Consider the following 60,948-nt stretch of genomic DNA (forward strand, 5'->3'; position numbering starts at 1 on the left):
ATGTTTGAATGTTCTTAATTTTTCTTATGTGTTCTTCACATGTTCTTGGTTGTTCATCACATGATCATGCATATCACTAGATTTAATCTTAAATCCACATCAAAAATATGAAAAACATATTTGTTTAATAATTCTTTCAAATCCTTGAATCTAGGTTATCACCATCTACACACATTCACTAGAATTTGTTTTTCAATCCAAATGCAATGCTTAATAAATTGAATTAGGGTTTATCACATGCACACATTAAATTTAACATGTAAATTGATTGATTATATTGGATGATATTATATGAATGTTGGCCACCATAGTCTAGAAGACCGGTTTCACTGGGTAAGGTGGATGCCTAACACCTTCCCACCTTATAACATAGCCTCCGAGCTTAGATCAAGGGTTAGTAGATCAAATGCTTATCCATGTAATTTTCGATTTTTAGATTGTAATTAGGAAACAAAGCCATGTATTTTATCTTAGATTGTATCTAGAACCAAACCCATGTAATTTCTTATGATCAATGTAAATTCAATTTCAAATTAATAAAATGAGGAATTTTTCAATTTTGGTTTTCTTATTTATTCCAATAATTAAATAAGTGGCGACTCCATTGTAAAACCCTTAATCTAAAGGGGAAAATATAACTAGTCGAACCTCCATTTTGAGAAGTAATAACACGACTCCACCTATTCACATGGGTTTGGCCCAACATCATAAAACGGGCCGGGAGCGCGGTCTCTCACAAAAGGAAATACCAAAAAATTGTAAAGAAAAGCTACATCTTATTTGGCATTTGGCATTTGGCACACCAAACACCAAAAACCAATCCTCATCAAATATTCCAAATCTCAAAAATTTTGACACACCGCTACAATACCATCTCAAATATGAGACGATACGGACCGAAATGCTAAAATTTTTAATATTTGTTTATTCTACTTCTCTCTCTCTTCTCTCAAGCCTTTCTTCCTCTTCGCTGATCCTTCCAATCGGACATCTCAGCCTCTTTTCCTCTTTGCCAATCTTGCTCATTCACTTTCTCACCCTCGCACTGCCATCGACGTCTGATCTCGCCTCCAATCTCACCGCTGATCTCTCCTCTAAACTTGTCGTCGATTACTTCTCTGGTCTCACTAATGCCACGACTGATCTCAGTCTCAACATTGCTTCTAGTCTCACTAAACGACTCTTCACCCAGTTGTTGTTAATCGCCGAACCTTCTCTCCCTAAGCCACCACCGATTCGCCCAACCTCCTTTCCTTAAGATCTTGGTCGTGGTGGTTGTGGTGGTGTTGTTGTTTTTTTTTTTTTTTTTTTTTTTTTTTTTGGTTGTAGCAGTGGCTAATATTGGTGGTCGGTGGTTGATCTTGTGGGGTGGCTGATATTGGTTGTAGGGCCAAAATTGGAAATTAACACTATTTGCCAAAAAATATAATTAGTAGGCACTATTTTCAAAAAATATATATTACTAACATTTCGAGTCTCAAAGACTCGATTTAGGCCTATAAATCGAGTCTTAAAGACTCGGTTTCCATGGTCTGATCACATCTGATGTGGCATTTTTTCCGCGTGGTGTCTACCTAGAAATTGAGTCTCTAAGACTCGATTTATATGCCCACCCTTTATAAATCAAGTAAAATGTTTTACAAATCAGGTCCTCTCTCACTGCTCTCTCTCTTTTCTTTCCTTTTCACCATTCTCCCCCTCTCTCCTCTCTCACTGGATTTGAAATCCATGTATTTTTTTTTTTTTTAAAATCTGGCTTTGCGGACTGCATGTAGGTGGTGGTGGTGATGGATCCAGGCGGTAGTGGTTGCTGATCGGTGGTTTTGACGCTTGTTCTTCTTTGGGGTTGCTATTTTTATTTTTTTTTTTGTTTTTTTTTTTGTTGGTGGTTGTTGGGGTGTATGTGGTGGTGGAGTGATGGGTGGGTTTTAATTTTGGGTAGGTGGGTTGGGAGTGGTGGTTGGCTGGGCTTGGATGAAATTGGTGGCTGGGTTGGGAGTGGTAGACGGAGTGGAGGCCGGATCATTTTTGGGTTTGCCACCGTGGGCCTACGTTTTGCTTGCTATAGATTTGCCGTCGTGGATTTGTTGAAGTGGGAAGAGATGGGTCCTGGAACGCCGTACCGGAGGATCATGAGGAGGACAAAGATGAGGGAGACGATGAGCCCGATGGTGAAGAAGTTTGCAAAGATGAAGCCTTTGAGGGAGAATTGCTTGCGGGATTTGCAGGTGTGCTTGGATTTGGGGTTGTTTGATGAGAATGAGAGGAGTGAGTGGGCCCAGCTCCCTCCTCTGCTCCTGGTGCTGAAAGCCATTTTTGATTGAACTAGATGATCAAATCAATTTGTGTTTTTATGAATCAAATTTGTTTCAGAAGAATGAAACAAATTCTATTGTAATTTCTATTTTTGTAGGAGAGATCAGGCAGTGCTAGGATTGTTGTGTTTCTAGGATTTCTTAAGTTTTTTTTTTTAGGTATTTCTGGGAATGGCTTGTACATGAGAGACTTAGAGTTAAATTTTTTTTGGCTTATAAATCAAGTCTCAGAGACTTGATTTCCAAGTGAACGCCACGTGGAAAATATGCCAAATCAGATGTGATCAGAATACTAAAATCGAGTATTTGAGACTTGATTTATAAGCCCTAAATCGAGTCTTTTAAACTCGAGATGTTAGTAAAAAATATAGTTTTGTAACAGTGCCTACAAATTATATTGTTTGGCAAACAGGGTTAATTCCCAATTTTGGCCTTGGTTGTGGTGGTTGTTGTTGTGGTTTTTTGTTGTTGTTGTTGTAGCAGTGGTTGATATTGGTGGTCGGTGGTTGATCTTGTGGGGGTGGTTGTAGCTTGTGGGCTGTGGTGGGGTGATCTGCGGGCGGTGGGGTTTTAACGTGTAGGAGTTATTTTAGATTATTTTAATATGTTTTATATATTATTTTAATGTGTTGAAGGAAAGAATAGAATATCTGATAAATGATGTATTGTAAAATAGTGTGGTAAAATAGAAAAAGTAGGTTTTCATGTGTGAAAATGGCATTTGGAATACAATACATGATGAGAATCACAATGCTCTCTCTCTCTCTCTCTCTCTCTCTCTCTCTCTCTCTCTCTCTCTCTCTCTCTCTCTCTCTCTCTCTCTCCTTTACTGAATGCCTAACTCATGCTAAGATCTTTGAGTTTCTAAGAATCACAATAAATGGCTACACCTTGTCATAGAACACAAACATACACACATAGCCATATAAAACTTGCAACCCCAAAAATCCCAGATTACAAACACAGATTCATAATCATACATACAAAAAAAAAAAAAAAAAAAACACTATATTAGACCTATTTGATACAAAACTTAAATCATAAAATACCCACAGATTCACAAATGATCCTACCCAAAACCCACATTTGAGACCCAAAAACAAAATCATCAAATCCTCATCACTATAAGAAAACCCAGTCCTAAATTCACCAAAACCCAAACCAACGAAGAAAGAGGAGGAGGACCTACGGCCACTAATGGTGGCATTGCTAGTGTGATTTGTCGCTTGTGGCAATGGTAGAGCTTGTGGGTCTCCGCCAAACGTTCGACGTTTGGTACACAAACCCAAACAGAAGCGTAAATACCAACTTTTTCTTACATTGCTGAGGAACACCAAAGCTAGTGTGGGTAGCTCTCAATCGGAGCCTTCAACGAGGAACAATAGCAACAGTGGTGAGGAGAAGCTCGAAAATCCTTAGCCAACTATCTTCATGGCATTGATTCGAGAGAGAGTGCAAGATCTTAATAGCAAAACATGGGTTCAACCATGGCCAAAGGTTGAGAAAGGGCGTCTTCAGCCGCCAACTGTTGCGGGTGAGAGAGATAAGAAAGAGGTAGAGAGGTCTGAGCTATGTAGCACGGGTGCGTTTCGGAACTCAGGTGCGGGTGCGGGACTCGGCGATTAAAAAATTATTAAAAATATTTTTATTTATATTTTTAATATATTGCTAAGCATACTTTTTTACATTATACAAATATATACCAAATTTAAGAGCATAGACAATAGTAGATAATAACTAAAATATGATGTTCATAAATTAAACACAACCCACAAGATTGAAACTAAAACATTCATGATGTTCGGAAATTAGAATACAACTTGCAAATTTGAAACTAAAACAAAATAAAAGATAATCAACAAGACAATCAAATACTAGCATCATCATCAACATCAACATCAATAGCTTCACTTCGAACTTCACTTTCACTAGTAGTAACACTAGTGTTAGCATTTCCAATAACTATAGCCTCCAACTCTGGCTCATCAAGTGTAAGGGCTGCATTCTCAAGAATGTCAGCTCCTCCATGTATGTCGCTTTCATTCCAAGTGTCTCCTGCAATATCCCACATCTTTGTTGATGTATTTACGTACTCCTCATTGTGCCTTGACAAGAGTCGAAGATTAGAATGCACATAGACCAAATCTTCAGCGCGTGCAGGAGCCATTTTGTTTCTTTTTAAGGAATGAATGAATTTGTATGTGCTCCAATTCCTCTCAGCACATGAGGATGAACAAGGTTGTCCAAGAAGTTTAAAGGCAAGGGATTGAAGAGTTGGAAATGCGGAGCCATGGTATTGCCACCAAACCAAAGGTAGTAAGTCCCACCTATCTGTCAAGGCATCTGGTGAAGGAAACCTCCCTCTTGAAAATGAAGCAAACTCACACTTCACTGTCTTTAATTCACTCTCATCTTCAAAGTATCGATCCAAACACTTGCTCCTTTCCATAGAAATTTCATGATCTCGATGTGGCGAGATGCGTTTTGGATTCTCCGAAAGCCATTCAATGGAGTAATACCTAGTTAAAGAGTAAAAAACAAATATAGATGAAACGTATGTTTTACTAGAAGAGGGAACTAAGGAAAATAGAAAATAAATGTACTTACTTAGGATTTAAGGAATGAGCCAAGCAATGTAGTGGTGTACAATTTTTAGTCCATCGATCAATGAGTATATCATACACCACACTCCAAAATGAACTATACTCATCATCTTCCAAGCCTTCGTGCCGATATATTGCTGTCTTCACCTTCTCTATCATTGAATCCCACATCTCATACACAAGATGAAGACAAGGCTTATCTGTGTCGGCTACTCGTAGCATATCATAAATAGGTGCTGTGAATTCAAGGATATAGTCAACTTTATCCCACCAAAGATCACTTAGAATCATATCTTTCACCTTTACAGCTTTTCCAACATCATCCTCCCTATAAGAAGCCCATTGCTCACTAATAGCCATGGCTTGAAGGCATCTTTTTATCAACTTCAACATTTTCAGCATTATAACAATTGAAGCAAATCTTGTATCAGCAACTTGGAGCAATTTTAATGGACTAAATTCATTAAACATTGCCAACCTCATTGAATGGTTCATAATAAAAACACGCATGAAAGATGCATTATCAGCAATACGTGTAATCCAACTACATTCCTCATATGTAACTTCATTCTTTTCAGTGTTTTTTGCTACACAAATATTCTTCAAAGCTAGATTGAGAGTGTGGACAACACAGGGTGTCCAAAATATTTTAGGATACTCACCTTCAATAAGAGCTCCAGCAGATTTCATCACATTAGCATTATTAGTGATGACTTGGACAACTTTTTCATGTCCAATCTATTTTATAGCATCCTTCAACACCCCAGCAATATAATGCTTGTCTTTGAACTCACCCGACCCATCAATTGCCTTTACAAACACCGGACCCCCATCTGATACAGCCATAATATTAATAAGAGGCCTTCTTTGTGGATCTGACCATCCATCAGAAACTATGCTTACACCATTCTCAAGCCAAGAATCCTTAATTGGTTTCAAGAGTCTTTCAACATGAGCTCTTTCTTTTTGCAAAAGTGTTGTTCTCAAGGCATTGTATCCAGGAGGAACATAACCTGGGATGTTATGGGTAGCAGCATGTGCATAGGAATTACGATAATGTGGGTTCCTTGCAAAGTTAAATGGAAGCCCACCAGTGTAAAACATCCTAGCAATCCTACTATCCAATTCATATCTAGTAGTATTCTGGAATGCTTTCTCAATAGGAGAAATCCCAGCCACCTTCCTCCTCTTACCATCAACCGGATTTGTACTATCACTCCCTTCCTGTCTCCGAAATGGGGAAATAGGTATAGGCCCACGGCCTGGGATAGGTGGGGGTAAGGGAATTCGACTTCTCTGTTCACTCTCTAACTTATCCTTCTCAACTTGATCATGCATTCGCTGCATTTCTAACCTATGGCTCGGTGTCACATTAGGACATGCTTTAATACCTTTATTAGCAATTTTTAATAAATGAGCCTTAACCCTAGAATAGGATCCCAAATAAACCACACCACAATAATTGCACTTAAAGTATGTGTTTCCCCCTTTTTTAACGGTAGCACCCGGTGGTTTTTCTACTTTAGTCACATACTGCCAAAGAGGACATTCAACATTTGGCACTTCTTGAGATGAAGTTTCTGTACTAGTAACTTCATCCACTGAAAATTCAATAGATTCAATTTAACCTACAAATAATAACTATTAAGTATTAACTAAATAAATTAATAATAAATCAAACCCAAGTTCATTCACAAAACAGATTCACCATTCACAAAACAGATTCACAATGAGTAATAAGTACTAACTTAACTATTAAGTATTAACTAAATAAAACTAAGATTGAAAACTAAGAGTCTAAGATTCACAAATCAGTCTCACAAATTCACAAGTCACAAATCATTGAAATCAAAGATCAAACTAAGATTAAAAGGTACCTGAGTTAAGAATGCGTGAGAGAGAGTTGAAGAAAGAATGAGCTGAAGAACAAAGTCACAGCAACCAGCCAAGCAGAGAGCCAGAGACAGAGGCAGAGTCGCAGAGATCAGAGCAAGAGAGAGTGAGACGGAATGAGAGAGAGGTAGTGATGAGAGAACTAATGAGAGTGAGGCAGAGAGCTAATGAGAGTGAGAAACGAGTGAGTAGGGTTTAGTATTTTCTTTAAATGGTGCGTTCTGTGTGTGTGTGTGTGTGTTTTTTTTTTTTTTTTTTTTGGCCGTTTCGGCCTGAATCGGCCGTTTTGGCCGATATCTGCCAATACGGCCGATACGGCTCTAGTCGACCTGATTCAGCCCGAATCGGAGCCGCATCGGTGCGAGTCGGCGCGAATCGGCTAAAAACTCGAGACTGCCACGTGGCATGACTTGGTCGGACGTGCGGGCAACGGCGTCCCTCGCGCGTCGCCGCGTTCGACGCCGGTGCGGCACCTCCGGTGCCGCGTCCGTGCTTCATAGGGTCTGAGAGAGAAGAAAGAAGAGGAAAGAGAGAGGATAGATTGAGAACAACTAACGGGTTTAAACGGCATCTAGAGACTGAGGACCTGTTTGGCACGAACATTTTTTGTTGTTTAAACAATAATATACGTATTTTCATAATATTTTTCCACTCACATGTATTTTTATAACACTTAAATAACATTATCAAAAATCTATTACCAAATGGTGTTCAAGACTTTTTAAAAGTTGTGGATTTGAGCGGTATTAGCTCAAACAACTTTAAGGTAGTTTAGTGAAATTTACCCAAAGTAATAATGTACACTACTCCAATCTATCTTTTACTCTTTCGGTGTGTGAGTGTGAATGTGATAAGAATGAATGAAATTAAGATCTTTAACTGTAGTTAAAACGACATGTCGTTTATTTATTTATCTACCTATTCACTTGTTCATGCTGTAAAGATTCACATGACCATTTCATCTTCCAAAAGTCACTTAAGTCTTCATTCTTGGCTTGGGCCTCATACATCTTAATTAAACCACCTCTTCAACAAATAAATTAATCCTTATTTAGACAACAAACATGCATATATATATAAGTTTAAAATATATATGTACGTACGTTCACACTAGATTAATTATATAATAATGTTCACCACAAGAATTTGCATTGGCTAGTTTCATTTCTAATGTGTCATTAGACCCAAATACCATGCATATTTCCATAACTATGACTTCCAAAGTGCTTTCTTCGATCAATCACATTACATATATATATATATATATATATATTATAATATCAACAGCTTAATTATTCACTACCTCTAATTAAATCGAAGTATATACATACCTTCCCTATAAATTAGGGAACTCCCTCCTCTCGCTCATATACACAAACCACACATAACATAAGCAAACCATATATATATATATATGGCTATCAAAAACATGTTTATCCTACTGGTCCTCACAAGCCTCTTGGCAAATGTGACTGCAACAAGCAGGGACGACCTAACATTAAAGTCAGGATTCAACGTTGTTCCAGCAGCAAGCTTGGAAACAATTAATAATGGAGCTCAAGTCAATTGCCGGGTTGTACTCATGGAGTTGAAGTTTTGCTCAAATGAGCTTTTCTTCGTTATACTTACTGCCCAAAACAATCTCAGCCTTGGCTGTTGTCATGTCATTACCACCTTCACCAATAACTGCTTCCCTTCCAAGCTTACTTCCCTTGGTTTCAAACCTAAGCATGAAGGCAACGTATTGCGAAGTTTATGTGATGCAGTTCCAAGGCTTGTAACGACTTCTGTTGTTGGTTCCATGCAACAATATCCATGTCGGACTATTTAGATGATGAAAAACGAGAGATCAATGGTGTCATCTTTAAGAAAAATTATTAGTTATTTCCGGAGCATAGCTAACATGGTACTTCACATCAATAAAAACAAGCTACTTTTTTTTTTTTGTTTTTGAGAATCCGCCCCAAAAAGAGAAGGGGCTTACATATAATTGATAATTTCTGCAAGATAATCGGCATAAGAAATTATAGGAACTTCCTCCATCCAAGTACGAAAAGGAGAAAAATTACAAGTTGCTCATGCCAGACTATGAGCTACTTTGTTTCCTTGTCTGCATGTATGCTGGAAAACTAGGCTCTTGAAGTGGGCAGATAGGGCCTTTATGTCAGAAACGATGTGTCCAAAAGCTGCGGCAGAATAATCTTCACTCTTCATAGCTCGAATTGCAATTTCAAAATCACCTTCCAGGATGACATGATCAAAACCAAGCTCTTTGGCAAAGATAAGAGCCCTCCACGCTGCTAACACTTCCACTATCTCCATCGAAGTGGGTAGAGGAATAACTTGTGTCAATGCAGCCATAACTAGACCACAATCGTTATGAATGATGGTTCCTACTCCTACTTCATCACTCCCCTAGAAAACAACTCCGTCAAAGTTGGCTTTGACCCACTCCGTAGGGGGAGGCATCCATTTGGTGGGACTTCGGGCTGGAGGAGGTTTTGGAGGTGTAGTGTTGGCTTGTTGAAATTCTTGTAGGGCATTTCTAGCCATTGAGTTGATCAGTTTCAGGTCAGCCACTTCCTCTCCCATTCTCAATTTATTTCTCCTGAACCAAATCTGATATGCTAACATTGCAAACAGGTCAGTGGGTTGAGACTTCTCCATACACATGCGAAACACTTCCAGGAATGTCGAGCACTCACTAGCTTCACTCTTCAGCAAACCAAAATGCACAACCCATTCCAAAAACCCTTCCATGTGCTCTTAGACTGAGACACATTTGATGATCTAACATTTGAACTCATCTCTTCATCCACCAGGAGTCTATACCCGGCCTTAATCGAATATATCCCATCCATATTGCTCGACCAACACAGCTTGTCTTTAGCAACATTGAAGCTTATGGGAATTGATTTGATTAGCTTGGCTTCATGAGGCATGAAATTATTATCAACTGCATCTTCAATCCAGCACCTCCTCTCCTTGTTAATCAATATTGATACCTGAGCATCACAACCAAAGAAAGTTAGAGGAGATTGAATTCTAGTGTATTGGGGGTCCAGTAGCCATTTGTCCTTGTAAATGAGGATGTTCTTGCCATTTCCTACTCTCCATTGGGCCCCCTTTTTTTTATGACCTCTCGGCCTTTAAGAATACTCTTCCAGGCAAAGGAACCTTTATCTTCCTTCGCATAAAAAATAGCGCCATTGGGAAAAAATTTCGCTTTGAAAAACTGTAAGGTTGAATTTATTCAACCATCTAATTGGCTTTATTCTGTGCCAAATTTGCTTGTAATTCAGCATTTAGTAACCCTGTATTTAGGTGGATTTGTTGTAAGGGTAGTGAGTGAGATAGAGTGAAGATTGCTCAAGAGTGTGCAAGAAAACAGAGACTCGCGGCTGGGACTCGCGGGTGACTCGCGGCTGCAAGCCGCCAGAAGCAGCACACGTGCCAAGCATGCTGGAAGATGAATAGTCATGCTAGTTGGAGCACTACATGACAAAACAGGACAACTGGCCATATGGTTAACTCGCGACTGGATCTCGCGACTTAGTCAAGCCGCGAGGTCAAGCCGCGAGCCACCCCTGTTTTGTAAAACCTGACGTTTTACATTCCTCTCCCACTCCAATATAAATACCCCTTTTACCCACGATTGAAAGAGAGCTTCTAGAGAGAATTTTGAGAGAGAAACCCTAAAGAAAAACAAGATTGTTTCACCCACAATCTATACCTTAGAGTCTCTTCAAATTCCTCTACTCTCTTCCTCTCCATTGTCAAATCCTTGAGAGGCATTATATCAAACCTGGTTCTCACCATCATCATCACTGTGAGACAGTTGTTTGGATTTCTGGGAAGCAGTTAGGAAGGAACCAATCTTCATTGGTTGATGCTATGGTCTAGTAGCGGAATCCGGGAAGCTAGAAAAGAAAAAGGTTCGGCGCAACCTCGTTGGAGCAAGAAGCTTGGAGGGCTTAGGTGCACTGGGTAGATTAGGCTTGGAGGGTCTATTGCTGTCCTTGTATCCCAACTGTATTTTCTAGTGGATTGTTTACCGCTTGGAAGGTGGCGGAGAGGTTTTTTGTCGAGGACTTCGGTTTCCTCTTCGATAACACATCGCGTGTTGTCTTTGTGTTTGCATCTTCCTTCCTCTCTATCTTTACCTTTTTATTATTTGCTGTGGTTTTATTTTGTTATGGCTTAGATAGTCTTTAACCAATTTCGTATTATAGCATGTGTTAAGTTTCCGCACACTAGTTGTTTGACATATTGCTTGTATTGATTAAGTTGTAATTCGGGGGTCTAAACGTTCAAAGGTGTTTTGTACACGTTTTTTGAACTCTCAATTGGTATCAGAGCGGGTACACTGCTATTGGTTTCATTACCATTGTGTGATCCTTGACTCCCTTTTGAGATGGATAGGTCTCAATCCCTAAATGCACCTCCATATTTTGATGGTAGTAATTATGCTTTTTGGAAGGTTCGCATGAGAGCTTTTCTGTGTTCTATTGATGAATCCGTTTGGGATGCTGTTAAGATTGGTTGGACCAAACCTGAGGAAGCCAAATCCACATGGGATAAGGCAGCACTTGCTGCATCTAATGCTAACAGTAAAGCACTCAATGCTATTTTCTGTGGTGTGTCTCCAGATGAATTTCACCGGATTTCTCATATTACCGTTGCCAAAGAAGCATGGGAGATTTTGGAAACCACCTATGAAGGCACGAAGAAAGTGAAAGACACCAAGTTGCAAATGCTGACCACTCGGTTTGAGGAGCTCAAAATGAGTGAGGATGAGTCTTTTGACTCTTTCTATGGGAAGCTAAATGAGGTGGTGGTCAGTAAGTTCAACTTGGGGGAGAAAACGGAGGACTCAAAGATTGTAAGGAAGATCCTTCGATCATTGCCGGAAAGTTTTCGTGCTAAAGTGACAGCAATTGAAGAGAACAAGGATCTTGATGACATCAAAGTACAGGAGCTGGTTGGTTCTCTGCAGACTTATGAGATGTCGCTGCCCAATCAACGGAAGAGTAAATCCCTTGCTCTAAAGACCATTAATGAGAAGGTGGAAGATCAAGACTCATCGGGAGAAAATGTGGTTGACAAAGATGTTGCTTACCTTGTCAAAAATTTCAGAAAGTTCTTGAAATTCAAAAATAATGGAAAATTTGATGATAAAAGAAAATCCCAAAGTTCTGGAAGGGAGAAAAGGGAATTTAAAAAGAAAGATGGAAAAGAATCCCAACCTACACAAGGTGTCACTTGTTTCGAATGTAACGGACATGGACACTTTAAGAAGGAATGTTCGAAATATTTGAAATCGAAAGGTAAAGTGTATGCCACGACCTTGAGTGACTCGGATTCGTCTGACTCAGAATCTGAAGAGAGCTGTGATGGAGAGGGGAACTATTCGGCTTTTATGACTATTGCTCATGTTGAGTCTTCAGATGAGTTGAATCTGCTTGTACGAGACCTTGGAGAACATAGTGATGATGAATCACTAGGAATTGTTGAAGAATCAGATGCTGAAGAAGATGAAAGCACAGCAAATCTTCAAGAGAATTAGAACTCACTCTTGGAGAAGTCGGGTGAGTACACAAGGGTGGCCAAGGCTGCTGTGAGAAAAATGAAGAAGGTTGAGGAGGACTACAAAAGTCTCCTAATTCAATATAGGGAGGCCAAATGTGAGATAGAAACACTGAATGGTGAGTTGTCCGAAACTTACACAAAAGTGAGATTTCTTGTGAATGAGGTTGTGCAAGCGAATGCTAAAATAGAGAGGGTCACCACCAAGAAGCTAGATGATGTTATATCATCTCAAAAGAGCTTTTCAGACAAATCCGGATTGGGATATACCGGAAGAAGTAGTTCATCTGGAAATGTCACTAAAGAAGTGAAGTTTGTAAAGGCCAAAGATCCAGTTGTAGCTGACCTTACTGGTGAGAAGCTCGAGGTGGAGGAGAAGAAGAATGTGGTGAACCAACGGATGCTGAATCCCAGTAATCAGTCTGTGGGCAGGTCTGAATCTTTTGCCAAGTCACGTCTACGACCACAAAGAGGTCCTAGAGGAACTTATGTGTGCCATTATTGCGGACTTCAAGGGCATACTCGACCAAATTGCCAAAAGCTGAGAGCAAAGAACAGTACAACTCCTCAAAGGTCAGGAGGACCCAGAAATGATAGGAGAATTTAGGCAGGTGATCAATCTAGAGATTGAAATGGAGATCCCGGAATGATGAACGTGATGAAGATGATTGGTGCATTCACCAACTGCTTGAAAAGCTTCTCACGAAGGTTTGAAAGCCCTAACTCCCGTACCCAATCCTATAAGGAAATCACCCCAAACGCAAGTGACGTGTGGGTGAAAAAGGGTACTCATGCATAAGCATTACAACATGTCCATGCATTAATACTTCTTATACTTTGTGACAATGTTTGTTTGGTTTGCTTGCTGTTTTTGATGTTGGTTGTTTGCTTGTCTACTTGTGAATATTTTTAATTTTGTTTTATCAATCTTTTTGTTTCTTGTGTCAAAAATCCAAAAATCACATAAAAAATTAGAAAATCAAAAAGCTTGATTGACTTTGTTGAGTTTTATCTCAAAACTTGTTTTGTCTTGTACCTTTGTGCTAATGGCTTTGTGCATTTTCGAGCATTGCTTGTTTTCATGCACTTATATCACTGTGGGAAAAATCTTGAAATCTATGTGATTGTTGTAAATAGATCTTCAAACTTGTCATGAATGATTAGTGAATGGTTATGTTGATCTTGAGACATGCATAGACTTGTGTCTATATATCTTCCCACTTTTTATTTTTGTTTTGCTAAAAAGAGCTCACCAAATGTAAATCTCCAAATGAAAAGAGATATTGAGCTGCAAAAGCCTGTCGCACATTCTAATATTCGACTAGGAAAAAGGGTAAGCGACCTTATATTAAAGTGAATGTTTATTCAATAAGTCAAAGGCTTGTTCATTAAAGTGAAATGTCAAATATCACTCTCACAATGAGAGGTGATTGCCTCAAAAGATCAAAAAGATCAAATGTTATGATTAAAAGTGGAGTAAAATGTAAAGCTCCAAGTCATGTTATCAAGTTTTGTGGGAGGTCATATATACATATTTCTATAATTGAGATAGGTCATATGATCTAGTGCTAATTGTGTATGCCTTGGTTGAATCGATCATTGAAACTTCACATTAGAAGAAGGACTATCTCATTGTTGATATCCACACACAACACACAAGTTTATGTTCAATAAATGCCATATTCATTTGTGTGATTGTACTTGATGAAATGTGTTTTCACATGCTCAATCTTTGTTAATTCAAGCACAAAAAGATTTTTGAGTGTTTTAGGTGTTTTTGGAAAGTATTTTGTTTGAAAAATCTGAAAATTTCAAAAATCCTGTTTTGCCCTGTTTTGGCGGCTCAGTCGCGGGTATGTCAAGTCACGAGCCTCAGTCGCATCTTCGCTGGTCATTTTTGGCGACTTGTTCGCGAGTGGAAGGTCCAGTCGCGAGGTTCACTAAGAGATTTTCGCGGCTCAGCTCGCGACTCACTCGTGGGTAGACCTTCCAGTCGCGAAAAACACTTAGAAAAATTTTTCAAATTTTTGTTCTTGAGTGCTTTGGCGGCTTGAGCTGGCGACTATGTGGCGACTAAATCAAGTCGCGAAAAACGCATGTTTTGCAGAAATAAGAGCAGTTTTTAAATCTTTTTCAGTTTTCCTTCGAATATTTGTAACTATTCATCTTCTCTCTAAACTATCTTCCTTCCAAACACTTCGTGAATCCATTTTCAAACCTCATTGGTGCTTCATTTCTTATCCAAATCATCAAGAAAAGGTATGGGTTTTGCTTTCTCAATCTCATTTTCCTTTTTCCTGCATATTTTTGTTACCGTTTGGACTGATATTGTGTTCGAAATACTTCTCTCTTTGTGTAATGGGTATGGTGTGTCTTGTTTGATATTGTTCTCACCTGTTTTCATGCTGAGCGGTCACAATGTGTTTTTCATTGTTCTGATATTTGCCTATTATTGAGTCTGAAAATCTTTTCTTAAATGGGTTTGGTGTCTATTTGACTTATTCATTTCACTTGCTTAAGTATTGATGTTGGTGTTCGGTATTGGTTACTGAGTTTTTATGATAACATAATGTATGTCTCTTAACCATGTGCTCTAGTGTGGATGATTGGTTTCTTCATGTTGAAATTTTTTCCCTTGTTCATATTTCTGGTGGAGTGATTTATGTTATCTGCTCTAAATGTTCGAATGTTGTATCTGTTTGCATATCATGGTCATGATAACCTGTCTCATTGACAGTTTTGTCAGTTGTGTTGTCTATCTATGTCTTGGTGCACTATCACCATTTTGCTGCACCTGTTATTTTGTGCTTCTTTGTATTGTTGGAAGTTTGGTTGGGTCTGCACTATCTTCAGTTTGTGTTTATATATTGAAATTTTGTTTACACTGAATCTTGTTGACAATTATCTTGAGTGGTATTGTTGTTTGGTTCTTTGCTGTGGGCCTGTTCTCTTGCAGATGTCTCGTCGATCTTCCAGGGGTAAAGACATTGTTGCTGACGAACCAGCAACACCAGTTGCTAAAAGGACTCGACTATCATCTCAGGCATCTTAAGATCCCAATGAGGATAGGTTCAGACTTCCGCTTAACTCACACGTCTACTCAAACGTGTTTGACAAGTCAACCACTATAGTGGAACGGGTGGTAGAGTTCAACACCTTAGGAACCACTTTCATCCCTCGAATCTTTGAGAAACGAGATTGGGTAAACTTGTTCGGGAACTTTGATGATCCAATGGATGAGCTGGTCAAAGAATGCTTCTCCAATGCAACTGATCTTGGACCTGAACTCATTTTTTGGGTCAGAGGAACAGAGTTTAGTGTTACCCCAGACTCCATCGCAGATCTTCTCGGCATCACCAGACCTCAGAATGTGAATATAACTCCTTACGATGAACGAAATCCAGAAGTTGGAGAAATTTTACAAATCCTAGGATATGATCATAAAGTATCCAGTGCAGGAACATCCATCAGCACCGCAAAGTTTGCACCTGAGCTAACCACACTGAAGTTGATCATGTTCACCAATCTCTACCCACTGTCCAACACTACATTCATCAATCTTGGGAGAGCTCTATTTCTTTGTGACCTTATTACAGGAGGCCCCATTGATATATGTGCTCACATCTAATACATCTTGAGGAAGACCGCGTGTCGATCTGCAGCTCGAAGAGTTATTCCATTTTGCAGTCTCATCATGAAGCTCATTCTTCGTGAAGGCATTATTCCTCCTGCAGATGGAAAAATGTTGACTCGTCAACGTCCCATTTCCTTGTTCACTCTTCAAGCTAGCAGAAGTCACTCCTCTAAATCACCAAGGAGTGCTCACATCTCTCCGGTTACTCCATCTGCCCCTGACTCAGAGACACCTGCACATACCACATCTACATCACGTGCTGTTCCTGAAGCTTCACCGGCTAGTATTCCGCAAGCACAGACTGCTCCTCATACTGATAGAGTCGGCAGTGTACTTGAGCATATTCAGAAACGCGTTGATGAGCTTGTGGCACTTCTCTACTCCACAAACAACCATGTCCAAATGCGTCTCGAGACTATGGAGAATCAGCTAGATGATATTCAACGAAAGTTGGACGAGAGCCTTTAGCTATTCGTGACAAAAAGGGGGAGAGCATTCAGTAAGGGGGAGAAAAGTTCAAAGGGAAGTGTGCATAGTGATAGGGGGAGTACACACATACTTTTGTTTTTAGTCTTATCCTCTAAACTTATGGTTTTAGGTTTATGTTTGTTAGGTACTATTTAATGTTTTTATGGGTTTGATACACTGTGTTTTGGTGTATAGCTGTTTCTAACTCTTTACTTATACTCTTGGTTTAAACTTTGATATATTGTGTTTTGTAAACTATTATTCAGGATGTTTTTGTGTTTGTACCCATGTGCTCTTGTAAGCTTTTAGGGTTAATGTTTTATGCATAGTTTGTAGGCTTTATGGTATGTACCTTGCTTAATGCAGCCTTTATGCTATGTTGAAATCAGTACTTTAATCTAAATGTTCTGCATTTTGGTTTATGTACTGTCACTCTTGTGCCCTTGTAGGATTGTTCCTAGATGCATATGCCTTGTGTGTTATGCATTGGTTGAGTGTTGAGCATACAAGTGTCTTGCCTTGTGCTTGTTAACTTGTATGTCCTTGTGTTCATTCCAAGTGTGAATGAGCACTGTGATCACTACCTTGTGGTGTTCACTTGGTTGATCAAGCCATGATTTGTTTCTTAACTCCATCTTTGCTTAATCACATATTGCCTGTTTCATATGCATTTATAATTTTCTGCTTACAATGATCATGGTGTATTGTTGTGTTTCAGGAGTATTATGTTCATATGATTCAAGTGCTTCACAGCTTCTAAAGTTAGGTGTGAGTGAGTTTTGTTCAACTGTTCCCAACTCACATGTTAAGTCTAGAGTCTGTTTTAGGGTTTTGTCACGGAATAGCCAAAGGGGGAGATTGTAAGGTTGAATTTATTCAACCATCTAATTGGCTTTATTCCGTGCCAAATTTTCTTGTAATTCAGCATTTAGTAACCCTGTATTTAGGTGGGTTTGTTGTAAGGGTAGTGAGTGAGATAGAGTTAAGATTGCTCAAGAGTGTGCAAGAAAACAAAGACTCGCGACTGGGACTCGCGGGTGACTCGCGGCTGCAAGCCGCCAGAAGCAGCACACATGCCAAGCATGCTGGAAGATGAACAGTCATGCTAGCTGGAGCACTACAGGACAACTGGCCATACGGTTAACTCGCGACTGGATCTCGCGACTTAGTCAAGCCGCGAGGTCAAGCCGCGAGCCACCCCTGTTTTGTAAAACCTGACGTTTCACATTCCTCTCCCACTCTAATATAAATACCCATTTTACCCACGATTGAAAGAGAGCTTCCAGAGAGAATTTTGAGAGAGAAACCCTAAAGAAAAACAAGATTGTTTCACCCACAATCTATACCTTAGAGTCTCTTCAAATTCCTCTACTCTCTTCCTCTCCATTGTCAAATCCTTGAGAGGCATTATATCAAACCTGGTTCTCACCATCATCATCACTGTGAGACAGTTGTTTGGATTTCTGGGAAGCAGTTAGGAAGGAACCAATCTTCATTGGTTGATGCTATGGTCTAGTAGCGGAATCCGGGAAGCTAGAAAAGAAAAAGGTTCAGCGCAACCTCGTTGGAGCAAGAAGCTTGGAGGGCTTAGGTGCATTGGGTAGATTAGGCTTGGAGGGTCTATTGCTGTCCTTGTATCCCAACTGTATTTTCTAGTGGATTGTTTACTGCTTGGAGGGCAGCGGAGAGGTTTTTCGCCGAGGACTTCGGTTTCCTCTTCGATAACACATCGCGTGTTGTCTTTGTGTTTGCATCTTCCTTCCTCTCTATCTTTGCCTTTTTATTATCTGTTGTGGTTTTATTTTGTTATGGCTTAGATAGTCTTTAACCAATTTCGTATTATAGCATGTGTTAAGTTTCCGCACACTAGTTGTTTGACATATTGCTTGTATTGGTTAAGTTGTAATTTGGGGGTCTAAACGTTCAAAGGTGTTTTGTACATGTTTTTTGAACTCTCAAAAACCTATGGAAGAGAGAGGTCTTATTTTCTAGCAATCTCCATACTTGTTTTGCCAACATTGCATCATTAAATTTCTGTAGTTCCTTGAATCCCATACCACCAAAGTCTTTTGGAAGGCATAATGAACTCCACTTCGACTAATGTATCTTCCTTTGGTTTCCGTGATGGCCCTACTAGAATTTACAGATCATCTGCTCTATATCATTGCATAATGTGATGAGAAGTTTGAAGCAGCTCATGGCAAAGGTTGGGATAGCCTGCACCACCACCTTTAGCAACACTTCTCGCCCGGCTTGGGAAAGGAGTTGTTCTTTCCAACCTTGTAACTTGGCCCACACCCTCTCTTTGATAAACATGAGACTTACCTTTTTGTTCCTACTCACGAGAGTAGGAAGACCAAGGTATTTTTCATATTGTTTGACCTCTTGAACCCCAAGGTAGCTTGTGATCTGCTCAATGGCTTCTGTTGAAGTTGATCCTCTAAAAAAGAGAGAGGTCTTTGACCTGCTAGTACAAATAAGGCAAACAATTGTGTGTTAGGTTGGGAAGCTTTTGGTCTCCTCTTTCATGTCATGCCTTGGATGTTTTCTATTATAAAATCGTGTAATAATGCTTCTTGGATCTTGCAAATGAAGCATGTAATTGACAACTATGTCTAATAAAAAGTTATTTTAGTTTACTTTTTTTTTTCGTATCAATTAAATGATAATAATAGCCATGGTAATGATCCCTAGAGGTAAAGATTGCTATGAAAGAAACAAGTAATCATTATTGTTGTTGTTTGTTTGGTTTTATTTTATTGTTATTTTTTTAATATTATTTTTTGGAAGAAAGAAAGCCCTAAAGCTATAATTTTAATGGCATTTTTTTTTTTTTTTTTTATATCTGGTGTGCATTTGACTCCCGCTTAAAAAAGTTAACTTATTTTACTATTCAGCTTATTTTTACTATTATTCATGGGTCCCATTGTACTATTCGGTACTATTCATTGGTCCCACTGTACTATTTCAGCTAACTTTTACCTTTATTTAAAGTACTTTCAACAAAAAGTTTTCAGTTTCAGTAAAATAAGTGGATCTCAAATAAACTCTATTAGTTATTAATTTTTCATTTTAATGCTTCTCGCCTTTTAAGATAAAAATTTATTAATTAAATTCTCACCTAATATTTTTGAGATAAAAAGAATTACTAATAAAATTTTTGTACATAGATTTTGTTAACATCTAATTTTAAATTGATAATATGGTTAATTCAATTGATCTAAAATATGATTTTATCAATTTTATTTTAAGAAAAAAAAAACTTCCAAAATAATTATTAAGATATGCGGTTTTTTTTTTTAAAAAAAAAAAACCAATTATTCACTCAAGATGGGGCCTTTTTATATATTATTAATTAGGATGGGTCTATTCTTAATGGGATTCCTTTGGCCAAGGGCTCGAGTTGCCCGTTGTTTTTTTGCTTTTAGTAAATTCCATAAAGTTGATTATTTATTTATATTTTAAAGCTATTATTGTAGCAATTCTTTATAGCTGTTAAGTCGACACTTCTTCATTACATATCACAACAATCTTTCGAAACAATCTAATAGAAAATGTTACCATATGCCTTGGGGTGTAGCCATGATTTTTTACATGACGGGACCGAGTTATAGTATTTTTATAAAAACTAGTCACTAATCCGTGCGATGCACGGGAAAACTATTGAAAAATAATAAAACATGCATATATTAAAAGACAATTTAAGTTCATGTATGCTTGAAAGGGATACATACCTAAAAAGTTCTTGCGGTAGAAATAGAAGCCTTATCTTTAAGATAAAGAACCGATGTAATGCTAGTGAGATCCACTATATGGCCAAACCTATAATCCAAAACAAAAAAATGACTAAATTTGAGACCAAAAGTTCATATAAAAAAAAAAAAAAAATTTGAGACAAATCCCAGTTATTTCAAAAGCGATTTAAAATCTACTATTGAGTATATAGAATATTATTGAAGTTGTGATCTCACAACTCATAGTGTCCATAGCAATAAGCTCTTGATTATTTATTATCTATGAGTTTTATTGTTGAATTTTAATTGTTTAGTACTTGATAATTGATATCCAAACCTCAAGAATAAATAACAAAGAAGCAATTGAAACATACAATAGTCGCTAACCCGTGCTATGCATGGGAACCTACCTATTTGTGAGGTAAATTAAAATAATTTTTAAAATCTTAAATTGATTAAGAAACTACACCATTGCATGATTTGCTCTTGTATGACTTCAATTTATGTTACAATTTGATGAAGAAGCCATTGCTTGAACTTGCAATGGCTTACAAAAAAACTTCAATTCGAAAAGGAATTTTAATTGGAAGAAATTTTTAATGATATGGGAGGAAAATATGGAAAAATAAATAAAAGCCATATGCTAACCTTCATGACTATCATAGACACCAAAGAAAGGTGGAACTATCCAAATTTGGATAAGCTACATGCTACAAAAGAAAAGAAAACACGGTAATATAGCATAATCTATAGAAAATCATTGAGATTATGAGTCCACTCAATAGACCCATTGAAAAGGCTATCCAAAGAAGTCATTGAAAAATACAAAACAGATTTTGGCAGGCAGTGCTTACGAAATAGAAGCAAAACAAACAAAATATAAAAAATTTCAAACTCAAGCACTTAACAATTGATCACAATTATTTAGAAATTAGAACACCCAAAGTCCTTTTCACATAATCACAAAAATCAATATCTCTGTGAAGAGAGGCCAACCCCATCACCATGAATCTGAAAAACACTGATTAAAAAGAGAAAATTACAGAGACATTGATTATCATTGTTGACTTAAAAAAAAAAAAAAAAAAAATTGATGCACGGGAAATTCAGCCACTAAAGTAGTAATATATAAATCTTTTAAAACCTAAACCTAAACCTAAACCTGAACCTGAACGTTAGGACTAAATGGTTGAGAAACATTGTTTAACTTACCAATTCATAAAATATATTCCTTCACCAGAGAAGCTGCAAGCTTATACAGCCCAAATGGTACAGGACTATTTACTTCCATACGCTGATAATATTGAAATTTAAAACCAAGAATCTGTGAAGCATGAGACTGCAAAGAATGACAGAAGTATTAGTAAAATAAAGCTATTCAATTAGTATACTATAACTTGAAGACCAGTCAACCTACGACACATCCTTACCTTGGGAAAAATTGGAATCAGTTTTAGAAAGATCTTATTATCTGGCTGAAGTTCTAAACACTCCAAAACCTATATACCTTTGAACTTCTCTCCCCAATCAATTTTGTCAGCATTCCGTGACCTGGATCCTACTTTGCAAATGTTCCATAAACCAAATACATCAGGAAAGAAAGAGAAGGTGCATAAAATTGTGAATTTTAACAATGTTTCTTAACCATTTAGTCCTTACGTTTAGGTTTAGGTTTAGGTTTTAAGAGATTTATATATTACTACTTAGTGGCTGAATTTCCCATGCATCAGTTTTTATGTTGTTTTTTTTTTTTTTTTAATTTTTTTTATATTATATTTAAAAATTGTACTGGCATGGAAAATTGTGGAAGCTTCAAAAGTTTCAGTTATATATATATATATATATATAGATTTCAACGCTAATATATCCATAAATTGTCTAGTTCACCATAAACGTACAAAATATCCAAAAAATAATATTTTGCATCAAAATTATGTCTATTATGAATCTTTCATAAAATAAAATAAATCTATTATTATCAAATTATAAATTCTAAATTTTGTTACAAGCATCTTAAATTCATCCATTATCATCAAATCATTAAAGAAGAACATTTTGCATTAAAAAAATTTTGGTTATTACATGTGTTTTAAATTCTGGATGACTAATATCAATTTTCTTAAAGAATATATAAAATGTTTTTGGTTTGCTCATATTTCTTTTAGCTTTAATATGACTCAAGAATGAACCTAAAAATAACTTTTGTTTAAAAAAAAAAAATTCAATTATATAGATTTTTTTTTTTTTTGAGAAGCCAGATCAGAGACTTGGGAACTTTATTTCATCAACCCAAAACTAGTGAACATCATGCAAAACTAAAGGGACAATATCAGTTAGCAAATCATGCAGCCACACCTGGGCCCCAACATTTGACTTAGCTTTCTTGGCGAGAGCATCAACCATTGAATTACAATTACGACTAACATGAACAAATTCCACAAACTGAAAAATAGAAGAATGTAAACGAATATCGTCCAAAATGTTTCCAAAACTAGCCAGTTCACTCGCGCCGTGAAAAAGAGCGTTGATGATGACTGTAGAATCTCCTTTAAACACAACTCGGGTGAGGCCAATTTCCAATGCAAATTGTACAGCCTTCAAGCATGCTAAGGCTTCTAAATCTGCCACGGATTGGGCCATTGGAATGGGTGAGGATAGAGCACCCATAGCTTCCCCGTCATGATTATGGGCAATGATCCCAATGCCTGCCAAGTTTGAGCGACGAAACATCGCGGCATCGAAATTTACTTTGAAGCACTGAGGGTCCGGAGCTCGCCATTGCTACATGGGAGGAGGACGGGGTGGGTTAGGCTCATCATTTTGAGCTTGAAGAAACTCCTGCAAATAACTACCCGCTGAATTGCAGCTAGCCACTAGAAGAGGAGGGTGACCGAACTGGATTGCATTACGCCTATTCGACAGTAACCACACCATGATTACGAAAATCTCTGCTTTAAACTCCTCTCTGTTGAACAGAAAACTGGAAAGTAGCTCAGTGAAGGAATTGGGATACGGCGGTGCAGTTTGGTGAAACCATTCCAGCGTAGACCAAACACCTGAAATGGCTTCACAAGACCAAACTACATGAAGAGAGTCTTCAGGAAGAGCATTACATAGAGCACAGCACGCACTAGGTACAATCTGACGTCGATGAAGGTTCACCATTGTTGGCAGAGCATTGTTACAAATTCTCCACACAAAGTGCTTGATTTTGTTTGGGACCCGGAGCTACCAAATGCCCTTCCAAAAATTTTTCTGGGCTTCAGGATTAGAACCACCTACACTAGAAGATGCATCACATGAAACCAATAGTTTATAAGCACTACAAGTAGTGAACGTACCAGACAGCGTGTGCGCCCAAATAATGCGATCAACAGGGCGTCAAATGCTCAAAGGAATACCCAAAATAATTTCAGCTTCATGAGGCAAAAACAGTTGCTACACAGCCTCTGTTTTCCAAGCTACGGTGTCTTGATCTATCAAGGTACTGACTTTCACATCCGGATCTAAAGAAGGAAGGGGTGAAATGAATGAACAATTTGCACGTCCAGGTAGCCACCTATCCTCCTTAATTCGTACAGCCTCTCCTATCCCAATGTGCTAAACCATCCCTTTGCGTATCACATCTTTAGCCAAAATAATACTCTTCCATGCGTAGAACCCTGACCTAGACTCTTTGGCATCTAAAATGGAGCAATCCGGGAAAAACCGAGCCTTAAACACTTGATGACAAAGAGATTCAGGATTATTAATCATTCTCCACACTTGTTTAGCCAATAAAGCATCATTAAATTTTTCGATTTCTTTGAACCCCATGCCACCAACTTCTTTAGCTTCACATAATCACTCTCATTTAACCCAATGAGTTTTCCGATGCTCTCCTCTATACCCCCACCAAAATTTGCGAATCATACCCTCCAGTTCTCTAACAAGCCCCTTAGGGAGTTTAAAGCAACTCATGGTATAGGTTGGTATCACCTGTATCATTGCCTTGATCAGCACTTCCCTACCTGTTTGAGACAGGAGTTTTTCTTTCCACCCTTGAAGCTTTTTTCACACCCTTTCTTTAATGTAGATGAAACTTTGTTTTTTTGCTCTACCTACCAGTGCTGGCAAACCCAAATACTTTTCAAAATGGCGAATAGCAGGGACACCCAAAACCTATTGAATTCGGACTTGAACCTCATTAGGGGTGTTAGAGCTAAAAAATATATTAGTCTTCTCATGATTAATTTTTTGGCCTAAACCCCTCTCATAGATTGCTAGGATATCAAGAATCTTTTGGAACTCTTCTTCTTTAGCATTGCAGAATAACACACTATCATTTGCAAAAAATAAATGTGAGACTTTAGGTCCATTTCTACAGATAGCCACTCCCCGGATATGCCCCTCCATTTCTGCTTTATTCAACAAACTTTGTAATCCCACTTTCGAGAAAAACATATTTCAGTATTATTTTAAGTAACATCCACCTCATCATTCATATTATTATTGTTATTATTTTTAATGAATTATCCACCCAACACAACCCCACATACTCACACTTGCAAGTTCACTCTACTATTTTAGGAGTGAAGAGATGAAAAATAAAAAAGAACAAATTTTATTTACTAACTATTAAGGTTTACAGCTTTGTTTGGTTGTGTTGAGATGAGCTTTGTTTTGTTAATAACAACTAAACAATAGGGTTGTGAAAAAGCAAAAGACACGTAGCTTAAGAATGAGAATGAAGAGAAAAATGTATGGGCAGATATCTATACTATTTAAAGAGAGTGGGTCATTATCTATCGGATTAAACACAAGTCTTTGGACAATTGGAGGACTCAATTATTATTTTATTTGTGAAGAAGCCTTACCTGTTAGACTAAGAGTCTGTTTGGGAATAGTTTATTTAGCTAAAATTGAAATTTTTTTTTGCTAAAAGTACTGTAAATAAAACTAAAAGGTAGTTAAAATAGTACAGTGAGACTCATGAATAGTATCAAAAAGTGGAATGAGACCCATGGATAGTAGTAAAAATAAGCTAAATAGTAAAAAAGCTAACTTTTTAAGTCGATGTCAAACGCAACTTAAAAGTATGCTTGGGAATAAGTTATTTAGCCGAAACTGAAAACTTTTTGAAGAAAGTATTATAGATAAAGCTAAAAGGTAGTTGAAATAGTACAGTAGGGTTCATGAATAGTATCAAAAGTGCAATGGGCCTATAAATAGTACAAAAATAAGCTGAATATTAAAAAAAGCTAGTTTTTTGAGCTAATGGCAAACACAACCTAAGTTTATGTCTTTTGAATACATGGGCGGCCAATTATATGCTATTGAGGGGATCAGAATCTTTTTGCTATGTATGTTATGGAGAAATTTTGAAATTTTGGGGGGGCCATGGCCCCCCTAAGGAGCAAGGTGGCTTCGCCCCTGCATATACCCTAACACTCCAAGCTTTTATAGGAAAATACGAAAAATACTCATAATTTCATCGTCGGGACACATTATTTAAGTATTATTAACCTAAAAGAAATCCCTAACTTTTAAGTTTACCATTTTTTTACACAAAAGTTTGCTATGTTTGGCCAAGGGATTTTGGGGAGAGATTTTATTTAAAGTCATAATATCGGTATTTACAATTTTTTTCCTTTTTTTTTTTTAGGTTACATGGGAGTTTTCTAAAAACTGTTTGAGATTTTTAAGTATCAAAGGACCAAATCTGAAAACCAATTTTGATAGAGAGCATGTTATCGTACAAATTTTACAAACATATATTTTCACACCATCACCATTATCCTTCATATTGCCTTAAGACTGATGTTTAATTGTTTACATTGCAACCACCATTACCAGCTTATATCAGCACCATTGCTTACGGAAAATGATTCTTTTCATTTTCTTTGAGAAGGGGAGTGTCTATTTTAAGATAAAGATTCTATATTTTACAAATCTAGAGGTGAATATAGAGTCATGTCATTTAAAGTTAGCATTTTTTTTTTTTTTTTTTTAAATTTGGTTACATGAGATTTTAAGTGAGATAACACTATTAATTTACACATTTAAATCAATGTATTAAAAACTAAAATTTCAACATGAAAAGAATTCTCTTTGTTTTAAAACAAATGGAGAGAATCTTGATAGCATTCACATTGCTACCACCATTGCAATAATTACTGCACCATTCTTATACCATTGGTGCCATAGCGTTGTCACCACTTCCATTCCTAGCACAATCACCACCTTCATCTTTAACATCACCATGATCATAACACCACTGTACATCAAAAACGTCATTTACCATCATAATAATTATTACTTTGTCCATTAATTACACTATTTTTATAGCCAATTCGGCACATATAATTATCATTAATGTCATTGTTGTCACTTCCATGCCATCACTAATATTTTTGTTTTCCAAAGCATTAATCAAATTTTCATTCAGTAGAGAATGAGAGAGTGCTTATCTTAGTGGCGACTCTTCGAACCAAATAATCAAATTTTTATTCAATAAAGATTACAAACATGAGATTATATTTAACAGCAGAGCTAGGACACAACAAAAATTTACAAAAAAATCCATTGAAAACAAAAACCAAGCAGTATAAACAAAAACCACCACTTCACATAAATTCCTAGAAAACTTGATGCAATTTCGGCTTCCTAAGGCTAAAATCTTGATTGATCAATGACAGTTACAGAAACCCATCATCTCCTGTTAACTCCTTTTGATTAAGACAATTAAACCCCATTATCATTACAATGGTTAAACTTAATGCAGTCCTTTCCTCTCCCTCATCACTTGCTCTATAAATAGATTCTCACTTCTCAACTTTTACATATCTCTCTATCTTTTACTCTCAGAGACAAACATATACACGTAACATTTTCCAATGGCTAGCATAAATGTGTTTATGTTATTGTCCCTTGCATGCGTCTTGGCAGTGACAAATGTGACTGCAACAAGGGACTTGTACATTAAGCCTGGACATAGGCTTGCAGCAAGGCTTGAAACCAGTGAAGGCTTAGTCCCTTGCTGGAACGCACTATTGGAGCTCAAATCATGCTCAAATGAGATTGTTATTTTCTTCCTCAATGGCCAGACTGATATTGGTCCTGACTGTTGCCGCGCCATTACTATTATAACACATAACTGCTGGCCTGCCATGCTCACTTCACTCGGTTTCACAGCTGAGGAAGGCAATATTCTAAGAGGCTATTGTGATGCAGCAGCCTCCATTCCATCTGCAGCTCCTTCTCCTTGCTCACCAGCGCCTCGGGCCTAGTCGTTGAGGTTACATATATGCATAAAAGGTCGTACCAAGCGCAAGAAGCTCTATGCAGTTTATCAGTACTTTTTTTTACTTGCTACCATATTTAAGATTTCAATGTCCCTGATCTCTTGCTTTTTTTTCGGTTTCTTTTACATAGAATTATTTCCTAGGGCAAACCAGGTTTGTCTCTCTATCACGTTCCCTGAAGACATGTTGGGATTTTTGATGTGGTCTATTTTGCTATGTAATAATCAACCACATAATAAACAAAAGTTTTGATAATCTGATGTTTCATACAATTCTACTTAGCTATTCATTGTACTCCTCTGTACTTGTTCTTGCATATTTTGAATGGGCGTTTCAACCAAAGGCTAAACTATATAATTGGATCCTACCTATTCGTAGTAAACATTGACAAGACCACTAAATCCTCCCTCATTGGTGCCAAAAGTCACTTCTCTTGGGCATCAATAATCCAAAACAACTCTTCAACAAATTAATAAATCTTTATTTTGACAAAAAGCTTTTCTCAGTATATATAAAACATTTTCACACACTAAATGTCTACCAAAATAATTTCCATTGGCTAGTTTCCCACCCAATGTGTCATTAGACCCAAATATCATGTATATTTCATTACTATAAGAGTTATTCGATCAATAACATTACAGAAAATTCTTTTTCTTTGACACCTAAAAAAATATAATTATTATATATCAATTACCTTCAATTAATTTAAAGTACCTTCCCCTATAAATTAAATAACTCTCTCCACTCTTTCAATCATATACACAGAATCAAAGACAACTATACAAACCACAACACGCGCAGGTAAACTATGGCTATCAAAAACATGTTCATCTTACTGGTCCTCACAAGCCTCTTGGCAGATGTGACTGCATCAAGGGACCTTGCACTAAAGTCAGGATTCAACGTTCCAGCAAGCTTGGAAACAAGAGAAGGTTTAGTCAAATGCTTGGTTTTGCTCATGGAGTAGAAGTTTTGCTCAAATGAGCTCTTTCTTCTTGTACTTACAGGCCAGAACAGTCTCAGCGTTGATTGTTGCCAAGTCATAACCACTTTCACCAATAAGTGCTGGCCTTTCATGCTTACTTCCTTTGGTTTCAACACTAAGCAAGGCAATTTACTGCAAGGTTACTGTGATACAGTGCCTAGGCTTGCTACAGCTTCTGTTGCTGGCTCATCACAGCAACAATATTCACGTCGGACAATTTAGATGATGAAGAATGAGAAACTATATCCTCTTCGGGGAAAACTATAATTAGGTACTTCCAAGAGTATGCTGATGAGATACTCTGAACAAATAAAATTAAGTCGCCTAATGCCAGTTAATTACTCAACCGTGTGTTGGTTGGGAAGCGTTTGGTCTTGTCCTTCATGTCATGCATTTGATGTTTTGTTTACTGTACTGTCCTGTAATAATGCTTCTTGCTAATAGAGTATGTAAATGAGAAATTGTCTAATAAAAAAGTTAGTAGTATTTTCTTTGTTCTGTGTGTCAAATTAAATGATAATACCCATAAAATTCATCTCATATGGAAAGATTGCTCTTAAAGGAACCAGAGAATCTGTCGTTTTGTCTTTCATAAATTCCATAAAGCTGTTTACTTATTTAACTTTTAGAGCAATCAATGATTCAATATAGTGGTTTTTTTTTTTTTTTTCATCCTCAATATTAAAATAGGACAACGATTAGATGGTATGTTTTTTATTTTTATTTTTATTTTTTATTCTTAATATATATATCAAATTTCATGCTAATCAAATATTATTTACTACTTAATAATCCATAAACTTGTTCTTTATAGATAATTTTAGATTACAAAAATTTAAAATTTACACATTTGATTGATAGCATAGCTGTTGATCTTTAGTTTTCAAAAAATTATCAAATATGAAAAATATAAGAAGAAAATGTAATTCAATAATGAATTTATCAAAATCCACATTCAATAATAAAATATTAAGTAGAGTTGTAGCTATTGGCTACTACTAAGAGCATTCACAACAAAAATGTCAAAAAATATAGCTTTTAACAACTTAAAAGACCACTTTATCCATTTTAACAAACGTTCTATTTTAACATACAACACATTAAAATAATATAAACAACCCAATTAAATAAATATAATAAACCCAACAAATTCATTTCACCCTAACCCCTCTCTCTTTCTCCTTTCTCATCCTCTCCGCCTGCTCTATCCCACTCTTCGTCTCTCTCACACACCACCATACAAAGCCACTACCACCACTAACCACCACAATCTATTACCACTACTAGCCACCATTGCAACCCAGTACGACCACCAACTACAAGTCATTGCCACCATCAATCACAATCCACTGCCACCCAGTAAAACAATCCACAACCCTCGAAACCCAGCAACCCACAAAACAACCCCTGAAACAATCCCAAACAACCTTCACCACAACCCACAAAACAAAGGGCAGTACAAAATTAGACACCAATGCTTATCATTCTCTAGAGCAACATATCTCTTTGAGGAAAAGCTCTAGGAATCAAAAACCGGTTACCAACACAACACCCCCTCCCCCCACTTTGGCTAGCATATTAGCCACATAATTATAATCTCGTCTCACCCAAACAAACTAATAGGAGACATTACCATATGTCTCTCATTCTTAAGTTGACTCCTTTGTTTCAACATAATCATTCATAGACTAATAGGTGTTGGAGTATGTGTGTTTCAAACTCTTAAACTGTGCTTGTGTCTCACATTGGTTAAAGATGAGTTCTCATGTATGTTTATAACACCACTTAAGTGATAGCTTGAAAGATAATGGGCTAAGGGTTGGAGTTGGGCTTGGGTTGGACTTAAGCTTGTCTTTATCTCTCTTGGGTCTTATTCCTTTTTCCTTTCTTTTGCTTTTAGCCCATTTTGGTTTTGCCCGTTGGGGCATTTAATGTGCTGCCTGTTGGCTTGCACAGTAACCTTTGGGAGTAGCCTATGTCCTTTGCTTAGTTAGCTTATAAAACCCTACAACTCACACTATTCATTAGTCATATTTTTCCTCTTCTCTAGTCATATCTCCTCTCTGTTTTGCTCTGGTTTGCTGCACAGAAATTTCAGCTTCAATATATATATATATTTTAAGGAAAGGAAAGGCAAGTAAGGTTGTTACTAGTTCTTCTTGCTTGAGTGTGTGATCAACTTGAAAAAATCACTGTAGTCTAATCTTGGGGGGTTGTTTGGCTAAGAGAGTCATTCACACCGAGTTCTACTCCGGGTGGCACGAATCAACCTTTAAAGACAATGCATTTTGCGTGATTCTATAGTTTGTGAGATCTTTCTAACTCTATCTATTTATTTTGTCATTGCTAATATTTTAGGGTTTATATTGTTGAATCAAAACTTATTTATTTAGCCATATTTTCCAACAATAGAAGTAGGAGACGTTACTATATGTCTCTCTTAACATTTTTTTTTTTTTTGGTTGAAAATCTTCAATCTTTATTGAATTAAATTGGACAACAGTCAGCTTTACAAACAGACACTAAGGCGGCAAGCTGACTGTGATTATTGAAACAAAAACATTCGAGGGAAGTAAGAGACAATCTAGCTGCCTTATGTTTCTTTTAAGTCAAATGTTTTTTAACCAACTTTTGCTATGTTTACTCTAAAAAAAAAAAAAAAATTTGCTATGTTTGGAATTTGGATGGGGGATTTTATTACAAAGTAAAAATTTGGGGATGTAAAAAATTGATTTTCTTTTTGTTTAGATCAACAAGGGATTTATTTAAAATTTTTGACTTTTAAGTTTTTCAAGCATCCAATGCATCAGTTCCCAAATTCAATCTTCACAGGGAGAATACTATCGTACAAAATTTAGCAGTAATAACATTTCATACATCACCATTACTCTTTAATCTTTATATTGACACAACACAAGATTGTTGGATTATTGTCACCGCCACAACTATCCCTTACCAACATATTGCTTGCGGAAAATGATCCTCATTTGCTTTGAAATAGAAAGTATCGATTAAAAATAATAATTTTATATTTACACTTATAGATGCATGCAAAACTAAAATTTCAATATAAAATACTCTATTGATTTTAAAATTAATGGAAAGGATCTTGACAAGATTCACGTTGCTACCACCATTTTCTGCACGACTATATCCTTATACAACTGTTGCCTTTACCTTTCCGAGCACAGCCACCACCACGACCGTTATCAGCATAATAATTATAACTGTTATTTCCAATTCAGCATAATTATGATTGACGTTGTTGTCACTTCCATTCCATCACTATTTTTTTTTTTTAATCTCCAAATCAAAATCAAATTTCCATTTAGTAGAGACTGTGACAATGTACTTTGTTCTCAAAGACTAGCATCCAATCATGTTAGTGGCTCTTCTAACCAAATTATCAAACTTTCATTTAGTAAAGATTTCAAAACATGAGATTATGTCAATATATGTAATCACTGAGAGCAACCGCATCTACAAAATTGTGCAAAATACAAAAATTGGTAAATTTGACATATTTTAACAAAAAAAACACCTACTTAAATACTTGCAAAATTGTTCATATATACAAAAGTGCTACAATAACCGTGCATATATGTGCAGTTACTGTTTATGTGTAAATGATTTTTTTATTCTTTTTTTCTCTCTCCCCCTTCATCTTGCTCTTCTCCTCTGTCTCCTTCTCACAACAAAACCACAAAATCACCCCTGCCCCAGCCTCAACCACCGATATCTCTATCTTCTTCCGACAACAAAATCACAAAACCACTCCTGTCTAGCCTCAACCACAGATCAAGGTGGTACCACCCAAATACAAAACCCAAATACAAAACCCAAAAACTAAAATTAGCAATAACCCATCATAATACAAAAACCCAAAAACTAAAACTAGCAATAATCCATCATAGAACTAGCAAGAACCAGATGAAATCAAACCCCAAAATTAACCAAAACCCAGATGAAATCAAGTGAGGACCATGGCAGCACTACATCAAGATTGGAGGTGGTGGTGGTGGGTTGCTGCAACTAGGGCTTGCTTGGGTTGTTGGCGGCAGTGTGATGATGACGGTAGTGAGGTTGGTTCGAGTTTGAGAAATCTGTAGAAGAAAAAGAATAAAGAATAAAGAGAAGAAGGAAGAAGGAAAAGGAGAGCAAGAAAGAGGGAGATGGTTTAGAGGGTTGGCATGAGAAAAAGAAAAAAATAGGTGGGTGGAGCAATGTGGGTAGTTGTTTGTTTGATATAATAAAAAATTAAAGAAATATTATTATTTAAATAAAATAGATAGTAGAATAAACAAACTGATGTGGGTGTTTTGTAAAAATAAGTGTGCAAAATAGATAAAGTTTTTTTTTTTTTTTTTTTTTTGTGTGCAAAATAGACAGAAATTTTACATCCACTTATGCGGATGCTCTTGATGCAAGTTGCGTTAATAACAAAGACAAATTTTCCATTAAAAAAAAAAAAAAAAAGAAGAAGAGAAAAAGCCAAGCACAACAATGATGTCCAATAAAAAAAAAAAAAAAAAGATGCCCAACCACCTGATTTAAACGGTTTTGCAGTCCATAAATGCTTGAAGTCTTGAACTATAATCCTTCCTAAAGGCATAAAAAGAAAGGCAATGGGAAAAATTGTGCGTTACAAGTTTAAGGGCTACATATAACATATGTGGTAGAAGAAGTTGCTTAAGCTTCTCACAAATGAGCCATCACTTGCCATAAATTTCTAGAAAACTTAGATGCACTTTCAGCTTCCTAAAATCTTGTTAATTTGATCAATGGAAGTTACAGAAACCCATCATCTGCTATTAACTCCATTTGATTAATACAATTAAACCCCATTATCATTATACAATGGTTAAAACTCACTCAATCCTTTCCTCTCCCCCATCACCAGCTCTATAAATAGCCTCCCACTTAACTTTTACATATCTCTCAGTCTCTCCCTCTCTCTCTTAAACACGTACACACAAATCATTTTCCAATGGCTAGCCAAATTGTGTTTATGTTACTGTCCCTTGCATGTCTCTTAGCAGTGACAAATGTGACTGCAACAAGGGATTTGTACATTAAGCCTGGACACAGGCTTGCGGCGAGGCTTGAAACCAGTGAAGGCTTAGTCCCTTGTTGGAATGCTCTATTGGAGCTCAAATCTTGCTCAAATGAAATTGTCACTTTCTTCCTCAATGGCCAAACTGATATTGGCCAAGATTGTTGCCGTGCCATTACTATCATAACACATCATTGCTGGCCTGCCATGCTCACCTCACTCGGTTTCACAGCTGAGGAAGGCAATATTCTAAGAGGTTATTGTGACGCAGAAGCCGTGGTGCCTTCTATAGCTCCTCCTGCTGCCTCACCACTGCCTCAGGCTTAAACATTGGGGTCAAATATATATAAAAGGTCGTAACACAAAGTTCCGAAGTTCTCAGATAGGATTTCTAGACAGTTAATTACTCCTTTTCCAGTTACTGTCATGTCCCTCTCTTGCTTTATTTTCGTTTGTGTTTACATGGAATATTTCCTGGGGCAAATTGGGTTTGTCTCTTTGTCTTGCTCCATGGGTCCATGTTGGGGTTTTTGATGTGGTCTAGTCCACTATGTAATAATGAACCACATAATAATTTTTTTTTTCTGTGACAGCTATATATGCATCTCATGTCTTCAAATATGTTTCATTAGTAAGTAGTGTCTATATATATATAAACTTAAATTAGACTAAAATCTTTTTGGTAACTCAGAAATTTTTTATTAAGATCAAAACAAACAGGTACAAGGACTAGCAGGTCCAAACAGAATTACAAAGCAGAGCTACATCACATCAACTCTAAGCTAAGATCTCAATTGGACAGACTTTCAAGTTTCAAGTTTTAAAGTTTCTAATGACGAAAAGCCGTTGTGAGTATCTATTTTCTCAATGTATATGTATCTCTTTTTCGCTTTTGGAGTTACTATAAGCACCAAGAGCTTAATTGACCCAAGATCACACCCTTCCCCTACAATACGTTTGGTCAATTATTAAGAATCGAATCCACGCACAGGTAGAGCCTAGCAATATTGGTTTGTTTGGGGTTAAAATTTGAGTAGATTTCATTTAAATAACAAATGATCAGACTTATAATACCAATAATAAGTCTAACTAGGACTAACATAACATCTAACCAGTCAAGAATTATGTAGTTCAATAACACTGCTTGATCTCTTTTATGAAGGAAGATTAAATTTCATATCCCCTTCTCTACTTGTTATAACAAGTGAATTATTAAAAAAAAAAATGATATCCAACCAGTGACAAAAGATGAAAAAAGGAAGTGTGAAAGTTGTTGCTAAGCAAGGCATCATAATGTATACGCACTACAAAAACCTCAACCTGTAGGGGCAGACCAGTATTTTTCCCCTGAAAACAAGGTTTTAAAGTCACCTTCAATGACCAGTTTATAACCGGTTAATAATGCAAATACAATTTTTAAAAAAAATTGGCTTTACTAATACACAATACCACAATAAAAAATCTCCAAACTAAAAAACTATAACCATAGTCAAATAGAGAAATATAAAAGTAATGATTGTTATGCCCAAACCAATACATTACAAATGTCTACAATATCATCATCCAAAGAATAAAAACTATCACCCAAACTAAGTCAATATCATAATCAAAGTTCCAATCTATTTCATAAATACAGTAAAACACTTGACAATAAATGCGGCAGTTTAATAACATCTATTTAGTACTCAAGTTAGTCTTCAAATACCAAAATTACCCTGGGTGGTTTGTTTTTTGATGAGATGCAGTTGATGATCTTTTGCGAAATGATTCCCCGTGAAAAATCCAAGGTTGATAACCCCTACAAATCCCATGTGATACTAGGTGAACTCGTACGACATCTATAGCAAAAAGATTTGAATGCACACATTTTCTACAGGGACATATGATCCTTCCATCCTGCTGTGCCTTTTGAGACGCAAAATTCAGAAATTGTTCAACTCCGTTTAAATATTCCTTGGATATCCTATTGTTAATCATCATCCACCTCTTATCCATTGCTATAGAATGCTTTACAAGAAATTCCTATATTGCGGTTTCATGAATGCACACACCAAGGGTTAGTCCTTATTTCAATTAGTTTGTTTCACATTTATTTGAAGAACAAAACATCTTTTATCTCACAAAAAGGAAACATATAATCCTAAGAAAAAAGGACTAAATTTCTAAATTTGGGAAAATGACTTGCAAGTCACACCAAGGTCTAACTCTAATTGTTGATGTGAGCATCTCAAGGATATAGTTATTGCACTATACCAAAGAATTGAATAAAAAACCTAAACAAATAGATTGACAAAAGCCAAGTTTAAGAATCAAGAATGGTTCTCTTGGCAATTCATACTCATGGACACAAGGAGTCTTAAAATACCTAAAATCCCTTAAAAAAAGTTTTTGACACCAACGAATACACACTACTAATAAAGTTTCATTAAGCAGTCATTCCCAAATTGTGAAAAAAAAAAACCCTCATTAAAGGTATTTATCAAACACTTGGTAGGAGTGTAATATAAACCGTATATCATCTAAAAGCAATCATCAAAAGGTAACTCACCATGTATAAAATAAGAATACGCCTAGCGAGAGGAAAACTTAGCACATATTTGGCATGTGTAAAAAAAAAAAAGAAAAAAGAAAAGAAAAGAGAATTTCAAGAAGCCAGTGAAATTATTTGTAATAAAAGTCCATGAAAGTAAAATAAAAATATTAAAAAAAACTTATCAATAATCATCCAAAAATACACAAAACAATCAATACTCCCAATATCAACATAAACCACCTTATAACACCATGCAAGCCACCCTCATGCTCCAGCTTAACAACCCGCCACAAAACCATGCATTATAAATTTCATTATAGAATTTTACAAGTATTTAAGCATAAATTACTTACTATTCTCAAGCTGAGTGCACACCTCTTTAAACTTACTACAAATAGAGAATGCTAAGCCTGCAAAGAGGATAGTGTGAGAGTGAAAGATCAACTGGTTTTCAATCATTTTTGGGTTTCTAACAAACAAATTAAAAAAAACTGAAAAATGGCGTACCTCTTGGATCCTCTTGCCAGAGGACACTTAAGGGCCACTTGCCCTCCTCTTAGTGTTTTGGTGCACTAATTTTCCTTCTAATACACCCCAAATAATAAATAAAACAATTAGACATTGAAATTCTTTAGAGTTACATAATCCATAACACTAGCATAGCCTAAACAATTAGACACAGTTATTCTTTAAAGTTACATTATCCATAAAACTAGCTGCAAAGCAAGGTTCATTGATTAAAGGCGAAAAACACATTTTGGTCCCTATATTTTCGCACGATTCCTACTTTGGTCCCTAATTTTTTTTTACCGCTTTTAGTCCCTGTTTAGAAAAACGCCTTCTGTTTTAATCCTTTCCGTTAGTGCCGTTAGGGCACTGACCTACGTGGCAAACAGAATTATTAAAATAATAATAAAAAATTTTATTTTGTCATTAAAAAATGCCAAGTCAGCATTTAAATTTAAAAAAATAATTTATTAAATTTAACTAAATAAAAAAATAAAAAACAGAAATAAAAATAAAAAATCACATTTATCAAGATTGAAGTGTCTTTGAGCAAGAACAACAAGAACACTAACCCAGATTTAAGTACACAAACCCAGAAATTAAAATTCAAAAATTAAAATTTTCAAAATCATCATTTTCTCAACCCAGCAAAATCATCAAATCCTAAAACTCCAAACTACCAAATCAATCCAAAAATACCTCACAACCAATCCAAACAAAAAAATCTCAAACTCAGAAAAACCCATCAACCACCACGTCTGAAGCAAGCTACGAACCCAGGGACAATCACAGTGACCAAACCCAGATCGGAACCACCAACCACCACCACGCTGACCCAAATTGGAACCACAACCCAACAAAAATTAACCCATGAAACCCCCGAATTTAGAACATACACCGTGGCCCACTCACAATAAACACAATCAACAAACCCCCCCCCCCCCCACCCCACCCCAAAATCCAAGACCAGCGACAAAAGCCAAATGTGAAAGAGGGAGAGAAAGAGAACTACTGCCGTCATGCCGCCGCCTTGGACCTGATCTGGTCGGACTGATGCGTTCACGATGGGCCGATGGTTTTCAGGTGGATGGGGACCATTGAGGTCCGATCGGGTGCTGGTTCCAAGAGTGTGAGATTTAGAGTGAGAAATAGATCGACGAGGCGCGCCACCGTGCTACGGAGAACGTCTCGACGAGGCGCGCCACCACGGCGTCGTGCGTGCGCTGCGTCGGCGGCCATATGCTGAACACGAAGGTGTTGGTATTTGAGAGAGAAAGAGAGAGTCATGGATCTAAAAAGAAAGATCTGGAAATGTTGTGTTGTGTTGGAAGAAAAACAAAGACAAATAATGGATCTGGACACCGTGGAAGTGTTGTGTTGTGCTGGTTTTATTTTAATTTTTTGGGTATGTGTTTTGTGTTTGTTTTTATGTTTAATTTCTTGTTCAGGTTTAATTTGATGTTCTTATTTTTTGGGTTTGTGATTTTTGAATTTTAATTTTGTGTTCTTGTGTTCTAGGTTTGTGTACTTAAATCTGGGTTAGTGTTCTTGTTGTTCTTGCTCAAGACACACTTCAATCTTGATAAATGTGATTTTTTTATTTTTATTTCTGTTTTTTATTTTTTTTATTTAGTTAAATTTAATAAATTATTTTTTAAAATTTAAATACTGACTTGGCATTTTTTAATGACAAAATAAAATTTTTTATTATTATTTTAATAATTCCGTTTGCCACGTAGGTCAGTGCCCTAACGGCACTGACGGAAAGGACTAAAACAGAAGGCGTTTTTCTAAACAAGGACTAAAAGCGGTAAAAATAAAATTTAGGGACCAAAATAGGAATCGTGCGAAAATGTTGGGACCAAAATGTGTTTTTTGCCTTGATTAAATTGTGGTTATGAATCTAAAAAATCACATTCCACAAAGCTATGTTAAGTCCAGATCCTCTACTTTTAGACAACCTAACTGGTTGCCTAGGAGATATGAGAAATCGCATTCAATCTCCAACATATTAATTTCATTCATTCTTTCTTTTTATTTTTTATTTTTTATTATTTTTTTAACATATGTAGATTGTAGACAACTAGCTGCTCATAAGAATTCATGGAGCCACCCATTGATAGTAGTGGAACTCCGCACAAAGTTTCCTTGTAGGATATGAGTTACTACCTCTTGATCACTAATTCTTAAAAATGACTTCAAACTTTTTAAAAAATAACTAAATTTCACAACCATGAGTGAGAAGTAAAACATTCATGACACCTTATCAAAAGTTTTAGAGGCTTGTAGCATTGCTTGACGTCCACTAACAACTCATAAAAATTAAACACCAGAAGCTCCAATACAAAAATCAATGTGGAAGGTATATATTAGGTCTCACACTTCAGCAGTTTCTACAATGTAACACGAACACTAAGAAATCTTGTGACCACAAAAAAGGGTAAACTTTGACAGCAAAAATCGACCATTTTGAGTCTCCAGTAAACTCTTTTTTTTTTTTTAGTTCTTTTTTAAAATTTGGTGAATATTGGCTCATTAATAAAGAAAAAAAAGAAAAAAGAAAAAAAAAAGACAGCTTTCTAAGTTAAAATTTATTTTAGAAAGGGGAAAAAGTGAATTCCTTCTTTCTCAAGCAGACAAGGCTAAGTAAGAAATCCAAGTATCTTAGGCCTTATCCCTTTCTCGTATGATTCAGTCTAGTTCCCATTTCCCAAAATAAAAACTAAATAGCCAACACATCATCAACCAAAACCAATGCTCTCTCACTCACAGGACCTCATATCTGCAAAAATGGTGACAATTGTCAACCGCCATGCCAACCTATATTTCACTACAATACCCATTTATCAAAAAACCAATGCATCAGATTAAAGATCTCTACAATGATTGCAACTGAATGTATTTAAAACTTAGATGGGGCCCATGCTATAATAGACAAAATAAACACTGAGATGAAACGCCCAAAACGCATAGTTTTTTTTCCTCAACGCACCGTTTCAATAATTCTTCAGTCCGTGTACTAGCATGCGTGTACTGTTCCTTTTCTTTTCATTATTTTTTTTTTGGGTAAACTACGTATTTGGTCTTTATTCTATACACCATATTTCAATTTGGTCCCTAACTTTTCATTGTGTCAATTTGGTTCCTAACTTTCCAGTACCGTGTCAATTTAGTCCTTACTATTATTTTTTGGATGAAAATTGATAATGCGTTTAATGGTCAAAATAAAATATTAGCTTTCATTGATGTGACAATACGCTATAATTTTATTTTGACCGTTTGATATGTCATCAATTTTATCCAAAATATAACAATAAAGACTAAATTAACACAACACTAAAAGGTTAGGGACTAAATTGACACAATTGAAAGGTTAGGGACCAAATTGACATATGCTATAAAGGATAGGGACCAAATATGTAGTTTACCCTTTTTTTTTGGAAGAACTTGTTCTTCGTGTTCTTCCCAGCAAACCCAACAATCTGAAACCTAGCAAACCTAGCAAAACAGTGAAACCAAAACTATTTTGGAAGTATCCGTTTTGGAAGAACATGAAAAAATCTGAGATTAAATCGATCAAACCCATATGAAAAAATCCAAACCGATCAACCCATCAAATCCATATGAAACCAAAACCAAATCAAACCCATCAAACGGATCTACCCATCAAATCCACTGCCGATCAACCCATCAAACCCACCATCGATCAACCCATCCACCACCACCGAGTTCCGATCAACCCATCAAACCCACTGCCGATCAACCCATCAAACCCACCGTTGATCAACCCATCCACCACCATTGAGTTCCCAAATCAAGAAACTAAAACATTAGTTCTTCATAAGACCAAACTCCATGGGAGAAAGAGAGAGGAAGCTCCACCTCGTGCATATCGAAGAGAGAGAGAGAGATGTCTACTGGGAAAGGAGTGAAATAATAATAATAATAATAATAAAAAGTTCCAAATGCGCTATAGTAATTTCAACCCCAAAAACGCACTATAGTAGTCCCAAATTATTTGCTATAGCGTTTTCAGTTTTCAGTTTTCAGCAAAATAAGTTGTATCTAAACAAATCCTAAATATATATTTTTCTAGTAGTATAGTAATTTTGAATTAACCATTTGATTTTTTTTTATTTATCAAAATTTAAAAATAAAAAAACATTTAAACCCTTAATAAAAATAAATAAATAGGTTTCCATCAACAGAACAAAAATTTAAATAAATACTGTAAAAAAAATTTAATTAAGCATTAAATTCTTTCATTCTTTCCTTAAAAAAAATAGATTAATTATTCCCTTATTAAAAAATTGATTCTTTCCTAACACAAGCTCATGAGTAGTCCATTAGGTCCAACCCGGTAGCTTAGCCCACTAAAGACAATATGGACATTGCCCATGGACAAGGACATGAGTTAGGTTTTTCTCTTTCGGCCCAACCCAACCCGACCCATTAACTAGTTAATAGAATAATAATCAGAAATAGACTGACCTGTCTCTTGGCGCATTTGATAAAGTTTGGATTCAATGTGGAACTCTGAATCATTAGTGCAATTGTAGTGGCTGGACAGAAATATCCAAGTAGTCGCAGTAGTACCAAGATGAGGAAGAAGACTATGAATGGAAGGTATAGAGATATTGATAAACCAAGATAGAATCTTACTCTGAATACTCTTTCATTCCTCTAGGCGTACTTCATAATCATCCTTTGTTACAATAGTAGTCTTAGAGGCATCAACGTCAATAATGGCTTTGGACTGAGGAAGTGGCACTAGCTTGGGAATCAAATTAGTTACATACCTTTATAGCTTGCAATCCTTGAGAAAGACACTCATATTTTGGGACCATGCATGATAGCTAGTAGGACCATCCAAGATAACTGTGATAGGACGAATAATGTCTGGTTCGTTTTGTTGAGCCATCATGAAGAAAATTACCACAAAGAGGAATTTAGAAACCTCAAACGAAGAAACGGTGCCTAAAAATGGATTCTATGCAAAAAATTGAGCAAGATAGGCCATGTTGAAATTTTTTGACTTTTTGGTTAAAAGTCAATGGTCAATTGTTTAAGTCAACGACTGCTATATGATGATGTAATTTGATGACGCGGACGTTGATGTAAGCAGAATGATGCCACCCTAAGGCTAACGTGGTGTGACGTAAACCGAATCAGGCGCGTGGAATGTGTGTAGGCGCGTGGCAGCGCTGTGACTAGCGCATGTAGCACGTGTGAGCTTCTGGCGGCACATGGAGCGCGTATTCGTGAGTCAGAAACTTCAGGTGGCGTGTGTGGGTGCGTGTCCAGTTATTTCAGGCTATTCTTGGTTGGGTTTTGCTCGGGATTGGTCGATCTGTCACACTATGCCTTTACTTTGGCAATTTGGTGAACCTCTGATAAGATCCGAGCGTTGCAGGGACTGTGGGTGTGACGACAGTAACTTGCTTCTGATAGTGGCTACTGGATGAAGGCGAGGGCAGCGGAAGAACGCCGAAGATGACCATAGGTACCAGAGTGTTAGAGCAATGGCTCTGATACCATGTTAAGAATATAAAGTGAGAGAGAAATACTGAATAGTCTGTATATTGATGTATATTCTATGTAAATAATACTGTACAATAGAGAGCCTTATATAGGCTAATTATGTGTAAGGAACAATTAATATGAATATACTACAAGTACTGTATACTAGGCTAAGCCCAATGGGCTGGGCTAGCGCTAGACTAAGTTATATACTAACATTTATAATGTTTAGTTTTAAATAATTTTTCCCCCAATTTCGCCCCCCAATTTATAATCCTCTTGATTTGCTCCTGTTGTCACTTGTGGATGCATGTGCAACTTTTTCTAGAGCTACTAGACAATTTACATTATAATTTTTTTTGAAGCATTCATAACCCTAGCCAATATATAAGATATGACTTTAACTAAAAGTCCTTTGATCAAAAGTCAGCATTCTTTGTCAAATGACACTATATATCCTTAAACAACAATATGAACAAATTAAAAGCTCTTCCTTGAGTCAAGAGTCCTTTTTAGAGACAAAACAAACTTTAAAATATCATTTTTATTTTTATATATTCTCTTACGAAATGATCCAATATAGATTGCATGGATATGTAATTGTATTATTGTAGTAGTTGCTAAATCATAACTTGCTTGCAGTGTTCTTCTTGAATTGTTTAAAAGAACTCGAGTTTCATTCAAAGAACTCGAGTTCAAGGAACTCAAGTTCCACTTGAATATTTTCAAGGAACTCGAGTTCCAATTTTTTATTTTTTAAGTTTTATTTCGCTATAACTCAATTGTCCCAAAATCAAGTTTTACATTTGAAACTCGATTTTTAGAAAATTGAGTTTTGCATATCCCTAAATAGTTTCAAACATGGGACATTTTGCTGAAAAGTTTATGAGAAATGGGTATTTTGCCATTTTGGCCTATATATATATGAGGGTGGCAATTTGTGTTCACGGGTCGAATTCGTGTTGTGTCGAGTCATGAGTATTCAGTTATATAGGTTGACTCGAACCCGACTTGTTTAGTAAACGTGTTAGGAATCTTCAACCCAAACACGACTTGCTTATTAAACAGGTTGACCCAACTCGACACGTTTAACTCGTTTAATTAACAAGTCATATAAAGGTCAATACAAATGACTCATTTAATAATCTATTTGATTAATAGTTCATACCAAACCTATATAATTTTTATCAATTCTTATATATCTAAAATTAAAATACAATTACAACTATAAATATAGTAATAAACATATAAAAACAACCATTAATTAAGCAATAATATCAAAATAACTAATAATTTTATAAGCTAAACGGGTCAGACGGATTCGCATGTTGAACACAAATACGACCTATTTATTAAACAAGTTAGCTGTATCAACCCGAATATGATCTAAACCCGTTTAGCCTCTAATGGGACCGACGAACCCTTTCCCTTAGACGAACTAATCAAACATCTCCACGTCACTGACGAATGGAGGAAAGCCATTCAATGCAGTAAATAATACCTCGGATGGTTACGAGACCAACTGTATAGACCGTTAGAGGCCCATCAAGGCCTACATTACTGAGCATGGAAGCGTTGCCAAGAGAGGTATTAAAGCCACAATAAAAGCCACAACGGCTAGATGCTGTGGCACCATATATAAACCAATACAAGGTAAAAATAATCAAAATATATGCCATAACTCTAATCTCTGATATTCTCTTGGAACTTCTATACGCTGACTTTATTATTGGAGATTCTTTGGCAGACACCACACTGGTGACCACCTAAGAAGGTCTTCGTGCAGCATTTTCAGGTACAGGGATGAGGTTGTTGGCTCATCTGGACGAGTTCACCTGACTAAAGATTTCTGCTTCATCAATCTCAACCCATGATCTATTTATAAACGAGTTAGTCATGTCGGGTTCGCAGGTTGTGTCAGATTTTGCCACCCCTTTATATATATATATATACTTGCATTGGCTTGACTTTATTTTATTTTTTAATGTTTCACTACTTGCTCCGAATGGCATGACCCCTTTTTTTTTTTTTTTTTTTTTTTTTTTAAGAAATAATAATTAATATTGATGTTCATTCATCACTTTAACCCAAATTGCATGCAAATTTTAAACAGTTTATGACTTCCCAAATGGTTTGCTTGACCAATGACATTACAGAAACACATCATTTCTCTATGTTTTTTTTGGCTCAAACCAATAGAACAATATTATGAAAACAATAATTACATCTTAATTAATAACATCGATTTTAAATAACAATTTCCCTCCTATCCTCTCCACCTTGTCTCTATTAAACCCTTTGAACCAAAGACTTTCCTTCATCCCTCTCTCTCTCTCTCTCTCTCTCTCACATAACGTTAACACATTAACATTAATACAATGGAACTTAAAAATGTGCTTATCTTATTGGCCCTTGCTTTAGTCTTAAAGCAGAATGCAACAGCATCAAGAAACCTAAGAGTTTTGACAGGATACAACATAGCAGAGATGCTTCAATACACTGGAGAGCTTGTCAATTGTTGGAATGCACTCTTGGAGCTGAAATCCTGCTCTAATGAGATTGTTTCTTTGTTCATCAACCGCGAGAGCGATCTTGACCCTTGTTGCTGCCGTGTAATTGCCACCACTAGGCATACTTGTTGGCCAATTATCATGGTTTCCTTTGGATTCACACCTACACATGGTGTCATATTGCGAAGCCATTGTTATGCAGCATCTGGTTCTACTGCGTCCTCTCTGCTGGCTCTTTGATTCTGCAACAGTGTCCAAATATGTTGGGACTAGCGCGGCACATGGTCTAGTGGCTAGGTCTTGGTTCAAGTCCCCCTAATTCTCACTAATGAGCATATTGGTACTCATATCACCCTTTATGTTGCCCTCGGCGTATAGAGTTTGCCACCTTCCCCTTTTATGCACATTTTCTTCTAACAAAAAAAAAGTTGGGAAGCTCCTAGTTAGAGAAGTCAGTAATACTGGTGTGATCAAATAAGGCACAATTGTGTTATGTGGGTAGCTTCTGTTTTATTCCGTGGGAGCATGATGTTGAGTCGTTGATGTTTTCTGGTGCTGTATCTAGCAATAAATATGATCCTTATGAATAAAGTACATGCTTTTGTTTGGTTGAGTAAATTTTAATTGAGCTGATGATTGCAATATTACTTATCTCATATTTTTCCATAATGCTACTACATGAAGAGATGTACTTCGAGTTTCTACATAAATCTAATGATTACAACATGATTATTTTAACAATTCACAATTAAAATTACAAAAGCAAAAAAAAAAAAAATCATTTATATCCATTTGAGATGGATTCATTTTACAATAAAGTTCAAAAATTCATAACAATTTCACAGCATTACCAAATTAACTTATCACCTCACACATAAACCTACTGGTCATCATAATTTGACTTCCTACAACCACTTTAAAAACAAGCTGGTGTGATGTGATGTTAATGATCATAAAAGATTTTAGTGTGTCTTCTTCATCATCAATTTGTTTTGAGATGGAATAATACAGTTCACGGTCCGACAAATGGTATCAGAGTCAAGATCATGGGTTCGAGTCACAAGAGTGTCATTGTGAGGGAGGGATTGTTGGAGGGACCACAATTTGACTCCCTATAACCACTCTAAAAACAAGCCCGAGAGTCCAACAAGTTTTTTAATGGTACATATATGAGGTGGTAGATTAATTTAGTAATATTGTGAATTTTTTTGTCCCAAGGACTCATTAGCATGGGTTCCAGTTAGCTCAACTGGTAAAGTCTCTGATAGTTGTATAAGAAATCTGGAGTTTAATCATCGCTTACACCAAAAATTGATTGGTGTCTTGGTCTAATGATAAAAAACTATTATCAGGAGCGGACGCCACATGTTGAAACTCTCTCTCTCAAAAAAAAAAAGGACTAGTTTGCATAACACTGGTTTGGAAACTCCACCAGCTTGGTACAAAGTGTATAGAAAATATACGGGATCTTATTTTTTTGGTGAAGCACAACTGTATAAATACTTTTTATGTGCAAAGGGTCTTAATATTTGTTACTTATGATTTTTTTTTTTTTTTTTTTTTTTTTTTGTATCTTATGAATTTCTTGTTTGTTTGTTTGTTTGTTTGTGTTGTTGTTGTTGATGAGAAGAAGGTAATTAGTATGTTATGAAATTCAACGATGTTCCTCTGCCAAGGTGTTGGGTTCAAAATTTGGATAAAGAAATTTTGTATCTTATGATTTTTTTTTTTTTTTTTGAGAAGAAGGTAACTAGTATGTTATGAAATTGAAGGCCCAAAAAGTATAGTTTAGCGAAAAAAATAGGGGATGGTTTTATGACAAAATTTTGATACAGTATGGATTGGAGATCCAAAAAAGAACCGTAAAAAAAATTGTGGATCAGATAGAGCCCAAGGTGCTTTAAGCCCACTAAAAGCCCACGAACTTAATGTGATCACGAATTTGTTTCAAACCAATTTTGGTTCAATCAAAATCTTTGACTGGACTCTTCTCAAAAAAAAAAAAAAAAAAGTTTGACTGGACAACGATAAAATTTATGTGACTTATGATATTCCTAATAACTTTACTCTAGGATCAACATAACAACAACATTGCCTGTAAACTCATTTTCTGTATTAATTTACATATTGATTAATTTTTTAAAAAGGGGATGCTAATCAATTCATTCATATAAAGGCATCTATAAATGTAGATGGTCATTACATATGCTATAACATCTAAACTGTTTACGTATCCAAAAAAAAAAAAAAAAAAAAAAAATCTAAACTGTTTAAATTCCTCTTATAAGTTACTATGCTATACCTCTTGGCCTCCCCCTCTTCTGCACCCGTTCAAGTCTTTTAATTTTTCTCATGCACAAAATTCATGTATATATATTACAACCATCCTAGCCCCATTTGAGTACATACCAATAACCATTCTCTCAAATCCCATTTCTCTCTATCTCTTTCAATCTCATGGCCTACCCTTTTAACTTCTTTCTCAAACTTTTTCTAGCATTTTCCATGGCCTTCTTAGCCATGGCAAGGCCTCTTAACACTCACTCAAATTTAGCAACTCGCTTACAATTGGACAACCAGAATAACTGTTGGGATTCCTTATTTGAGCTTCAATCTTGCACTGGAGAAGTCATAATGTTCTTCCTCAATGGTGAGACCTATCTTGGACCCAATTGTTGTCATGCCATAAGAATTATACATCACGAGTGTTGGCCAGCCATGATGGGTTCACTTGGCTTCACTGAGCAAGAAGGTGATATTCTACTTGGCTTTTGTGACGCTTCTAATGATGATGATGATAATACCACTGCTCAAACATTGCCACCACCCTCTCCGATTGAGGGCTAAGAAGACTAGTTTCACTAAATTTGTCCCAAGAGTTCCACTGCCTTTATTTGATATCTCTAATAAAAAGTAGTTTGTCTTGTTTGGGTTATTTTATTTTTTTTTAAAGTTCTATATTATGGTTTTGGCATTATTTTTAAGTCGTCTTGTTTGTGACTGATGCTTGTAGCGTTGATCTATCAGAGGTCCTTAAATATGGCTATGGATATGTAATGTGTTGAGCATCAATTTTCATTGTTAATTTCCATTACAGAAAATGTATGTGTTGGTTTATTATTATATTTGTCCTAGTAAATATCAACTGGCCTATTAGCTCAGCTGGTTAGAGCGTCGTGCTAATAACGCGAAGGTCGCAGGTTCGAGACCTGCATGGGCCACCCTTTTTTTTTAACTTATCTATTTCTAAATCGAGCTGGGCTACAAGCCTACAAATAAATGGGCTAAGTTTATTTGTTTTTTTCCTTCTACACACATATTGGGCCGAGCTAATGTGACAAAAAACTCCACCTTCAGACGTGGTTAATAAAATACTTCAATAATTTAACACAAAATGTGAACCCTTCTTTGCTTGCTTGAACTCTCTCACCCAGAATTTTTAAGTTATACATTTAGCATATTTTTAAGATTCGATGCCACTGAACGTCAAAATAAAACTTTCAAAGCATGTAACTATCACCGTACTCTTTAATTTGTCATCATTCATTTGGTTGCATTATGTATATTTGCTCATTTCTATAATCTTCTTTCTTGGTCTTGGATCAATTAGGATAAGGAATTTTGTCCTTTACAATGAACAAATCTATAAATGCCAGATTTCTATTCAGTTAACCTACATAATGAAATAGTGGGGTGAAAAATAAAGTAATCTTTTAGTCATATATTAGTCTTTTTTTTTTTTTTTTTCCCTTTGTGTTCTTTTAAGTGAATTAAAAAAACATATTATCAAATTATGTCAAACGGCAACATGGTCTAATAAAAAACTTTTGCCATAGTACTTAATATATTATTTTCATCACAATCATTGTGTATATAGTATTCAAATATTGATCATCTAGCAAGAAACAAAACTATGTAATTTATTTAATTCTAGCAAACTCTTATTAAATACATGTCACAAACAAAATTCAGGATCAACATTTCTTAAAAACTTTAATTTCCTTCCAACGAGACTCCATATAATATGAATCATTCCTCTGTGCATAGACTCCGCATTTGAAGTAACGTGTTTTTTCCCCATGTCCAGCAGCCTCATACTTGAGAACCCCATCTATATATACCTTCACATCTGAGGCATCAACGTCATGGATTACATTTAGCAGGAACCACCTATCGTAGATGTTTGGGACTAGGACTGGACCCCCATTGTAAGAAAGTGAACCATTGTTTACTGTAAGCGCTAGGGTTGTAGCCTGAGAGCTAGCACCAAACACTTGCATGATGCACACCCCATATGTACCATTTGGTACGTACCCATATATATCCTTCAAATTGCCATACACCAGAAGAATAATCATATCCCTGAAAATCATGAATGGAGATTGGAGAATAGAGAGTTAGTAGTTTGTTTGTTTGTTTGTTTGTTTTTTTTAATTGCTGGAAAAAAAAAAGTTACTTAGAATTAAAAAGTTTGTTTTTAATTTTACTAAAAGTTTGTTTTTCATCCCTAGAGCTAAATAATCAAATTCAAAATTTCTTAAGAGCTAAGCTTGTGAGAAAAACTGTAATTTATATAGGTAAGGACTAAGGATACCATTAAAAAGTTGAACTTCAAACTTATGTCATGTTTGAGAAGCTTGAATATTAACCCAGCAAATCAAGGACCACATACCAATTTCAAGCAGTATGTTTTAATTAAATTTTTAATAAATTTACTTATGTGTAAATTTTTAAATTCATTTTCTATAGGTAGAATTATATTTTTGACAACTTTCAGTAAATAAATAAATAAACTTTCAACAAAAAGTGAGTAGTTCTATAAAATTGATTGTGACTAAGTTATAAGTAAATAAAAGTTTAGCAAAAGGAAATAAGCTAAGTTGATCACAAACTAAGTAAAAAATAATTATTATTATGGTTTCAATTTTCCCTTTGGATGATAGCAATATAATAATAATAAAATAAAATTTTAAAATGAAAAACTAACTCCATTTTTGTAAAAAAAAAATTCGGAGGTATTTCATTAAAGAGGCCCACTATCTAAAACATGCAGGAAAGATTTAAAGATCAATTGCTTAACTATACTTTTTGATATATTGATAGTTGGAGGTGGGAAAATTTAAACCTTAAATTCTTCATTGGAAATACTAAAAGATACAAATTGAATTACAAGGTTTTTGGCCGATTAATTACTTAACTATCCTTGAATGGCCTTATCTTACCAAAATTTTCTTTTTTTGGTCTTTTAACATTTGCACTAAATAGAAGAGCCATCAATTTCTCCTTTGGGGCTAAACAAAAATTATGATGATTAAATAAATATTTTTTTGCATATTATGGGTCCGTTTAGGATCCGTTTATTTTGTTGAGATTGAAAACTTTTTGCTGAAAGCATTGTAAATAAATGTAAAAGTTAGTTAAAATAGTATAGTGAAACCTATGAACAGTACCAAAAAATACAGTGGAGCCCATGAATAGTAGTAAAAATAAGCTGAATAGTAAAATAAGTTGGCAAAATTAATTTTTGCCAAAGCGCGCACTATGTATATGCTAGATATATATGGTTGTTATACAGGTACAAACAAAAAATCATTATATAACACAATTCAAACCACGTATATGTGTGGTTTGAATTTATTTTTTCAAAAAAAAAAAAAAATCCAAACTACATATAAACTTAAACAAAACATTTATCAAAATAAGATAGAAAAGAAAGTAGAAATAAAGGGACTAATTTTAATAATTTAGAATGTTCTTTGATTGAAGCACTGGATTGAAGTGGAGACAAAAACAATAACGGCGAAGCTTAGGTTTTTGTTGTTGTTGTTATCCATTGGACCATTTTTAGTTGGGAACAACATAAAAAGGATAAGCCATGGTCATAGCAATTGTACTAAAGATAAATCAATATAACTATAATGTCAAGATTGTGACTTTAGTCAAATGCAAGTGAGTGATTTTAATTTGAATTGCTTAAGAGAACTACTTTTGAAAAGAAAATAAATTTATAGGTACATATAATTTTAAACAATTTTAATTGGGAATAGGGCTTGCAAGTGCACTACATACTAAAGTGCAAGGTTTTCAGACCCGTATCGGACTGGGAGGTCGGACCGTGAAAATCGAAAACTGGGATGAACACCGGTTTTTTAAGCATAAAGAATTGGATTTTTTTGTTAATTTCATGGAACCCTAAAACCAGGGTTAGACCGCACAAACTGGTGGCAAGAACCGTGAACCCCTTAGCATTTTTTTTTTTTTAATAAAAACAACTTAACACTATTTTATTCTACTTAATTAAATTATCCATCTCTTACAAGGAATAAAAAAATTATAATTAAAATCCTTCAAAGATATTCAACTTTACTTCAAAAATTAATCATAAATTTTAATGTTTTCATGGTTATTATTTTATTTTATTAACTTTCTTATTTAATTATTAAATATATGCTTGAAAATCATTAAATTTCCCTCACATAAATAGATATATTGTCAATTTTGCTAGTTTTATAAATTTATATCTATATTTAGGCTTTAATTAATTATGACGTCATCACGGTTCGACCTCAAAAACCTTAAACCTCTTCCTTTTATGGTTCAATGAACGGTCCGGGTTTGAAAACCTTGCTTTGATGTTCTTTTCATACCTCCTATGAGACAAACTCTCACAATTTAAGCATGACATGGCTAGAAACCATTGAGGTGGACCAGGCAAGGTCAAATTAGAAAGGGTTGATTCACTGAGTTTTGTTCGAATAGATCCACCAAACTCTTGGAAAAGTTTTTCTATCAAGAACTTGTATATATGATGTCAATAATCATACTATATTATATAAACTTTGCGAGAAAGAAAACGAATATATGGGCAACATTTAGTGCAAAACTTTAGTACAATTTCTTAAGTGTTATACCTTACGTTCTCCAATTGAATTTAACCAAACAGTTTATCAAAAATAGTGTTTCCTTTTCTAATGACAATTAATTTTTTTTTTTTGTTTTTTTGATGAACTAATGACAATTAAATTCATCCATGTGGTTAGTTTGGGAACTTTAAATGCTCCATTTAGAAAACTGTATCTAAGTTTTACTTATGTAATAATGACACAAAAATTAACAGCGGCTAAATATAATAATAATAAAATAAATAAATAAAGAAAACCAATGCAGGCCACTAGCAGTGTGAAAAACAAAGCACATTGACAGCCAGTTAAATTTCATTGCAATAGGAATAGGTGAAATAGATACCATAAAGCATAGCGTTGAATTACTTAACCAAAGAGGACACCGATGTGTCCAAGATAACAAAATTTCATGATTCCCCTGCCTTAAACTTCCATACCACTAAATTATTGATTCTAAACTTATAGAAATATTCAGGAGTCAATTCTCGAGAAGGCTAGCAGCCAAGGCATAATTAATCTACTGTGACAAGGAGTTAGCCACATCAATTACAAACCGATACTTCACATCAGATTTGGCAAGCCTTTCCATAGCCGTGTTGATGTCTCCCATTTTGATCAGCTCAATGTCTGCGGTAATACCATGCTTTGCACAGAAGTCTAGCATCTCTTGTGTCTCTTTAATCCCTCCCACATCACTTCCTCCAACAAGTTTACGCCCTGCAAAAGCAAAATGTTAAAAACAAGATTGATCCAAGGCAATTGTCAAACCCAAGTTGTTGTACTGAACTGTTTTTGCTTGATGCTTAATGAAATTTCTCGTTTGTCCAAAAAAAATTGTCAAACCCAAAAGGGGAACAATCCATTTAAAGTTCTCATAAATGAAAAAGCAATTGTCAAACTTAGGTACAAATCCTTAGTTGCTATAACTTAGGTTCTCCAATCTAATTCAACCTTGTGGTTACATTGACCAATGAACCACATAGTTGAATTTAATTGTCCTTGAAAAAGATAACACTATCTTTTCTACATTGCTCAATACAACCATGTAGTTGAATTCAATTGGAGAACCTAAGGTACGCCACTTAAGGAATTGTACCTATGTTCTATCCTTCTTATTAGTGCTGGCATTGAGGGTTTGTTGTGGCTTACCCAAAACTAAAGGAAAGATGGGCAGCTCGAGGGGCTTCTCAGGCAAACCCACAGTGATCAGCTTCCCATTCAGCTTCAGCAGACTAATCAGCGGAGCCAGAGGGTGAACTGCAGACACTGTGTCAATGATGAAATCCATAGTATTGATTGCTGCCTGCAAAGTAAAAGCCCAAAAGAAAAGAATATTAAGAATAATTAATTCTCATACAATTCTAACATGTGGATTATTGGGACATGTTTATAATTGTGCAACAATAAGATCATCATAGTGACATCAATTTCCAGACAACTTCAAAAGGGACCTTAAGCTATCGCAACAGCTTAAGCTAAATACTTGAAATCGGGTATCAATCCACACCGTCATCAAAGTTGGACTACCCCCTTGTGCAGCCTAACCTCTTGATCCAAACTCATAAGAACCTAGAAAAACTTTGATTTCCTTTTAACTTTTAAATTTTCAGGTTAATCAGCATACCTTCATTTTTGCAGGGTTACTGGAAACAAGAAATGAATCAGCCCCAAGCCTATCGATTGCCTCCTCCTCCTTTTTTGGGGAAGTGCTAATGACAGTAACTTTCAACCCAAAGGCCTTACCAATTTTCACTGCAACATGGCCAAGACCACCAAGTCCTGCAACACCCAAATGCTTGCCAGGCTCAGTCATTCCATAATATTTCATTGGGCTGTATACTGTGATCCCAGCACAGAGAAGTGGAGCCCCAGCATCCGGGGGTAAGTTTTCAGGAAAGCGTAGCACATAGTGCTCATCAACAACCACAATGTCAGAATAACCACCATAAGTCTTTGTCCCATCTTGAGAATAAGAGTTATAGGTTAAAATCATTTGAGGGCAGTAATTCTCCAAATCCTGTTGGCAACTCTCACATCTCTTGCAGGAGTCCACTAGGACACCAACTCCAACTCGGTCACCCACTTTGAATTTCTTCACATTCTTCCCAGTTTTGGTTACAGTACCAACAATTTCATGCCTGCAAAATAACAAGTAAATATCTTATATATATAAAGGTTCCTCCAACATGCACTGCCAAAATTTCTCCTATTTTAATACTGGTTTGTCCAAAACTGATTACACTTTGGCAAGTACTGCATACTAAAAAGAAAAGCCACAAGTCAAGTTCCGAAATGGCATTTAACATGAATAAAACTTGTTAATGGATTAATTTTCAATCTAGCAGCTTAGGGAACACGTCAATACATAACTCCGAAAAGTTTTTACACCAGAGACATTTCTATCATATGTTTAATGGATGGGCGTGCCAAACTCACCTGGACTATCAGCTTTGTTCAGAGTCAAATACATTTGACTTTTAAAGTGAAAGAATGGGAAAGAATTGTTATCTTTTTCTTTTTTCTATAAACTATTTGGGAACTATGGAAATGTATGGATCAAAGATGTGAATCTGTTATGATAGTGGAAGCCCTGATACCAATTTGTTGGAATTTGGGGCTAGTGGAAGCGCATTCACACAAACAAGAAATAAAAACATCCACAAAAGACAACAATATTTAACATGGCTATGTGAACTCTATGCCTTCATCCACGGACAATGCCAACCAAAAATATGTTCCAAGAAAACCCAAACCAGGTAAAAAATCAGGGTTTCAATAATGTGTTTTTTCTTGTTTTTCACTGTCATCTAAAAAAATACAGTAGAACATTTCCTCAATGATATTTGGCTTGGCTGATTCATGGAAAACATCTTCCAGTAAATAATATCAGTTTGTAGCCAATTGTTTGAAGAAAACATAAAGAAGGTTTCTGGACACTAGAATGAATAGATAATATAAACTAAAGGTCAAAGCTGGCATTATGAAATAATGTTGGATGGTAAATTGATAAAGTTGGTAGCCTGCTAAAAATACTTAAACCCATTACAACAAATCACAGAAAATATGGCTTAAGAAAAAAAGAAGCAGCAAATAGTAGCATCTAATCCTTAGAAAATGGCATGCATTCTATTGATGATTAGAGAATACTGCTCATCTACCACCCAAATGCAAACCCTCAGTTGCCAAGCATTGAGTCAAATAACAAGCCAACAAGTATCCTAATTCACGCCTTGGCAAAATAAACTTCTAGAGTTTTTACAGAATCTCTCAGGTTGCAGAGAAAATGTTCCAAGAACTTTCTGAATGAAAAAATTTCCAGAATTTGACTGGAGATTTTAGTAGTTCCCTTGCTATTCATAACAAGTGTCTGCAGCCACCTATAAAGACCTCAAAACAGTGATATGGTGGGCGGTAGTATCAAGACTAGATGATTGGGTACTCAAATATGACCAACCAAGTAGTAAACCCAATGAAGAGATGGCTTTCCTGGATTGGTGGAAATATTATAGTCGAAAATGCCACCATGAGTCTCGCTTTGTATTGGATACAAAGGGCATTGCTCTAGAGCTGGTTCTTGAGAATTGGCATATGCATCATTTCAGCAGAGGAATGATGTAAAAAGTACTGGAATTGATCACTGTCAGATTGCGAAAGCATTTAGAATGCTCTTGCTAACCAGGTGGCTTGTAATGGAATGATGTAAAGGTTGGTTAAACATATGAATTTACAAAAGCAATTTTGTTAACACAACCTGGGTAGACTTTTTGAATTTGGTTTAAGAATTTCACAGCGTAACACTGGATCATAGTACTGGCTACAGTACATCCTATCATTTTCTCCTGTAGACATAATAGGTTGAATTGTAGCATAACAACCAAGGTAGATTAAAAAAGGGGCAATCAAAGCAGATTATAGATGCAAATTGACAATTTATCACTTCATGCTTCAACCACATTACTAAACTCAAAAACAGTGCATTGCTGCGTTGCACAGAGAACAAGTAATTACTACTCTCCATTAGGAATTCATTTACAGTCACATTTTCTATTATTTTATTTATGCAAGCAAATGTAATTTATGGTATTGCCATGCACTGGCTACTTCACCAGATTTTGCTGAAGTGATGTAGATATAATTAATAAAGAGCAAAATGTATAAACAAAATTAACCTTCCAAAAAATAGCACTTAACTCTTTCTAGATGGTTAATGGTTAATAACACCATGCATAACCTCCTCCACATGGCAAAATTGGACCAACCTGATAACCCAAAGAAAAATACCCAACCTGAACAATAAATTTTTTGATTCAAAACAAAAAATGGTTGACCCAACAAGACCAACCAGTGCCCAACCCGTTTTTAAAAATGCTTTAAAAAAGTCTCGGAGTATACACCCTTGATAATGCCAGCGCTCATTCCCCAGTTACGAATTATATTGAGAACAGGTCTCTTATTTCCTATTTAATGTTAGTCTTTCTTAGCAATCTGGATGGATACAAAACAGGTGCCCTAGCAAACCACCATACAGTAGAATATAAATTTAGTGTGCTTTCATTCAAAAATGAGAAATTGGGATTTTTGCACCATTTTTTATTTTTATTTTGATTGAATTACAAAGATATGGCAAAGTGTAGATCAATGTGTGGATTTTACAGGTAAACTAATGCAAGTAACCACTGTCTTTGCTTTACTTAATTTTCTTATATAAATAAAATAAATATAAAACACGGCATGGTCATTTGCATAGGGCACCTGGTTTTTCATTAACATTGTTTGTGAAGAAGAACATGAACTTCTGTTTAATTCTAGCAAATAATTTCACCAATACTTACTTCTTGACAATGTAAAAGGGGCATCAAAAGGAAGAGACCTATTATTTTTGTTGTGTTGTCCTTCCAAATTAGTGTTAATGTGTTATGGGATGTAATCTATAGAAGATTGGTTTAGAATTGCCATGTTCTTTCATTAAAATGTGATTTAATTTAATCTCTTGAAATTTAATGGCTTTTTCAGGCTAGTATCTACTGATATGATGATGAAATTTTTTGGAAACTAATATCAAATTCATATTTCATCAAGGCTCATACTCATCCAGATAAGGGATGAATCAATGTCAAGTGTCAACGAAATTTTAACAAGAAATAAACAACTTTTTGGCTCATTGTTTTAACTTTCATAGAATTCAAGAATGAGATTTCATTAAATTCTAACAGAAACATGCATGAATTATTATTATAAGTGGAACCATGTACAAACAAAATTATCTATCTCAAATCAATTGGGACAAATATAATTTTGGTTAGCAATGTTGTTATCTGTAAACTCCAACATTAGACATCATAAATCATAAAAAAGTTACATTAAAACTACCCTATCCCCCCCCAAAAAAAAAAAAAAAAAGAAAAAGTTACATGGAACCTATACAACCAAAAGATACATATAAAATACTAAAATCTTTTTTAGCTCTGTATACTGAATAATACCTTCTACTTAACCAAAGAACCTTTTTTTTTTTTTTTTACCTTCATGAAGTAGTCCTTTGGAAGTCAAATTTACATCCCTGTAAAACAATCTAACTATTCTCAAATAACCCATATAAAAAATACGAATAAGTCCAATATCATACAGAAAATTTTTCCACCACAGACCACTGTCAAGCACACTGGAAAAGTAAAATACAATGCATCATCCCCTAAACTGTGAATTGACAAACATCTTAAGAAAAATCACGGTTTTTTGTGAGACATGTATCATACCCGGGAACAACAGGATACATTGTGAACCCCCACTCATTCTTGACATTGTGCAAGTCAGAGTGGCAAACCCCACAGTAAAGTATTTTTATTGTGACATCACCATCTCCAGTTTCCCTGCCAATAATGCCAAAAAAAAAAAAAAAAAAAAAAGCTCAAGTAAGTAAATTATAAAACTAGCACTATTACCAACTCTATCTTAAATTATCCGTCCTTAAACTGAATAAACAAACATTAACAATAGAGTATTTTAGAAAAGAATTGCTAAAAACAAGGATGTTATTTGCCATTAAACCAAGGGTATTCTAGTTATTAAACTGATCTTCTTTTTGTCTCTGTTTTTCTACTATTGTTTCTTTAATTCCCCCAACAATATGACTATAGCACTAAATACAAAAGATGAAAAGTCTAAGTCTGGGACCAGATGAAAATGAAATAAAACTGCTAAAAAACAAATTTTAGTCCCTCAACCATATATATATTATTTTGTTAACCATTCTTTTCAATGATTAGGCAAATCCATGTCTTACTTTATGGTATTTTTTTTATATGTTAAAAAGAAATCAAACTGAGGCTTAGAGCATCACAACCGAAAATCTCATCCCATCCTATTTTACTATCCCAAAAAGTAACTTTATCAATTATAAAGTACCATTTTTCAATACACTCAACGTCACAAAACTCTATTTTTTTCCCATTTCATTTAAATATTCTTTTTTAATCTTTTTTTACTATTTCTCTTTTTCTCTCCCTTTTCCTCTCTTTCTTCCTCAACCTCTAGCACCGGCCTCAACCTCCAGCAAACCCATACCCACCACCATGAACCTGACCAACCATACCCATCGCCACCCATACCCACGGCCAAAACCCATCACCAAAACTACTAGACCATCAACCCCACGCCGATCTCACAAGCTGCCATCACCACCATCAACTACACCACTGCTGCACCACCTGCCACCCCAGCAAAATCACAACAAAAAATCCATACCAAAATCACCCAAATCAAACAAGCAAATCACAACAAATCTAAAACCCAAAACCAAACTCCACAGCACCACCATAGAAACCACCACCAGAAATGAGTCTTTGTGCAAGGACTGACCCAAAATCCCACTACCCACTACCACCGAATACCCACATCCACTGCCACCGCCATGCCACATCACAGATGAACCCACCACAGACCACCGACCCAGACCCACTTCGCCACCACTGCCACACAACCCAGGCCACCGCTACAGGAAGACGACGTCGTATTGGAGGATCCACGCCTACCTCTGCCGCTACCACCACCACCACACGGGGTTTTGGGTTTGAGAAAAATGGAGGTTTGGGTTTGAGGAGAGGAGAGAGCAGCCATAGAACAAAAGGAAGAGAGAAAAGAGAAGACAGAGAAATGAGAGAGAGCTTCAGTCAGTGGGAGAATAAAATAATGTTTTTTGTTTTGTAGAATCGCACTGTAGCACAATTGCAAATTTTTTTGCAATAGGATGCATTTGCAATACGGGTTGCTGGGAGAAATTAGGCTGTGAATGCTAAAATGTTGTTACATATGCCATTTGCAAGTTGGGCTGCGGATGCTCTTAGCAATATTATATACACAAAACACAAAATGCACATCAGCTCCAGAGTTTTTTGTTGATGTTATTGTAAAGGAGCAAACCCAGCTAGCTATTGTGTAATCTCTCTCTTGTTTTCAATATATTGTCTATGCGGATTATCAAAAAAAAAAAAAAAAAAAATCTACGTATCATATATGCAATACAAAAAAGATGGCTAAAATGGTTCATGGATATCTGAAATACATGGCAATAAAAACCCAGTACCCAGATAAGAAAAGATTTCATTTTTTTTTTTTAATAAATATTTTTTCTCATTATGAGAAAATGGAAATGAATTTACAAATAAGAACCAAAAACAAGAAGAAGAAAAGCAAAAACAAAAACAAAGCTACCTTCTGGAGAAATGAAATGGGGAAAGAAGCCCAGAAGAATCTTTGGCAGCCCAACCAAAAGCCTTTTGTGGGTGTTCTTCTTCTGGTGATTTTGCCATTCTCTCCTTCCTATCCACTCAAGTTTTCCTTTTGATGCTGTTTTCCAGTCTCACCAATGACTTGTGCCCACTAACAATAAAGCACCGAGCTTGTATATATAGGAAAAGCCGAAAAGAAACAGTCTGAAAAAAAAAAAAAAATATATATATATATATATATTTATTTCCTAATGCAACAACATTTCTATTTTAACAGATTTCGAATTTTTTTAAAAAATAGTGAGGGTAAATTAAATTTGTGTAACATTTTTGTTTGATGTTTAATTATTTTTAGAAAAATGCTATATCTAGAGGTGTTTACCAAACTGCATAAACCACACAAACTGTAAGAACCGCACAAACCACAAGAATCGCACCAAAACTGCCCGTAAAATGGCATAACTGCATCGCATCACAAGTAATAGTGTACCGCACCGCACAACATTGCATGGTACAATGCGGCTTGCGGTTTTATAATAAGAAAACCGCACAAACCGCACCGCACTGCACCCTTTCTATATATTAATATATTTATTTATTTATTTTTAATATTAAATATATTATTAATAGTTTAATAACTCTAGTTTTCCAAAAAAAAAAAATTAATAATCTTAGCAAGTGTTGACTAGAAAAGCTAACTCAAAATAAAGAAAAACTAGCTCAATAATTTAAAACTTGGCAAAAAAAAAAAAAAAAAGTTTTGGGCTGAGTAGGAAAAGCCCAAAATTTGAAAAATATATCGATTTTAAACTGCATCTTATACATAGTATCGCACATGTGATCGCAAAAATGAGGTGCGATGCGGTTATGGTTTTGTCTAAACTTGAAACTGTACCACATCGCACCGTACTGCACTTGCGACTACAAAAACAAGGTGTGGTGCAGTTATGGTTTTAGCTAAACTGGACCACAAAGTGCAATGCTAAAAATGACCCAAAACCGCACCGCACCGCGAACACCCCTAGCTATATCACAACATTTTTACAACAAATCTTATGTGTTAGATTGTACTTTCATAACAAATCTTATATATTATATTATTATTGGTTGTTATGAGTGGACAAAAAAATAATTTAATTTGTGGATTCAAATTAAAAATAATAACTTTCCAGTTATGATTTGTTGTAAAAATATTATGGACGTAGTACTTTGCTTATAAAATTTTTATAAGTAAACATCAAACAACAATAATACACAAAATTTAATTAATATTTTATATTAAAAAAATTTATTTATTTTTTATGCTAAATTCAAGAAGGGTAAAGTTTCTCTCCAATTAAATTAAAAAACTTTGATAAATTGAATTGAATTGTTCTTGAAAAAAACAATATTGTTGGCAGTTTATTACTCAATACATCAAGGTATTTGAATTTAATTAAGAAACTCAATATATTATAATTAAGGTATATATCTAATTTTTATCAATTCAAAAAATAAAAATTGTGGTTGGTTAAAAAAAAAGAGGATGAAACACAAATTGTACCACTAAGTTTGATTGAAATTCATTTTAGTCTTCTAACTTTATTTTCATTCAATTGAGTACTCTAAGTTTTAAACTTATTCAATTCAGGTATTTCGTCCTATTTTATTAAAAAATTTCCATTAAAAAAATATTTTTTTCCTACATCAAAA

At 35.6% G+C, this 60,948-nt stretch overlaps 8 protein-coding genes and 1 non-coding gene across 9 annotated transcripts; 6 read left to right on the forward strand and 3 right to left on the reverse strand.

The window, feature by feature from the left end:
* Positions 1–3,326: 3,326 nt before the first annotated feature.
* Positions 3,327–5,608, reverse strand: LOC126689994 (uncharacterized). Its single transcript, XM_050385141.1, has 3 exons — positions 4,923–5,608; positions 4,207–4,834; positions 3,327–3,332 (listed from the first exon to the last, which is right to left on the reverse strand). Exons 1-3 carry the CDS (start codon positions 5,606–5,608, stop codon positions 3,327–3,329), a joined length of 1,320 nt encoding a protein of 439 aa, XP_050241098.1.
* Positions 5,609–27,108: 21,500 nt separating this feature from the next.
* Positions 27,109–27,501, forward strand: LOC126689995 (egg cell-secreted protein 1.4-like). The gene has a single exon (XM_050385142.1). It carries the CDS (start codon positions 27,109–27,111, stop codon positions 27,499–27,501), a length of 393 nt encoding a protein of 130 aa, XP_050241099.1.
* An 826-nt stretch (positions 27,502–28,327) lies between these two features.
* On the forward strand, positions 28,328–28,726 carry LOC126689996 (egg cell-secreted protein 1.2-like). The gene is made up of 2 exons (XM_050385143.1): positions 28,328–28,451; positions 28,527–28,726. Exons 1-2 carry the CDS (start codon positions 28,328–28,330, stop codon positions 28,724–28,726), a joined length of 324 nt encoding a protein of 107 aa, XP_050241100.1.
* A 4,765-nt stretch (positions 28,727–33,491) lies between these two features.
* On the forward strand, positions 33,492–33,884 carry LOC126689997 (egg cell-secreted protein 1.4-like). Its single transcript, XM_050385144.1, has one exon. The coding sequence runs from the start codon at positions 33,492–33,494 to the stop codon at positions 33,882–33,884; it is 393 nt and encodes a 130-aa protein (XP_050241101.1).
* A 10,611-nt stretch (positions 33,885–44,495) lies between these two features.
* Positions 44,496–44,867, forward strand: LOC126689998 (egg cell-secreted protein 1.4-like). Its single transcript, XM_050385145.1, has one exon. The coding sequence runs from the start codon at positions 44,496–44,498 to the stop codon at positions 44,865–44,867; it is 372 nt and encodes a 123-aa protein (XP_050241102.1).
* A 2,280-nt stretch (positions 44,868–47,147) lies between these two features.
* On the forward strand, positions 47,148–47,474 carry LOC126689999 (egg cell-secreted protein 1.1-like). The gene has a single exon (XM_050385147.1). The coding sequence runs from the start codon at positions 47,148–47,150 to the stop codon at positions 47,472–47,474; it is 327 nt and encodes a 108-aa protein (XP_050241104.1).
* A 300-nt stretch (positions 47,475–47,774) lies between these two features.
* TRNAI-AAU (transfer RNA isoleucine (anticodon AAU)) lies at positions 47,775–47,848 on the forward strand. The gene has a single exon. It is a non-coding gene; the product is annotated as a tRNA-Ile (tRNA).
* A 753-nt stretch (positions 47,849–48,601) lies between these two features.
* Positions 48,602–48,985, reverse strand: LOC126690000 (citrate-binding protein-like). Its single transcript, XM_050385148.1, has one exon. The coding sequence runs from the start codon at positions 48,983–48,985 to the stop codon at positions 48,602–48,604; it is 384 nt and encodes a 127-aa protein (XP_050241105.1).
* A 2,822-nt stretch (positions 48,986–51,807) lies between these two features.
* On the reverse strand, positions 51,808–59,421 carry LOC126733298 (probable cinnamyl alcohol dehydrogenase 9). Its single transcript, XM_050436533.1, has 5 exons — positions 59,240–59,421; positions 57,286–57,399; positions 53,154–53,667; positions 52,679–52,832; positions 51,808–52,246 (listed from the first exon to the last, which is right to left on the reverse strand). Exons 1-5 carry the CDS (start codon positions 59,335–59,337, stop codon positions 52,047–52,049), a joined length of 1,080 nt encoding a protein of 359 aa, XP_050292490.1. The 5' UTR covers positions 59,338–59,421; the 3' UTR covers positions 51,808–52,046.
* Positions 59,422–60,948: the final 1,527 nt, after the last annotated feature.

The sequence above is a fragment of the Quercus robur genome, chromosome 6, assembly GCF_932294415.1.
Source record: "Quercus robur chromosome 6, dhQueRobu3.1, whole genome shotgun sequence".
Classification (NCBI taxonomy): domain Eukaryota; kingdom Viridiplantae; phylum Streptophyta; class Magnoliopsida; order Fagales; family Fagaceae; genus Quercus; species Quercus robur.

Bases quoted from the DNA above. Each gene is read 5' to 3' on its own strand.
- LOC126689994 (XM_050385141.1), bottom strand. From the start codon at position 5,608: ATGAAATCTGCTGGAGCTCTTATTGAAGGTGAGTATCCTAAAATATTT. The intron at 4,835-4,922 runs GTAAGTACATTT...CTCTTTAACTAG, and splicing joins GCTCATTCCTTAAATCCTAA to GTATTACTCCATTGAATGGC.
- LOC126689995 (XM_050385142.1), top strand. From the start codon at position 27,109: ATGGCTAGCATAAATGTGTTTATGTTATTGTCCCTTGCATGCGTCTTG.
- LOC126689996 (XM_050385143.1), top strand. From the start codon at position 28,328: ATGGCTATCAAAAACATGTTCATCTTACTGGTCCTCACAAGCCTCTTG. The intron at 28,452-28,526 runs GTTTAGTCAAAT...TTGTACTTACAG, and splicing joins AAGCTTGGAAACAAGAGAAG to GCCAGAACAGTCTCAGCGTT.
- LOC126689997 (XM_050385144.1), top strand. From the start codon at position 33,492: ATGGCTAGCCAAATTGTGTTTATGTTACTGTCCCTTGCATGTCTCTTA.
- LOC126689998 (XM_050385145.1), top strand. From the start codon at position 44,496: ATGGAACTTAAAAATGTGCTTATCTTATTGGCCCTTGCTTTAGTCTTA.
- LOC126689999 (XM_050385147.1), top strand. From the start codon at position 47,148: ATGGCAAGGCCTCTTAACACTCACTCAAATTTAGCAACTCGCTTACAA.
- LOC126690000 (XM_050385148.1), bottom strand. From the start codon at position 48,985: ATGATTATTCTTCTGGTGTATGGCAATTTGAAGGATATATATGGGTAC.
- LOC126733298 (XM_050436533.1), bottom strand. From the start codon at position 59,337: ATGGCAAAATCACCAGAAGAAGAACACCCACAAAAGGCTTTTGGTTGG. The intron at 57,400-59,239 runs GTAGCTTTGTTT...CATTATTGGCAG, and splicing joins CCATTTCATTTCTCCAGAAG to GGAAACTGGAGATGGTGATG. The intron at 52,833-53,153 runs GTATGCTGATTA...TTTACTTTGCAG, and splicing joins GTAACCCTGCAAAAATGAAG to GCAGCAATCAATACTATGGA.